At 38.0% G+C, this 72,089-nt stretch overlaps 2 protein-coding genes across 2 annotated transcripts; both read right to left on the bottom strand.

Annotated features, from left to right (window-relative positions):
* Positions 1–22,794: 22,794 nt before the first annotated feature.
* Positions 22,795–33,152, bottom strand: LOC105447497 (adhesion G-protein coupled receptor G2-like). Its single transcript, XM_030988152.1, has 4 exons — positions 32,582–33,152; positions 24,670–24,932; positions 24,162–24,210; positions 22,795–23,739 (listed from the first exon to the last, which is right to left on the bottom strand). The coding sequence occupies exons 1-4, from the start codon at positions 32,644–32,646 to the stop codon at positions 23,196–23,198; spliced, it is 921 nt and encodes a 306-aa protein (XP_030844012.1). The 5' UTR covers positions 32,647–33,152; the 3' UTR covers positions 22,795–23,195.
* A 2,608-nt stretch (positions 33,153–35,760) lies between these two features.
* On the bottom strand, positions 35,761–39,316 carry LOC115925181. The gene is made up of 4 exons (XM_030988628.1): positions 38,713–39,316; positions 38,055–38,182; positions 37,403–37,549; positions 35,761–36,828 (listed from the first exon to the last, which is right to left on the bottom strand). The coding sequence occupies exons 1-4, from the start codon at positions 38,837–38,839 to the stop codon at positions 36,379–36,381; spliced, it is 852 nt and encodes a 283-aa protein (XP_030844488.1). The 5' UTR covers positions 38,840–39,316; the 3' UTR covers positions 35,761–36,378.
* Between the last annotated feature and the right edge of the window lie 32,773 nt (positions 39,317–72,089).

Genomic DNA, 72,089 nt, shown 5'->3' with positions numbered 1-72,089 from the left:
AATTATTGAAAATTGATTATTTTCATAAAATGTTAATAGATTGAGATCATAACTAGAAACAATGAAAAGTATTAAAACTCTGGTCTTTGCCAATAGTACAGTCTGAGATATAATAAGATTTCGGTACATCTTTTTCTTTTGCGAGGGGGAGGGGGGAGGTTGTTTGCATGTTATTGTTCTTTTTTCTTAACCAAACTTTAAATCTGGCTTAATTCACAATTGTGATAGCCTTGTGGCCCTGTTTTTGCAATCCGTATGTTACATTTTTTAAAGACATTTACTAATCTTTAAAATATTTTGTGGCTGAATGGCAGCCTAAATGTACTGCACTCTAATGGATAAACCTGTATTGTCCTAAGTCAGGTGTATAGACTGACATTCAAATTTCTCGCCTATTTCACTCCCTTTCCCCTATATTTTCTTTCTTCTTGTCTGTCTAAATACCAACAGTAAATTTCCATGACAACATCAATGTGCACATCACTCGTTTCTATACATCTGAAAATCTTTGGCACGTTTTTACGTGGTTCCACTATCATAATTTTAACGCCCGGTTTTGATTACAAACTCTCCTTTAATAACCGCTGATACCTTTGGTAAATATTTACACCGACGTGACCCACACGTCGTGAATCACCGCCTATTGTTACGTCACCGGGAGATGACACAATGTGATCCGGAGCCCGGTATGGATTCTCACTAATGGATTGATTTCGGATGTCCGTAGACTAATGTCAAATGATAAATAAGTGATTTGAAAACCGCGGTGGTTCTTATATCCGTTATGGCATACAGAAAGTATCGTAAAATGGTCTGTTTATATATTTCTTCTGAGTTTATTACTTAAATAATTGCTACTCGCATGCCACTACTTCCCTCTAATTTCTAAAATGAAACAAAAGAAAAAGTGCACGAGACAAGGCTAAGGATTATCGTCAAAAGCAATATGCCTCCATCTGTGATGGCCTTTACACATAAACAAATATTCAAAAAAACAATGTTTATATCTTTCTTGCGACTTCCAACGTAAACTCTCGCCCCGACTCTCGCATGACTGACTCTAGATCCCTCCAATTTAGAAAATAAAAATGGAAACAAATTGGAAGAAAATATGAAAATAAGAAGGATCCTGTTCCTTATATGCATCGCATTGTGTCGGCGCTGTAGATAGAAAGAAATAAACGCACGAATAGGGAACTAGTGTGTTTTTTTGTCAAATCCCTTTTATGGAAATCATAAAGATTATTGTGTTAGTTTACGCCCTCAACCCTCCCCCGCATTTTCACGGACCATAGTAAAATTGTGTTAGGATTGTGCAATTTACCCGTTTACTACTAAATTCTTTAATTCCCATAGAGCCAATAGAGTGATCACCTGGCTCCTAGAGGTAACGGGTAAAAATCTTCAAAGATAACTGATTACGTTTGCAGGTTTCAGTATAATTAGTGTTCGTCCGTATAGGAGCCATCTTGCGAATTTTAATTTTCACTGATTTATTATTAATACAAGGCACAGAAATTATATCCCGGCAACAATTGTGAAAGATTTCGTTGGTTATTATACCAACATGCTTCCCCCCCCCCTCCGTATCTCTCTATCTAGCTTATCTCTTGTTCATTCCCCTCTTGCCCCTTCTCTCTCTCTCTTTCTATTTATATCTCCTCTCTGTCTGTCTCTCTCTGTCTCTCTCTGACTCTCTGTCTCTTTCTTTCTCTCTCTCCCTTTTTATCTATATCATATCTCGTTCGCCTCTATCTCCCATTGTCTCTCACCCCCCCCCTCCCTCCCTCCCCTCTCCTCTCTCTCTCTCTTCTCCATCTTTCTCATATCTCGTTCGGTCCCCCTGTATCCCTCTTCCTATTCCAAGAAATAAAATTTCAATAAAACTATTAGCAATATGCCTGCGGCGCCAATGACGTAGTTTCTATCTATAGGGACGAAACAATGTATATATAACAGAAAATGGGTGTAACGACTGCGGCAGGCCAAAACAAATATCAGGAAAACCATGACAATACTAAGAGGCTGTAACTTGTTATGTACACAGTATTATATCAGGATCATAAATCTCTCGCTTTCATATCAGTTTAGTTCAGGAAACGTAGGCATAATGTTTTTACACCATCTTTCTAGAAAATAAGAATCTTAAGAAGTGTTGATGAATCCGAAAGAGGAAATGGTTCTCTGCGTTTCGATGACTTCACTTCGAGCGTCATTACAACAGTCAACAGTGAAACTGTATGCACACAATTCAAAGTATCGACAATATAAATTACCTCTTGGTGTAACGCCTTATATCATCTGCGAGAGATGAGTAAGGTTCATCCTAAGGATCATCGCTTATTAAGGAAACCTTAAAGAGAAGGTTGAGTTCTGGGAAGAGGTGAACAATAATTTTTAAACGTTATCATTGTTTTATGGGAGTGTGGAAGAACATCAAACAATGTTTCCTGAAAAGCATGGCTCTTCAAATGCATTCATATTCTAAATATGCTAATATAACAATCGGGACGGATTGTAATGCCACATGTTCGTGTAGCCCTATATACATATTTCGGTGTACAGTGCTTGAAACTTTACCGAGACTGGGCCAAATTTCGTATCATTTTGATGATTCCAGAACCTAATTGCAGTAGCGTGATACCAATACTTTATACTTATATGCTAGATGATCAACCTTTTCTGATCGCATCCACACAGTTTCTTTCACAATGCAATCGCATGACCAGAACCCAACTTTATCTTTAAAGGGACTTGGTAGCATTGTTCAGATGACAGTAAATGGTGCTATAGTAGTGACTTCAATGCTAGATGAACAATCAAAGATAATCTGACAGTTTGAGTGAAAACAGACCATTATTAATGATACAAATTGGGAAAAACTGATTTGATCGATTCTTTAATTCTCCCAACTATATTATTACAATTTATTTACATTTGAGGTGAATGTAAATCGTCACAAAGCAATGAATAGGCTCTATATACCATTCCAGACTAATCAATTGGGAAAAACTGATCTGATCGACGCCTTATTCTTAAAACTATTTTATTATAACTTAATTAAAGGTATAAAACAGTTTTGGAAACGCCCTCCCCCATGTCAACAAATCTAATGGAAGCTCTTATTACCAATCATGTGAAAGAATATGTTTTTACTAATACGTGATGATACAAACGTTGCCGGGAAACCGCCTACCAATTGATATATTTGGTAAATTATCATATTGATCCGACCTGGATAGATATCGCGAATGCACTTCAACATTGAACATATGGGCATATATTTCTGCTTTTTTGCAAATTGAGGTTGAAGTATCGCCATGTAAACCTCTGAAGGCAATATTTAAACAATATTGAATGCATATTTTGCACCCAATACCCTTGAAACGCAATTTTTACAACTACTGGTCTATATCTTTAAATTTTAGGTGGATGTAAATCGTCGCACAGCAGTGAATTGGCTCTATATACCATTCCGAACATTAAGTGTTGAAAGATTTTTAGAAGCCTGTTTTATGTCTATTTTTTATGGAAGAAAGGTTGAAGAAATTCAAAAAATTATTTGGGAGAAATGACTGTTAGAGGGTGTCGCACAGTGACGTCTTTGTAGAAAACCATGAATATCTTTGTGGTTTGATTTTTTTTCAGGCTTTTCTGCATGTGAGAGGGTTAGAAAAGTAGAAGGAATGTAATAAGTAACATTTCAAAAAAGATTACGCAGTTTTTTCATCAGCCTTTCAACAATATTACCGGGTCACTTTAAAGGCAACAGTTCATTTTCGTAATGTAACCTTATTTACACTTACGAATTATTTCATTCACCTGTTACGATTAATTGTATTTCTCTAGTCAGAATACAAACTGCTTAAATTACGTGCCGTTAGGTAGGACAAGCCATAATGTTTGTCCTACCTAGCAACAACTAATGTATAATGTATGTAATTTGAATTATGACTATTGAGATTCATTTGTTAGGAACAGGTGAATGATATACTTCATATCGAGGCGCTTCACGAAGGCATATACATGTACATGTACATGTTTGCCCTTTTAAATAGACCGGCTATTAACAAATTCAAATTTTATGCATACTTTTTTGTACATAGTCTCTTCTTGACAACCCAAAAGCTTGCCCGAGAATTATCCGACATAGCAACAAGTAATGTATGCAGACTGGATTTTAAGTATTGTATTACATTAATTAATAACAGATTAATGGAATAACTCACTAGTTTCCCAGGAGAGAATCATCGATAAATTTGAATATATTAGTAAGCCGGTCTATACACATGAGTAATGTTAAAGGTAATACAAAGTTTGGGGAAATTTTGAAAATTGGGTGGATAGTGATTCTTTACAATTTTGATATATTTGGATGCCCCTGTGGATGTATTATAAGCACTAGAAAATTTAGCCCCGAAACTACTTCTGCTTTCGAGAAAAATTGAATATAAAAATTTACCGGTGCTCCCGGTAAATTTTGATAAATTTCAAATAGCGCCTACGGCCGTACAATGGTAGCTGCGACCATGAAAATCTCAGAATATGTATTTGTGATATATAATTTCCGAACGGGAACAAATAATCGGTAGATTTTAGTCAAGAAACATTGTTTTATAGCTTAATTTACATCTTGACCTTGAGAGGGAGCTATACAACATAAAGAGTTTATTATTTACAATTTTATAACTTTAGACTCGATTTCAACCGCGACAACGATTACTGAATATTGTAGGACCGCATATGCGTCCAATATGTTCATTTGAACCAAATTCATGACCCCATACCAAAAATTTGTATTACCTTAAAGTATTTCCAATGCTGTTTGAATGATCGTAACAAATGAAATATGATTTTAAGTAACGAAGCCAATGTATAATGTAAACATGCACAATTCAGTATTTTGACTGCGAGGCACTTTTAAAAATGAATAAAACCATCATTGAATTGAATTGAATTGAATTCCTTGGTATGCATGTTGTATTGCCTTCGGAAAGCATTTTTGGATTACGTAATACTACCATTGCCGTTTACACAGTTGCATAGGTGCCAACGAATCTATAGGACATTTTCCTAACGTAATCAAATTTAATACACTCTTTGTTAACTGCCTCGTTACAAATGATTGCATTCACGTGCTCCGAATAATTGTACATGTATAAGAATAGTTTAGAATGCAAATTACATATATGAATTGTTGCTAGGTAGAACAAACATAACGAAAATGTCCTATTGTTTTAGGTCGATTTTTTTAAGGTCTTTGCCATTTCTATTCTATAAATTTGTCGGCCATATCAAAGTACAGCAAGGTCGAATTATTCAATACGGCGAATCTCTACCAGACAAAAGTAAAGGGCAATTCGTCATGGTTCCCATGGCAACCAAAATATGACAAATTGTTTAACGAAATGAATCGGAGAGGCCTACGCAGGAGAACAAAGATCAATGGAGTGTTTATTGATATCGATTAACACCTGTATCGATATCGTTAGTGAAAATATTAACTGTATTATTTTATCTCTTATCTGATTCTAGTTATCCGTCGTAGTTGAAACTTAAATCAATTATGTTTGTTATTTATGTTTTATCTAAAGCATGAATGGTTTTTGACTATTTACTATTGCAAATGACGTACTTAAAGATACTTTTTATGTAATAAATGTATGTATTGAAGAATTAACTGAATTCTTTGGAATGGCAAAGAATGTCACGGATTACGTGTAGCCTCAATTTGAATCATTATTTAGACAGCGACAACAAAGTTCTGAGGGTTATAGCCACAGAAATGGACAAGGTCAGCAAACAAGAGTGCCCTAAACTACTTCCTGTTGACATATATACATGTATAATAATATAAAGAACTGAATTATAAACGATTCTGGGTATATGGATAGTCATTTTGCGAAACCCCTCATTGGCCTAATTCATTTTGGTTTCAATTTCTTTTTCATTCTTTGCGTTGGATAAATGCATATAATTCATCACCAAGGTTATGTATTGTGATTCTTACTATAATATAAAGTTAGGGCATTATCGGTTGAAATTATTTACGGTATTAAGGATGTATAGGACGTGATGTATACACACAATGTTATACCCCCTCTAAAGTGTTGGGATCCCAAATTTTCCAAAATCTGAGGGCAAATTTTTACTTAAATTGTATCACTATGTGAAAGAGGGTGTCATGTAAGATACACTTTTGCAAAGATTTTCCTTTAAAAAAAAGTGTTTGAAAAAAATATATTGATATAAGAATACATAATTTGGGTTTTCTGTTGTACGCAGAAAACATAAATTTTGTATTTTTTCATCAATATTCGACTTCAAACACATTTTGAGAATCCGTACAAAAATGTGATTAAGATGGCATCCACTTTCACAATATGAAACTATTTAAGTGAAATTTTGCCATCATATTTTGGGGGCTCTCAAAAATTTGGAAAAATATTCGCAAAAAAAAAAGTTTGAAAATCCTATTCATTATTATCACTTTTCAAAAGTCTTCGAATATCATTCAAATTCATCCATCATTTCATCCCAAACCCTCGCTTTTCTTAACTTATTTCTGTTAATATTGCTATATGATTAGAAATAGACAGTTCGTTTGTGCCATTACCCTTCTTAAACCTCTGGGAACTAGAGTGAACGGTGGAGCTGTAGGTGTCGTAACAAACTTTTTAAGCAACCGAGGGATCCCATCACAATGATTTGAATGTTCATGGGAAGCGGGTGCGAAATCATTAAGATCAGACTTACATAAATATCAGTGACATTCTAAGAGGGAGATAAGAAGAATAATAAAGATCTTTCGAATATCAATTAATATTACTTTTAATAAGGAGAATATGCCATAAGCAATGCAGAGGGTTGGTGTGTGTCATACAAATATTCATAATATTCTTTATAATAGCACACTTCAATTTGATTCTTCTTATTTATAATTGATTTTTGCACCGAAAGCTAAAATCTGTAAATATATATATATATCGTCGCTGTTTTCACGAAGTGACGGTAGTGAAAAAAAATTGCATTCACTTTGCGTTACGATTTTCCTCACTACCGTCACTTCGTGAAAATAGGGACGATATGTCATAACTTTGTATATATTGATGGCCTGCTGGAGTGCCGATCGAACAACAAATTGATTTCTGTTGGCTTACTATAACGGGAACGTTGTGAACAAGAATGTCTAAGGGGTGGTTGTACGTTCCCTCTACCCCAGTAACAGGAGGCAACTAACTACCCCTTTAATCGCAAGTCTTCTGAAGATCAGGTTTCATGGCTTGCAATTTAACGCACATGGAAGCACATGATTGCCTGGTAATCACATATCCAAATGCATTAGACTGTGAAATAACTAAAAAATTCGCATGTTATATTCAAATATACTAAAGGAAATAACGAACATCAATCCCGAGACATAAATGAACTCGACTATACATTATATACCTGGTATGATCAATTATGACAAGATACAAAATATAAAAGTAAGACTTTCGATTGATAATAACTCCAAATTTAAAACTCGCATTAGACTGAAGCTTGAAAGCTGTACAACTGGAGGATGTTAAATTCATTTGGGATAATTTTCACGATATTTCTCTGAATAATATTAATGTGATCCTTTGAGTATTTAATCAAGTGTATTAGATAATTAACATGTATTATGTGTTGCTAAGTCGGATAAGCCTCAGGCAGGTTTTTTAGTTGTCAAGAGAACATTTGTATGAAAGTGTGCATAAGTTAGTAAACAAGGTTTATTGCCTCCAAACAGGTTTTTTCACAGTTTAATTGCCAGTATATTCTACTCCTTCCTTCAAAGTACACATGGAAACGCATGCGCCTTGCAGTCAAATATACAGCAGGTCCAAAAGGGTTATAGGACAATTACTCCCTGGACAATCGCCCCGACCAATTACCAGCTGGCAAATTATCCCCGGACAATCAAAGATTGTTTCTTTGTTAAAAAATTGAAACCAAAAACTACTGCTATCACATTGAATTGCACTTGAACCGGCTAAGGGGAACAATGTTTTTTGTATATGTTTCTGGCTAGAAGGCCATGTTTCGAAATACGACAAGAAATAGCTACAAGACCTTGACCAAAGCTCACATGTATGTGTAGTCCCATATGCCCGATTATGTGCAGTGCCCGTGACTACCATTCAAGATTATTGATTTATTATCAATGTTAGTATTTAAAAAGCTCGCAATATACACTGGTTGTACTACACAACCAACTTCTAAACAACAACAAATGTCCAGAATGTAATCGCGTGACCAGAATTCAACTCTGTTTTTTAATGAACTGAAACTGAAAATAAGTATTTTCAATCGAGGGATATGTAAATACAATTCATATGATTATGTGAGTCTTGTCAAAACAAGGTTTGAAATAATTGGAGAAAAAATATCTTCAATCTTGCGTGTCAACAAATTGCTTTTTATTATATGACACGATGGCTTTGTTTGAACCAAAAGCTATTATTTTCAATCTCGCCTGTCAATAGTGTACTTTCATATGACATTATGGCTTTGTTTTCTAGGTATTTGAATAGAAACTGAAAACACTACATGCATTTTTTATTTGAACAGAGTGTTTACTGGGAAAGGCCTGGGGCTACATCCAGAAATCGTCCGATGGTCGTTTTTAATGAATTAATCCATCTTTAAAAGAAAGTCTTAATTAACAAACATGACACCCTAATAACAAATTTGTATTATTGTCTTTTTTTACAAATCAAATGAAATGCTTTTAATTAAAATAAATTGTGCTTACCATGACAAATAGACATTCTTCTAATATTGTAATTACTTGAAGAAATAAAGTAAACAACACATTAATGCTGTTATTAAAACCAAATCATGTTTAGGGTGTACTTCCACTTTAATGAACTGGAGGTAATTTTCGGGGGGGGGGGGTAACTTTCAGGGGTAGGAGATAATTGTCCACAAAGGATAATTGTTCACGGGGGCGGGGGGGGGGGGGGGGTAATTGTCCACGTGGGATAATTGTGCAAAGGGGTAATTTTCCAGGGGATAATTGTCCTGGGGGGGGGGGGGGTAGTTTTCCAGGGGTTATTTGTCTAGGGGGTAATTGTCCTGAGTGATACGCTAATAAGCATTAAAATGTGTCATAACTCTACGAATCGCTTGTCATTTAAGATTATTAGGGAAATAAGGAACATTGTATAATTCTTATTATCATTCTACAGTTCTATACAGCGTATTTTTTTAGGGGGTGGGGGTATGGACTAGGGACATTCCCGAGAAATTATTGTTTTAACCTGATGTTTCATTCTGTACCATTTGCGAGTTTAATCACAACATAATTTCAGTGATTTCCAAATAGTAGTAGCAGTAGTAGCAGTAGTAGTAGTATAGTAGTAATGTTAGTAGTAGTAGTAGTAGGGGTAGTAGTAGGGGTAGTAGTATAAGCAGTTGTAGTAGTAGCAGCAGTAGTTGTAACAGTAGTAGTAGTATTAGTAGAAATAGTAGTAGTAGTAGTAGTAGTAGTAATAGTAGTAGTAGTAGTAATAGTTGTAGCATCGTGCCATCTATAGAGAAACATTTTAGACAACATACATGCAACATGAATTTACGCAAGGGTATCTGGTTAGTACAAAAATATGGTTTGTAAATATAATACCATGCCCTACCTAATGAGCGTGGCGAAATGCAGATGACAGAATCAGACAAATACAAATGAATCGTATCGATGGCGTAGCGAATAGGGGCACGTTCCCATTGTGCCCCCGTCCAATTAAAACAGCACAGAAATTAGAGTCAGGTAGTGCAAGAGTATGCAAAACAGTGAGAGAGAAGAGAGAGAGAGAGAGAGAGAGTGGGAGGAGCGGAAAGTGAGATGATGAGAGAACCTCCTTTTTTCACCCTAAAGAAGAAGAAGAAGAAGAAGTAGTAGAAGAAAAAGAGAAAAACTAAGAAGAAGAGAATGATGATCAAACTAGAAATGAGCTCAAATTCACTTACACTGAAAAGGAAAAATGCAGTATGAAGATTCATCTTGTCTGAGCGGTAGTACTTAGTAAGTGAGAACAAAAATCACGTTGCGACGATAATATTCCACACGTCACTCTAATACAAGACACGAATGGACTGGCGGGATAAAAATCATGAATAAGAAAACACTTTCCCGATCAGCTCTGAAATATTTCGCACATCCGTGCAGTTCCTGACAATGTTCGCGTCAAAATGTCAAACAGACTGAGAGTAAGCGAGTTTAAGGTGTGCATATGACCATGGACCATGATATCAGGCGCGGATCCAGGATTTTCCAATAGGGGGGGGGGGGCAGGAAATTTGAAAATTGCGCAGACCGTTTTTCAACTCAACATACCAATACTGACAAGGTCATATTAAAAGCACCATACCGGTAATTTTTTGACATTGTCATGGGGGGGGGGGGGGGGGGGGGGGGCAGGGGGGGCTGAAGCCTCTTGCCCGAAAAAGTAATGTTTTGGTTTCACAATTCGGCTAGTGAGCGAAGCGAGCGAGCAAAATTTGAGGATAATATGTATTTTGTGAAAGTGTTATTTATCACCAAAATATACGAGAAAAGATTCGGGCAGCTCACTGTTCCCCTCCCCTCCCCCCCCCCCCCCCCCCCCCCCCATTACGCGCGAAGCGCAGAAGCTTTAATGTTTCATGAAATTATTAGAGAAAGAAGAGGATTCGTTGTACCATTCTCGACTCCTAATCCTTGTCTGAATTTAGTTCCTCCCCCCCCCCCCCACTTTTTGACCTTTCATTAATTGATATTAGAGAAAGAAGACAATTCGTTGTACCGTTCTCGGTTGTTAATCATTGTCTGAATTCAGTTTCCATATCCCCTCCCGCGCAAAGCGCGGAAGCTGTGACGTTTCATTAAATCAGAGAATAGTACCGTTCTCGACTCTTAATCCTTGTCTGAATTGAGTTCCCCCCCCCTCTCCCGCGCGAAGCGCAGAAGCTTTGACGTTTCATTAAATTATTAGAGAAAGAAGACGATTCGTTGTACCGTTCTCGCCCCTCAATCCTTCTCTGAATTCAGATTACCCCCTCCAGCGCAAAGCGCAGAAGCTTAACGTTTCATTAAATTATTAGAGAAAGAAGACGATTCGTTGTACCGTTCTCGATTCTTAATCATTGTCTGAATTCAGTTTCTATACCCCCCCCCCCCTCTCCCGCGCGAAGCGCGGAAGCTTTGACGTTTCATTTAATTATTAGAGAAAGAAGACGGTTCGTTGTACCGTTCTCGGTTGTTAATCATTGTCTGAATTCAGTTTCCCCCCTCCGCGCGAAGCGCTGAAGCTTTGACGTTTCATTGGCTGAATTCAGTGTTCCTCCTCCCGCGCGTAGCGCGTAAGCTTCTGACGCTTCATTAAATTATGAGTGAAAGAAGATGATTCGTTCTCCCATTCTCGATTCTTAATCCTTGTTTGAATTCATTTTCCCCCTTCCGCGCGAGGCACGGAAGCTTTGACCTTTCATAGTTTAACAAAATTATTAGAAAAAGAAGATAATTCGTTGTTCCATTCCCGACTCTTAATCCTTCTCTGAATTCAGTTTCCCCCTCCAGCGCAAAGCGCAGAAGCTTAACGTTTCATTAAATTATTAGAGAAAGAAGATGATTTGCTGTACCGTTTTAGACTTGTCAAAAATGTTTCTTTGTCTGCTCCTTTTTCCGTCCTATGTCCTCTTACTGCCCCTACCGCCCCTAGCTACGCATGCTTTAAAGGGAAAATGAAACAATCATGATTGTGGTAGCATACAATTAGGTCAGTAGAAATGAAAGGGGAAACAAGATCTATTTATACACCAACCATGAAATAATCGCGACCGGGAGCGTCACATCTTAGTTTTGTGTTATCGGGCGAGGGCCAGGGCGTAGCGACCAAGCGAGATTTTGCAATGTAGAATGCTGAAATTATGCATTTTAGAAAATCCTTTAGTCCAATATGTATGTTCTTTCCGCTACATGTATATTTCTTTCTAGCTATATATCTAAATTTCCGGGGGGACGTGTCCCTCTATCGGGCCCAGGATCGCCGCCGCTGTCCATTATCACTACCAACATGAGTTCAAATATAAGCACAAGCGAGTTGGTATGAGCTGAATCCAAATGAAGTGCAAAATAAGAGTTGTGAAGCGGCCCTACCGTTAATTAAAAATTTGACTGTTTAGTATGTAGCTTCTATTTGAAAGACATCCAAAATATTGTGCCCTTTTCAATTTTTTTTCAAAAAGCAGGGGCTGTTCGTAACGTTTAACTTTGAATCCGTGGCTCGAGATTTTATGCGGCCGGCCCGGCCTCCTCTATTCAATAACGTTTCCCAAGCCTTCTGGAATGACCCCAAATCTCCCGATTACAGTTTTTCCCTTATTCTTCGTTACTGTCACTTAGCGCCATTTCCTTGTCTCTCCCCGTTTCTCACCCGACTTTTCTCTTCCCCTTTCCACCCCCCCCCCCTCCACCCACTCAGGTACGCGCATGTATGTTCCCTCTCTTAGTTTGAAAGCACCCCTTTATCTTCGGTGTGTAAAGTCAGTGCGGGCCGGATTTGTGTGTATTACGGGCCGGTGTCATAGGCGATTTGTTCCGTGCAGGCGATCGGTTCCTCGCGTGAAAAGTAACCCTGTATCGGAAATTTTGGGGACACAAAATCGGTCCTTCTGACCCCGGAGTGCGAGTGAGGTGGGGGGTGGGGGGGGGGGTATCTTTCTTCTTTTTTTCTCTCTCTCTCTCTCTTATTTCTTTTCTCTTCTCTTTTCTTTTCTCTTCTCCTTTCTTTTCTCTTCTCCTTTTTTTCTTCTCTTCTCCTTTCTTTTTTTTCCTCTTTTTTTTTGCGCCGCCAATAGGGGGGGGGGGGGGGCCGCGGCCGTTTCGCCCCCCCCCCTGGATCCGCCACTGCATGATATGACAGTCAGGCTCGGCGGTCTACCATTAAGTAGGGCAACACCGTTTTGAGGTCATTCGAAATTTTCTACGCATGCGCCTGTTATACGATACATAATATATACGTATGGATGATAGGGCGGTACTGAAATGTTGTTATTATAATAGGGAAATAGGTCATTGAATGATGACTGATGACGTAGTTGTGCTGCAGGCCGGATGCCTCCTCATATGGCAACGACTTGGACAATTATCACCAGCTCGATCACTACCTAGCCTTTGTACAAGGCCTCGCGCGCTGCTTGTCTGCCGAGCAGGGTCTGAAAATAGACTAACGCAGTGTGGCTTTACAGCAGTGATCGCTGGACCGAGCCGCTTCAGCGGCTTGGCCTTTGCTAAATTGCGGAGCTCATCATTACGTGCATATGCATGAGGGTCTTACATATACAGCAGCTAGTGATGATCGTGGCCAATCCTAATTGTTTTAACCGCGCGGTGTTTAAAATGGCTTCGTCCATGAAATTGTGGGGGAATCGGTATTCAAATGTACTAAAAAAATAAAATAATATCTAGTTCAATTTCGAATAAAATATGAATTTATCAAAAACAATATTCTACTTATTGACTAGGGTATTTATTATTTTGCTACTTAAGTAGATTTATAGTAAAATTTTGTTCCCTTGTTTTTCATTTTAACCTACGCATAGACTCTAGTGGTTCGCACGATCAGCTGGTCGGAATTGTTATTGTACAACACTCGAATATCTGTGTACGTGTGAAAACGATGCGTTCATGGAGCTTTGGATTTGCAGGGCTAGCTGAGCTAGCTGCATGCAATAATGAAATAATTAAAATAATGAAAAGGACATCAAATTCTGGTAATTCTGCTTAGGTCTATAATGTATTAGATGTGCAAAAAAGGGTAGATATCTTCTATGCAGTACATTCTGCATGGTTCCTGTGCAAGAGTTTTCTTAGCTATTTCTTATACTGAAGATATCATTTTATTGTGTGTGACAAGTTTGGTTCACATTCTTTCATTAAAGAAATAAGAGGTGAAACGATAACTTCAATGGACAGTGCAGTGCGGTGTGAGTAGTACCTCCCGGCCCCCGAACTCTGGGCAGCTTCGGGACTAGACGCCGATGGGGATGGTGTGCTGGCAGCGACTGTGGTCGTCCGCACAATTAAAGAAGTCCTTGCACAGTGAAATGGCTTGAAAAATCGCAGATTTGCCATAAGGAAGATTAACAAATACATTTTCCCCTTTCACTGCTGATTTTATAGCTTTTGATTGTAACTCCTTAAAAGATGATAATTTCAACCTTTCGACCGCATATTCAAGGCTCTTTGATAAGAGATCTCCTTCGTCGCTCGCCATGTTCTGTAACCGCTCAAAAATGTATTTATGATTAAAATGTTGATAATGAATATGCATGAAGTTTTCTCGAATCGTCTACTCTGATTGGTGCGTCGGATTGGAAGGGGCGGTTTGGCCGGCTTTCTGGGTAAGATACTTTGCATCTAATTATCTCCTGATCCGGGAGCGGAAATATAATACAAAACAAAAGAAATAAACTACAACAACCACTCAGGTTAGTAAAGGCCGAGATGCTGACGCACCTAGTCCCACAGATCACAGTCGTCGCGCGATTAGTCTATGTATTCAGGCGCGTTTAGGGAAATACAGCACGAACGTAACAACAGACACTTTCAAGAAAAAAATTGTCGCCCTCTGTAGCAAAGGACATGCAAATCGAAACTCAATTGACTAGCAGCACTAGAGGGCTACCAATCCTAAATTTGAAGAAAACAAAATAATGATAACTCATTTCCCGCACAACAGAGACAACTAGATATCTCTCGAGTGAATACAACACGTATGCCCTTATTTTCCCTGACAATTTTTCTAGGGCATGGACCTAGTTTAGCAAGGTAAAATGTAATTCGATAATTTCATTCAGTGAATGTACTATTTCGTTTTATATGTAATATATTGATAACAATATGGGTATATATACACAGAGTGGTAGACGTAAGCTTATTCAGCTGGATGGTTGTGCAGGTACAAGGAGATCCGGTTCACCTTTCTGGGAGGCTTATAAACAAACAGGCAATATAGCGCACGTTGCCATGTTTGGCAAACTCGCAACTAACATGCCCGGCGATTTCTTTTCATGACCGGGGAGGGGGGGGGGGGGGGGAGTGACGTCATGAGCAAAAACTTTTTTTTTTGGGGGGGGGAGAAAAACAATCTGAATCATCACTGCTCTTACATGTTATAGCAGGCCCCTCGGAACGTTTTTCGAAGTGGGAAGGGGGGGGGGGGGCTAAAGTATTTACGATCAGATAGGGCAAAGCAAGTGGAGCGTAAATCGGCGTGGGGTCCTGGGGCAAAGCCCCGGCGGGGGTCAGGTTTTTAGGCATCTAATAAGGGTCAGATGAGCATATGTTTATACCTTATTTGTGACACTTGCATGCAGGTCACAAATCGGAGTGGGGTCCAGGGGGGCGAAGCTCCCAGAAGCTCAGCGGTTTTAGGCATTAAATTACGATCAGATGATCATCCAGGGGCCGCCTTAGAGCCCTTGGTGTGATGTAGGGGCGGAGTCCCCGGAAGCTCAGGGTTTTAGGTCTTTAATTATGGTCAGCTGAGCAACCAGGGGGGCTTAGGGCCCTTGGTGGGGCTAAGAGGGCACAGCCCCCGAAAGCTCAGAGAAAATCATGCCATTTCAGCAACATTTGTAAATTAGTCACTGGTATCGAATTAGAAATAAACCACGTTTGAATTTTATCGGGGGGGGGGGGGGGGTACTGCCCCAAGCCCGAGTGAGTGAGCATAGTAAACGAGAGGGGTAAAGGTGACGAAAGTGACTACTCCCTCACAGGTTTTTTTGTATTACAAAATTGTATTCCTTATAAAAACTTTAGTATGAAAAGAAACAATATATTTTTTTCACACTTTACTTTCTAAAATATTTACTTGAAAATTTTAAGGGTATTATGCGAGGGAGCATAGCTCCCGAGCCAGAATTTTTTTACATTTTTATGTCTAAACGCTTAATTTTTAAGTGTAAACGCTGCACTCTTGGACCCAAAGCCTAATAGTGTGTTGCAGTCTTTAGTCAGTATTTGCTGTACATTATTTGTTTGCACTTTTAACAAATTTGCCGGGGGGGGGGGGGACGTGTCCCCCCCCCCCCCCGGAATCGCCGCCCCTGCCCATTACGCTTCTAAATGAAATGGGTTGGCCAAAATAAATGGCTCTTTTTATAGTTTCGTAATACCTCCCTCTGTCGTTCATTTATTTATATTTACTTATTTATTTCATTTATCTGTTATTCATTCGGTTAAAAGATATCAACACGTAAAGTTCAGGAACTCATAGGCCCGAATTCACAAAGGAGGTTTGTCGACAAACCTCCTTTTGTTTTTTTACAAACCAAGGTTTGTAAAAACGCGTCGAAACGCGTCGTATGACGCACATAAACCTCGGCTTGTCGACAAACTTCCTTTGTGAATTTGGGCCATAAGGGTTGACTGATTTACAACGAAATTGAACATGTTCAAAAAAATTGAACCAAAATTCTCGATCAATTTGATTTTCGTTATGACGTTTTTTAATTTTACAACAAATTGTAGACTTTTCCACACAAACAAAAAGCGAGAGAGAGGGAGCGGGAGGGCTCCCCTTACCCAAATTTAAGGCACATTTTTGAACAAAAAACGGTTTTGCTAATAACTGTATCCTGCCTATGTTTATACTGTTGCATCGTTTCCTTTACCTATAACACACAAAGCATCATCCTCCTTGGATGGCTCTTTTGAAATATGTCTACTACCTCCTCCAATTTGATGATCATGTCGGAATGAATTTGCATACATGGCGTAGTGTGGCTCAGACATTGGGAGCACCAGTTTTGAGTGTACTAAAGCAGCATTTTTCAACTTCTTTTTATTATAGCCACGGCTCCCTTTAACCCATAGCCTGCCATGAGGCTGCATGCACGCTACCTATTGAGTGCCATGTGCGTGCAAGGGCGCATTCATAGTAGCAGTTATTGTTCATGCTCATTGGGCTGTACGTGCTGTGTGTTTTGCACTCGCCATTCATAGAACCATCGCGTTAATCAGATTATCTCCAAAACAACCTGGCACAGTGGGGATTAGCCCTGTGGCACGATAAGAGTTAAGGAGTTACAAATTTACGCATCAACCCGATCCAAATTCTATCAGAGAGTACTTTTTTCCAATCCTCGTATACATATTAAACGTACGAGCACATTTTCGGGTGAGGTCCTCTTGCCCGAAAATATAATATCTGAAACCAAAAATTGTGAGCGAGCGAAAAAGTTATACTTTTATTATTGCAGAAATGTTATTTAGTTATCAACATGCACTTGATAAAATGTAAAGTTATATTGTTGGTCATCTTGTTGCAGGGAATCATCCCGATTTTTCAATTTTGCGAGAAGTGAAGCAAACGGGGAGAAAAAAAAAGACAGGTTGTTGTGGTATAAATTCCATTTATATATGCAAATACAATAATTGAGGGTATCGTTAGGTAACGTTCCGCCCGAATCATGACGACATTTGGACATCGAGGTACCCCAATATCGTCATATCATCATATGGGGATATTCATGGACCTCGTTGCCTGAGACTATCCCGTTTCCGAATTTCGCATGGGACCGAAGTGCGCAAGGAAATTTCAACTTGACCATCTCTGAAATGTTATTTTCTTGTCAAATTACCCAAAGTAATATATATTTGGTAATCTTGCGGTTACTGATGCTTTGTTTCTATCATCATGTTTATTCTATTATTGCAAAATATATTTTGAATGTGACTAAAATACTCTCGCGGCACCCCGGTTGATAAACGCTGTACCAGATGGTCAAAGGGGGCATAATGACTAGGCCTGGATATGAAGTGGGAATTTTTTAAAATTGTGAATGTGAAACGGACACACATACATACTCTCTCTCTCTTTCTGTTTCTTTCCTTGCATGTTTAGTCATATTTCCAGTTCTTTTCTTATCTGCGGTATGCTTTATCAATGACGCAGAACGGATCACCCGAAAGAAATTTGAAGCTATGATTTCATAGCACACCACGTTACTGATTCACATAATATTATAATCTTTGAAGAGCGTCTCCACCAATCTTTGTCATTATTATCCCGCGTTCTTTTTCCCTTTCCGTCATCTCTTCCCTCACTTTCACTCTTTTTTAGCGGATATCTCGTAACTATCTGGTTGGGAAATTGCTTAGGCACTATGTTTTTTGTTTCTGTTGATAGAATCTTTATTCAGATACAAAGTCATGGATGTAACCATACATAATTATTTACAACAAGCAAATCATCAGATATTGAAATTCCTATAAATCTTTAGCTATCTACATACACTTAGTAGTACTCGCATCTATTTCATTTTCTTCAACTTCTAGTCTGTACTATAGCAGAAAAGATCACTTTTTCCTTATTACTTTTGTTGCTACATTTTTATTTAATTTATTTACAGCACTCGCTTTCTAAATCGCAAATAAAGCATAACGAAGTAGTAATTAATATGTGTTACATTTTCCTTTGCGTAATAAAAACCATATACACTGTAAAAAAAGAATTTGTTCATTGGTAATTTCTACGTATTTTTTCCATGTAGAATTTACTTGAAAACATTAGTTTTGCCACTTACGCACTAAATGTAAGTCTTGCTAACTCAAACTTTCAATTTAGTAGAACATACGTGGAATATTTAAGTAAAATCAAATACATAAGAACTTTAAGTAATTTCAGCTTGTATTAATTTAGTAATGTTAACTCAAAATCAGAAATTATACCTATTACTCAAACAATTTATGTTGAATATTCTTATCTTTTTAAAGTAAGGACCGATGCAGTGCGTAATAGAAATATTTACATAATTTATGAATATTCATTAAGACCAAATTAAACTCTTTTTTAAATAAAACAATTCTTTTTTGTGGTTGAATGAAAATTTAAGGACTTTAAAACATTTACTAATTCATTTAACATGGCTAAGCAAAGACAAGACAATTTTTAATTGTTACCCAGTTCAAAACAAATCAAAACTTGATATTTCAGGAAATTGTCAACCAATTTTCCTTTTAAGATGCTACGATCAAGTATATATAAAATTTGGAGCCTTTCAATATGTGTCGAATTGAAGCGTATGTAATAGTTTGTGATGGTGGTAGATATATATATACGGTTAAATCTTAAATAGAAGTAGTGTTAGTAATGGGTACCAAATCGTGCAATATGTAATCCTATCATAGCTTTTTTTAAATTATCTAAAATGATTACAATACTTAAATTATTTACGTTAATGTAACTCGATTTAACTGAGTAAAAATTTATTCAGCAAAATAAGTAAATTCTACTTAAGATGCCGTAGGTAATAGTTACTTAATTAAAATAAGGCAATTCTTTTCCTCAATTTTATTGAGTTATTTCGATTATTATTTTGTTACAGTGTACCATACAAATGGGTGAAAATTTAAAATTTCTACAAAATGAATTACATAATAATATTTCAATAACATTGCAAAATGGATAAAACTTTTTGCGCATTAAAAAAATGCATGCATTGTGGTACCAGTTTTGTCACAGTATAAACACATATCGTTTTCTTTGAGATTCCATTTGAATAAATTAACAGGTGTTTGTAAAATATTATACGTAAATTTAAAGCTGAATTAAATCAAGTAATTATCACGAACATATTTCAATTTAGATAACCTCAGAGGATCCCACTAGATAAGAATCAAATACTAAAAAACAATAGTTCATTTTCCTTTTTTTCATGGAGTTTTTTTAAAACTCTGGAAACTACACAACAATTTTAACCATCTAAAGACATAAAATGTGAAAACACGTCAACCATATTCATACCTCCATTTGAAGAGTATTTATCATGTATTCCTTGTTCACTTTCGCTCTATTACCCCATGACAATTGTAAAATAACTTTTCATACGCTTTCATCACGACAAAACTTGAGCTGTATAACTTAATTTTGAAAATGACAAATTTAAAATTCCTCCTTTTTCCAAGAATTTTTTTTTTTTCAATCATATTTATTTTCCTTCTATCCGGATTTTACGCCCTGTACATATCGTCATATCATCAGCCTGTTGAGCTATCTTAATTTATGTAGTGTGTTTTCCGATAATAACAATTTTGTGTGTGGTAATACGCAGAATTATATATCATCATAAATGACTACTTTGGAATTAATCATGCCTTAATTAGCAGTCTTTGATGTGTTACAGAGGATGAATACTTGGAATTTGAACGTGAGGCTCCTTGGAATCCCACATTATTTACACAGCAAACAATGAAATTGAGTTCGATCGGGAGGATTTTTCTCGTTCCTACAAAACGATCTCTCACGTCCAAAGAGATTCGATCATACATAGTCAATAAAAACACAATGTCAATTTTGTTCTTCCATCGCGATATTATGCTAACAAGTGGAAAAGAGCTCATTAATATCAAAGACGTCATTATATTTATGGAAAAATGTGTGTATTTCTCTCAATATTCATCAATTTTCTTCTACATTTTAATATATTGTAGTCGAGGCAATTGTCTACAAGATCAATACAAATTTATTTTCATTTTAATGATGTCCTCATAGTACAAACTTCGATTAAAGGCCACATGTCAGAATTTTCTTAGTTTGCGTGTTATGTCTATGGAAGGTGAATTTTGTTCACATCATGAATCTACATGACATTCTTCTTTGAGCACTATCTATCTTATTTGTGCTCTGTTTTCTCCCAAATTTGGGTATGTCATAGCTGAGACCATGGGCTATAAAAATGGTGTTTTAGTTTTTTGATCAGATGATGAGATCATGTCACAATTTTCAGTTGAATGTTGAAATGATGAATATGTCACGTATGTCCTATTTGTGAAACTTAAACGTTAGCAGTGTCCTCGTATTCAAATTATGTAAGGAAACCCTTTCACTTTCTAGACTTTACTGTCAGACACTATTGAGTGACTGACTAACATCTTTTTTTTTCTCTGGTAATAAAATACATAAAATGAGCGTTATAGGGAACATGAGCATTTGGCTACATTAATAACCCACTCTGTTCTCATTGAACTTCATGCAATATTTGGTAGTAATACTAGAGATACTTATACTGATATCAATGATTTAAGCTATTTATCCGAAAAAGAATATGAGTTTCATTTCAGTAGGTTTCTGAACTGTAAATATTATATTGATGAGGATTTTACGACTGAATTCAGTAACATTGACTATCATTTTAGTATTTTACATTTTAATTCGCGTAGTTTAAACATACATTATAATGCTTTATCCAATTTCATCTGTACTTTATGTATAGATTTCTCTGAAACTTGAATTAATGACAGTACGCCACTATTATTCAATGTGTCTGGTTATTCGTTTATACATTCTAATCGCCAAGTAGGAAAGAGTGGAGGTGTTGGTCTATTGGTCGCTGACAATTTTGAATATGAAATACGCAATGATATGTTTATATTATACCCATCATACAATTATGAATCACTGTTTGTTGAAAGCAACTTGCCGAGACATAAGAATATTATTGTAGGTGTCATATATAGAAACCCCAATCAAATATCAATGATTTCATCCCTGTCTTTGAAAATGTTTTACAGAAAACTTATATTGAACATAAACAGGTTCATATAATGGGAGATTTTAACATAGATCTCGTGAAATTTATTGGCAATGCTGTATGTAATTTCTTGAGCGCAATACATTCAATTTTTTGTATTCCTTTAATTGACAAGCCTTCGAGAAAGACTGACAGATCAATATCCCTCTAATCCAAATTCCTTATACAGTGACAATATATATCCATCCGATATTTAAAGACATTATTTTCAAGCAACTAGCGAATTTCACGTCAACTCCAAATGATCGCTAATGTATTCCCACATTTATTTTGACTTTTCATTTACGCCAGGACATCGTGACGTCCTACACTATTCACTTTTAATTATTCAGGCATAAGCTCTTATATATCAATTACATTTTCATTTCTTTGAATAAGATAAAGTCGTCAAAATGCGTTCTTCATGATGTAAATTAGAGTCAAAGGTGTAACTGGTTACTGCACAGAGTCAATGGTCATATATTGTTTCAATCCATCTTCCCTAGATCCATAATGATCAAGGGATCGACACAATTTAAACTTGACATATGGATAGATCATTGTTGGAGGAGCATTTTATAAAATAATATATCGTGTAATGCATTCTTCGTTATGTAAACCAATATCATACGTATCACCTAATTCGTCTAAGTGACGAATTCATTCTATTTTTCTTTTCTTCTCAAGTTCACTCTCCTTGTACGTTTCCAGAATCTCATACTATACTACTCCGTTTTCGCCTCCTATAATACCTTTTAAATTCCGACCTACTATATTGTGTTTTTTAATACTCAGTAGGGGAGCCTATTCGCATACAAGCTATGCTTTTTATTTATGCTCCCCACATTTAACATTGTTTTACCTTGCCTGTCACATCTGTATATTTCAAAACTTTGTACGACCTATTTTCCGTACATTTTACTTCATTTGAAATCTTTAATTTTTTAAAATGTGAAATCTACTCTTATCCGCCTGTATAAAAAATATTTAAAAACTTCAAACTTCAAACTGCAAGCGTAAATGTATTAGCTCATCAATATCAGCGCAGCACAATACACGTCATATAGTGTCCTATATAGACACACAACGATTCAAAGTTAGCTAAAACACGGTAATTAGCTTTGACAATTCTTTAAAATGCACTGAAACCAGCAGACAATCGCTGATGTAACTTGCTTTCTTTTCTTGGTAAGCGCTAGAGCAGGATATATTTTGTCATAAATCTTATTATTCTCTATGCACAATACAACATTTAAATCGTTGAAGCAACTAAATAAATGAAATTGATAGCGGTTAAGTTTCTGGCAAGATTCATGTTTGTTAACGTTCATGTAAGCCTTTAGATTAATTTTAATCTTTTGGCTGAATCATAGACCTAACAAAAATATAGGATTAAATGAGAATTACGTTTTTTAACTATACATAATTTTTCGCTTTCGATAAACAACATTGTATGATTAAATAACATTAATCACTAATAATATGATTATAGAATTTAAAAAGCTCATATAAGGATATTACTAAAAAATACTATCAATCCCATTTTATTCTCGTGTTTTTCACTGGTCAGCTGGTCTAGCAATCTATTCATGTCAAATGTATTACTTTCCTGGAAGTCACAATGTGGTATCGGTGCTGACTGTCCCTCTACTTGACAGTTGGATATCTTGCCTGCTCGAAGTCGCCAAGGACGTGCGACCATCCTGCGACCCAGAGTTTTTGTTCTTTGCCCTGACGAAATCGTCGCTGCGACGCTGACCGCAGTGCATCCATCGCACCCACTGCTCACGGACCTCCTTCTGCCGGACGCAGAACATGAGGAAGACGAGGAACCCCTGGAGGGAGTTTAAGACGAGGAAGAGGATGTTGAAGACAACACGGGCACCACCAATGGCGAGGAAACCGAACAACCATGTCAGACCGAGCAAGACAGAGATGGCGACGGCGTTCTGGACCCGTCGCCACATCTCACCGCGGCTGGCCTGGTTGGTCTTGTTGTCAGCGACGGATTTGCGGCATGACAAGCGTTGCATGACGATACCAAAGATGGTGAAGTTGGCGGCAAGGAAGAGAGCGACGATGAGTAAGACGCCGTAATACAGGGCTGGACCCGGCTTGACAAAGCAACTGTTAAGCGAAGAGAGAAAAACACACCATACTTAAGTTTGAGAACAGAGAGGCCATCTTATCACGGTGTTATTCTCTTCAACAAATATTGACGAATTATAAGATTGATAATAATAACAATAATGTACATATAATGATAGCGATAGTGATAACTCAACAAGAAGCAAATAAATCACAATTCATTATTACTTTGAAATAAGTACATGCTCAAAGGGCCTATACAGTTTCCATGAAAAGACGTAAAATGACGAACTTGTCGACATAGGTTTTTAAAATTAAAACAACTCATCAATAATTGCACATACAATGAAACTACACGGGCCGACACATTTTCCATGAATAATACAAAATGGCGAAATTGGATACCTTCAACATCGTTTTCAAAAATATCATTAAGATGACGATTTATGAGAAAATTTAAATATTTAACTTACTAAGTCCCGTCTCCCAAGTACAGGGAGCTATCAAATGCTACTGTTACGACACACACGAGAAGAGGCAAACCTGTAAACAAAAATATATTATCTGAAAGACTTAAAGATGTCAACAAATCAATATAGGTGAAAGGGTCTAATTTTCTCAGGAAGACTGACTTCCCGCTGCCTGAATGTTAACTTTTTTTCAAGTTTTTTCAGATCGTTTGCGCTGGGGAAGTAACCACTAGTTTACATGTCCTTTAAAAATCTGATAATAATGATAATTTTGTTTAAACAGGAAATTTTCATCAGCCTCAATGCTGTTCTTCATGAAGGTCGTGTAATTATTAAATTAGTATCCCCCAGCAATTGCCAGGTACCCATTTACACCTGGGTGGAGAGTGGCAAGTGTTGATTAATGTCTTGCCAAAGGACCATAATGCTGGGATCAGTCTTGAATCCCTAACCCTAGGATTGCGAGTCAAGTAAACAACTCTCTATACCACGACACCCCCACATTATTTTCTTAGTAGACCAAGACACTCACCATAAGCAAAAAGCGCGGCCTTAAGCATAAAATGAGACACGGTGGCGGCTAGGACCTTGACGAAGAGGAGGTACATATTGATAGCTTCCACCAACATCCACGACATCGACGACAGCAGAAAGAAATGGATGAGAAAACCGACCACCACGCAACCCGCGGTCGTGTAACGGCGGTCGATACCGATGACGAACACGAGATAGAGCCCGAGAAGCGCGAAGCAAAGGTTAATCAGGATCCGCTGAGGTTGCTTCGAGCGTAGTTTTCTGTTTATATTAACAAGGGTGATTATCAATATTCGTTTACAGTTTGTAGAATGATATGGGCCGACATGATGGCAGCATGGTCCCTAAAAAGAACATCTACCTCGTGGATGTTACCTTTCGGGGGTTCGTTCTCGTAATGTCCAGATTGTAATGTCGAAAAGAAAAACATCTAAAGCTTTGGGGATTGGGAACAATTCAATATGATTTTAGCATACATTTCAGGGAGCTGCTTCAGAATTTTGTCCAGTTCCGAAAAGTTTCACAAGCGAAAGATAAGAAATTTTATCGAACGAAGGGCGATATAAATGGTTTACATTCATCAGTGACATCACGAGTTCGCGGCGGCTTCTCTTCTGTGATGACCCTTAGCGGCATCTTGATAGAAAACAATAACATGCCGACACCCTTTGAGTCAGCCGCGCGGCTTCTTTCATGTACGCGTATCTATAAAAGGAATGTGCGCAATGTATGTTTCGAATTTATATATGGAATTATTTTAGCCGGGATATATTGGTTCTCACGGTGTTGGCGTGAGAATCCTCATTCACCTTGCAGATTTTTTAGAGGATGGTCATAGACATTATTCGGTGGCAAATTAATTTATTGGACTTTATTGAGGAAACATTGTAGTCGGCAACTATTATACTTCGATTCCACATCGGATTTACAGAAGGGAACATTTTAATACAACTTGGTTCTTCAGAGTAATTATATACGGCGACGGGATTTTGAATTGTGTACATTTGGAGTTCATAACTGGTTAACTTTATATTAGCTACATAACTTTGTTAATTGTATCATCGCGTCGGGAATTATAATGCCGAAGGCTAAGCAGCAATCCAGGTGGACAACTGTTGACCGAACTGGGTCCTCACGTCCACGGAGAACTGCAACTGCAACAGCTCCGCCTTCCCAGCCCGTATCAGAGCCTCTCGTCCAGGCACCGCAGCCGAACCCCGGAGTGGAGCAGCGGGGACCGGGTCCATCCGCAAGTGAGTACGATTCTAGGCCGTTGGTTTGCGCGGGTATTGATACATTAAACTCAATTGGAGGCCCTGAGCAGGCGCAGCAGGTGGGGCTTATGATCAATGCCCCTCCCTTGTTGGCAACTCCTCGGGAGGTGCTGGGGTCAGCTGTTCCTCGCGCATTGCGGGATAGAATCTGGAAAGGCGAGTTTGTTGATTTAGGGGCCTTGCTAAAAAATGTCCCCGTTCCAGACGGCAGCGCACCCACGGTTATTGCCCTGTCGGGGTCGACATTGCAGGTACAACCGCGGCGAGGGGTGCCGCGAATAACCTCAATAGAGCAATGGACCAGCGCATTTTTGGTATTTGCGTCTATATACACCGAGAAGCATATAGTTCGGGCCTTAGAGATGTTTAAGTATATGGACACCGTCCGGACGGCGGCTAGTTTTGGCGGCTACGGCTGGCGCACATACGATGCGCAGTTTAGGCTGAGGCAAGCAAGAGAACCCACTAGATCATGGGCTGTCATTGATAGTGAATTGTGGCTTATGACTGCCACAGCACCATGCATGCATTCAACCCCCGCCTACTACGGTGATGCAATTCGTGAAAGCGACCCCTTCGGCCAGACAAATTAATAGTGTTTGTCCTTTTTGGATCTGCCAGTGGCACGATTTACTCACATTCTTTCAGAAAAGGCGCGGCCACATTAGCCGCTATGACCGGTTTGACGCAGGGGAAATTGAGAACACGGGGCGCTGGTCCTCGGACGGGCATAAGAGATATGTTCGTATTAATATGCTACCTGTTGCATAATTCATGATGTATTGTACCATATTACTTCTTTAATCATTTGAGTTTAAGGAAGCGTGTTAAGAAAAATTATCAGTTATTTGAGTTGATCTATATGTTTAAATAGTATTTATAATTGACTCATGTTTATGCATGAGGCAGTTGAAGATCAATATTGTTACATTTCATTGGTGATTTTGAAACGAGTTATCAACAACAATGAGCTGCCGGAAGTTTTCCTTTTTTCTTTTTCATTCCTGCTGTAGGTTGCCAGTCTCGTACAATCCTGCTCATAGGCGATTCCATGATCCACTGGTTAGCCGCCTTCGCGCATCGTAAGGGAAAACAAGGTTTGGGGTCGGCAGCCAACGTCGTTTGGAGAGGAAGGAGGGGCCTTAAGCTAGGTCAACTAAGTGGACATGTCCAACGGGTGCTGCCCGGTTCCTCTCCGTCGCACATCGTTCTGCACGTGGGGACGAACGACGTCGGGCAAGCTAAAAAAGACGAATTGTTCTTGCTTTTGGATACAACACTCGAACAATTGCACGAACATTTCCCCAATGCCCGCATCATTTGGTCGGATATTTTGCCTCGCAGGACCTACAGCGGCTTCAGTAAAGACGAGCAGCCCAAAATTGATCGGACGCGGCGAGCTCTCAACAAGCACGCCAGGCGCATATGCCGCACGATCGGGGGCAGTGCTTTGACTCACCTGGGCATCAGGCACGAGCGGCGCGAGCTGTTTAGGAATGATGGTATTCATCTCTCCGAGACCGGAAATAATATGTTTCTTCATAGCCTTATTAAGGGGTTGGAAAACATGGCATAGATTTTCGTGGAGTTTTTTGTTATTCAAGTCGTAATGAAACGTAGTAATCACGTTTGTTTCGGGTAATTGGTCTATTTTTATTTAGCTCAAGCTTTGTAATTACAAAACTCGTACGTTATAGCAAAAGAGACTTATCAGGCTAGTGGTTTTTATTAAGATGTTAAGTTGATTTATTTAACGTATAGATATATATATATATATATATATACAGTATATGTTTCCCCATTTTGATGTTTAAAGGTAGTTATTAGGTTTCGGGTAATTGGTTTATTTAGCTCGAGCTTTAAAAGCATAAAACTTTTATGTAACGCGAAAGAGACTTATTAGGCTAATGGTTACGATTAACATGTTAAGTTTATTACATATATATACCCGGATTTTGATGCTGCGTATTTCAGTTAATGAAAATTACAAAGCTTTCTCATGAGCTTGGTCACAGTTGGGACCATGAACGCGTTTTTCATTGAAGACTGCTTTTGGTTTAAGATGAAAGGTAGTTATCTCGTTATTTTGATTAATTGGTTGATTTAGCTTAAGCTTTGAAATTTCAAAACGTGGGTATTGAAAAGATATGGTAATTGGTTGAATGCATTATGTTCAAGTTCAAGTTCGCGTACTTTGTACATATATATATATATATATAGCCGTTTTGTGGCTTTGTTTTATTTACCGATTATTGCAGAGTGTTTTCATGAGCTTAGTCACAGTCGTGGCCATAAATGTGCTTTTAACTTATAGTTTTTGGTTGGAAACGAAAGGTACATGTAGTTATCATGTTATTTTGGCTAATTGGTTGGATTCAATATGTTCACGTTCAAGTTTGTGTACTTAGTTCATATATATATATATAGCCGTTCGTGGCTTTGTTTTACTATACTTACTGTTATCGCGGAGTGCTTTCATGAGCATAGTCACAGTCGAGGTCATTAAGGTGTTTAATTTATTGTTTTTGGTTGAAAACGAAAGGTGGTTATCACGTTATTTTGGTTAGTTGGTTGATTTAGCTCAAGCTTCGAAATCGCACAACGTTGGTATTGAAATGAAATTAAGGTAATTGGTTGAATTCAATAGGTTCAAGTTCGTGTTCGCGTTTAAAACGCGTAGTGAAACGAAAGTAACCCATTAGAATTTAGGGTGAAATTACTATGTCAGTTTATATGCGTACATTACGCGATAAAAATATATACGCTCAGTGGCGGCGGGCGGTGCCCGTGTGGCGGAAATTGGCATTTTGCCTCTTCGCATATATATATGTGTATGTGTATATATGTTAATATATACATATCGTCCTTGTTTTCACGAAGTGACGGTAGTGAGGAAAATCGTAACGCAAAGTGAATGCAATTTTTTTTCACTACCGTCACTTCGTGAAAACAGCGACGATATAAAGGTTATTATGTGTATTACACACTGCTGCAGAATACCCCATGGGAAGGTTGTGTTTTGGAGAATATGATTTGGATTATTTTAATTGGCCATTGTATCTTGCAGAGCTCAATATTTATTGGTTTCCGGTAAGGGCCCCGATGATAACAGGTATCCTGTTTATTTATAACATGTACCCGCCTGTAAAGTAGGCATCTGTTCGCCTGTTTAATGCAGTGGAACCGTGTGTCTTCTTTGTATGCAGAGGGGTGTTATACGTACAGCCCACTTTGTGGTACTCACAGTTAAATTCCATATGAGAAGGTAAACTCTGTTCGCCCTCTTTAATGAGGAAACAGTGTCGCCTTTTTACGGGCTGTGGGGGGTTGTACACAAGTTCTCGTCTGTTGACGGCCCTGATGCAGAGAGTACTATGGATTGGACATGCCGGCTCCATCCAGTTTTTCATGTGCAGATACTTGTATAAATTGATCAAAAGATTCGAAAATGATACCCGGGTCCTTCCCTGGGGCAGATTGGAGCAGTGTAACGTTTAAGTAAACGTATTTTATATTCAGTTGGGAAAGTTTGTGTCGTAGTTGTTATTATTGTCATGATGTTGATATTCAGGGTAACAAGATTCCATCCTCTATTAAATCTCAAGTACCCGCAAAAACGCATCCCGTTTCATTTGTTACTGTGAATGTAAGAAATTTTATCGAACGAAGGGCGATATAAATGGTTTACATTCATCAGTGACATCACGAGTTCGCGGCGGCTTCTCTTCTGTGATGACCCTTAGCGGCATCTTGATAGAAAACAATAACATGCCGACACCCTTTGAGTCAGCCGCGCGGCTTCTTTCATGTACGCGTATCTATAAAAGGAATGTGCGCAATGTATGTTTCGAATTTATATATGGAATTATTTTAGCCGGGATATATTGGTTCTCACGGTGTTGGCGTGAGAATCCTCATTCACCTTGCAGATTTTTTAGAGGATGGTCATAGACATTATTCGGTGGCAAATTAATTTACCCTCCACCAACCCCAACTTCATTTTCCTCCTAACGTTTTTCAAGTGTATTCGATAGTATGTTTTACTAAATATTATGTGGTCAGGAAGCGTGTCAAGTGATTAACATAACGGATTAATCATGTTTGTTTTTTCCCCTCAGTCAAGTAATCTTGATGTCGAAGCAATGCTTGGCAGGTTGGGGCTTTCCTGCATCACAATTAAAGGAGATTTTATATATAACAACGTTGTTGATATAGCCGAGTAACAATTTTGGTCTCAGCTCGTTATACCATATTTTGTCGTTGTTGTTAATTCGATTATATATATTGGCATTATTGTTTTGCAAGCAATACGATTTTGTAATAATGGTTTTGTTGGTCTAGGAGATAAGTTATGATTGACATGATATGTGTTTTGTCTCACAGATATAAATGCAATAATGCATGGAAATTGTTTTACATGCTTTAGGTCAAGCAATCGAATATATACGATACAGGGTAATCTCGATTAAAGGAGATTTCATATGTAACAATGTTGTTAATATAGCAGAATAACATTCCTGGTCCCAGCTCGTTATATTATATTTTGTTGTTACCTGTATTAGGTCCATGATTATATACAACGGCATTTCTGCTGTAGCATGGTAAATTTAACGGGACCAATTAAGAACCTCGTTATACCGATTTATCGCTGTATACAGTGGGTTTAACATTATTTAGTGAGTGTGTTCACGAATTAAAGGAGAATTGTATTCCCAAAGGACATGCAGGGTAATGCTATATCAAATTGAAAGTTTACTCGGATTTGGAGCAAATTGCTTGGTCGCACGAATATCTGCGGTTTTATAACGAATGGCTCCGCAGTCGTGGGCCGTGAGGGAATTTTGTCCCGGTCATGTTTCTCAGATCAGTGGTCTGAAGATCGGGTTTGTTTCGCCCTCACCTCATCCGAAAGGGGGTCACGGAGTGGCCTCGGGGGGGGGGGGGGGGGGGGATCTAAACACGCGAATTGTTGGAATTTGCGTTGTGACATGCGGAAATTGGCATTTTTGCCTCTTCGCATATATATATGTGTATGTGTATATATGTTAATATATACATATAAAGGTTATTATGTGTATTACACACTGCTGCAGAATACCCCATGGGAAGGTTGTGTTTTGGAGAATATGATTTGGATTATTTTAATTGGCCATTGTATCTTGCAGAGCTCAATATTTATTGGTTTCCGGTAAGGGCCCCGATGATAACAGGTATCCTGTTTATTTATAACATGTACCCGCCTGTAAAGTAGGCATCTGTTCGCCTGTTTAATGCAGTGGAACCGTGTGTCTTCTTTGTATGCAGAGGGGTGTTATACGTATAGCCCACTTTGTGGTACTCACAGTTAAATTCCATATGAGAAGGTAAACTCTGTTCGCCCTCTTTAATGAGGAAACAGTGTCGCCTTTTTACGGGCTGTGGGGGGTTGTACACAAGTTCTCGTCTGTTGACGGCCCTGATGCAGAGAGTACTTTGGATTGGACATGCCGGCTCCATCCAGTTTTTCAGAGCTCAATATTTATGGTTTTCCGGTAAGGGCCCCGATGATAACAGGTATCCTGTTTATTTATAACATGTACCCGCCTGTAAAGTAGGCATCTGTTCGCCTGTTTAATGCAGTGGAACCGTGTGTCTTCTTTGTATGCAGAGGGGTGTTATACGTACAGCCCACTTTGTGGTACTCACAGTTAAATTCCATATGAGAAGGTAAACTCTGTTCGCCCTCTTTAATGAGGAAACAGTGTCGCCTTTTTACGGGCTGTGGGGGGTTGTACACAAGTTCTCGTCTGTTGACGGCCCTGATGCAGAGAGTACTATGGATTGGACATGCCGGCTCCATCCAGTTTTTCATGTGCAGATACTTGTATAAATTGATCAAAAGATTCGAAAATGATACCCGGGTCCTTCCCTGGGGCAGATTGGAGCAGTGTAACGTTTAAGTAAACGTATTTTATATTCAGTTGGGAAAGTTTGTGTCGTAGTTGTTATTATTGTCATGATGTTGATATTCAGGGTAACAAGATTCCATCCTCTATTAAATCTCAAGTACCCGCAAAAACGCATCCCGTTTCATTTGTTACTGTGAATGTAATAATTATCAAGTATGAAAAGTGCTGTCAAATTCAATTAACGCAGACTTACACCCATATAAATTGTTCTTCTGGCATATGACCTACAAATGTAACATTTTAAAGTCGCAAAATATCATATACAACTTGAAATTTTGTAGTTATGTCAATTCCTGCCAAATTGTGTTTGCAGAATAACCATCATTTTTGCTTACGATAATACTGCTATTAATAAATACCGATCACATTTTATTTACTCATATGAAAGTAATTCAATGAGTAACTTATTCCACATATTAAAAGTTTCGTCATTTCCTGAGTAATAGTAGGCCTGTCTTTTGTTATAGCTTTATCCATTCCTATCCATTTACAGATCGGTTAAATAATCTTTGAAATATTATATTTGATGAAAATAATACTTTGATTTAAAGAAAATGTTTCAAAATACCCCTTCAAACCCGGGTTTAAGCTGTTCTCAAGATTTCCAAATTGTTAGTCAAAGAATACACAAGTATGTAAAATATTGACGTTTGATGAGTCAGAGGGAATATTAGGAAAGATCTCTTACTTCATGCTCAGATAGGTAACAAGTGTAATCACTAGGCATATGATGGAGATGATACAGCCGATCATACCTACCACATCTAAAACGTAGAGGCCCACATCTCCTGATACATCCTACAAATAACGAATGAAGCATTGCAAGAGAGGGAGAGAGGGAGAGAGAGACACACACACACACACACACATTTAATCACTTTAAAATTTGAATACATGTTTACGGGTACACCAAATGAATGATCCATGTAATATTGAATATTTTACAGCGCTCACATCTACCACGTACTCTATCCAAGCCACTCCAATATTACCCAAGCTCGAACTAGGCGAGGCCTGTCGATTCCGGTGCACTCAAGGAATTCCTTCCCATATCTATACCCATTTAACACCTGGGTAAAGAGAAGCAAATAAAGATTTATGTCTAAATTGAACAATAGTGCCGCACGATGGCTCGAACCCACGACCTTCGTATCACTAGTCAAATGTTTAAACAATTTTGCTACGCCGCCTCTATTTTCGACATGTCTTAAAGCCCCACTGCACTACTTGTAGATACTTGCTCCCTCTATATAAAAAAACAATGCCTGGGCGGTGCCCGTCGGTCCCCCATGACCCTCTTTTTCTTATGTTAATTGAGAGCTGAGTTGAAGAGATAACCACCTGTCAGTGACCATGCTGGGTGGTATAATCCTCCCTGGCCAAACTAGTGCAGACGGGCTTTAGGATCCTACATCACACTCTGGTGGTGATACTGTTCAATTCTTTACCGTTGTAATGACCCTGAAATCTAAACCCTGCAAGTCCATTCATGGCAGAGAGATGAACAACAGTAACATGGATTGTAATAACCGCGATTCAAGGTATAATATACGATAGCGGTTCTAATACCGAGAAGTGTTCCACGGTGACACTTCTACGAAGATAGCTATTTTTGCAACTATTTACCATGTTTTTTTTTTTTAAATGAAATTAAAAGACATGAAAAGAAATAATAATGTACCAATAAAACGGCAAAGCTTGTCAGGTGATCACAAAGACATCGTATCCTATTGATGTCGGGGTTGTCTTCTCGTCGACATCCTTCTGACGACCATCGACCTCCTTGATCAAACTTATCCCAGAACACACACGTCCTGTTATCCACCGCCTCACTGTCTCGAGTCACCTGTATGGAGCAGGACGAAGCAAACACACAATCCAAAGGCGGATCGATCCAACAAAAAAATAAAGGGGTAAAATGTTGAACAAAGATACAGTATTTTTTTTAAATATTTTTTTGTTGGGGGAGGGCGCTGTTTATTATTGGGTTTCTGTATGGAGTAAGGTTCCCTAAACCCACTATCGAGCAACGTGCCGTCACTGATTAGTTCCGTATATTTCAGGTTGACAATAGGCGCATGAATAAAAAAAAAAGTAAGATCTGGCTCATGATCAGCGGGTGTTCAGCTAAAAGTCAAATTTGACTTTGTTTGAAATTTGACGCTCAACTGGTCAACAAATTTGACTCGCGGTTTTCTACACAATTAAGCGAATGAGTGCATTTTTGACGTACCACATGCGTGCTTGTCTCTGTTTCTAGGGGCCTATAATGCAATAATAATCGAGGCTTTTCTTATATATATGGCCTCGTGTGGACAGGGGAGTAAACCCGTTACATACGAGTCGTCAGCGAATAGTGCGCGGCCTTGAACGGGCCGCCATGTGAACATGACATCGTACAAAGAGAGATTGTTATTTAAAATGAGCAGTACAAATGTGCAATGACTGCATGTCGTATGTTCAAATTGCTTACATAGGCCCGATTAATTGTTACGTTACACCCCGTTCACATACACGGAATTTTCTTACGACTCCTTACGGATCGCCAACTCGTAGTCAATCGCAAGCATCCTTAAATAACTCGCTGGTATCCGTAAAGAAGTAGTCACAACTCGCAACAAATCGCAGACACTCTTAAGGATCCGTGAAAAGAGACGCAAATTTGGTGACATGTCAAAAATCTTCTTACGATTGTCCACGGATTGATTTTCCGTAAATAACTCGTAAATAGCTTGTAACAATTCGTAAGTATCGTACACCGCTCGTAACAATTTTTGTTAACGAATTGTTACGGTAAGTTTACAGTTTGTTTACGTAATTTTGATTATGATTTCATTCGGGTCGTTCTACGATGGCTTTACGAGTCGTTACGAATTATTACGAGCACTTTACGTGTAGTTACGAGTATTTACGAATAGATACATATACTTTACGAATTCTTACGTATTGTTTACGATTTGGGGAAAGGTATAAAAGCTGCAAATTCCAACACTTAATTTTCACTTGTTATTTTTTGGCTAAAATCGTAGGAACTCATAAAAACTCGTAACTAACTCGTAACTATTCGTTACAACATGTAAACAGGTCGTAACTAACACATACGTTGCTCATAATTATCCGTGACATCTCGTAACAAATCGTGTAACTTCGCCATAAATACATCGTGATACCTTATAATAATCCGTAATAAACCATAAATAGCTTGTAAAAACTCGTAACAAATCTTAAATCGGTCGTAAAAGTGGCCAAATCACATGGATCCGTGAAAGATCCGTGAATATATGCGATCCGTAAGGACTCGTAAGAAAAATCCGTGTATGTGAAGGGGGTATTGAGGAAATTATGTCATGTGTGCAATGGGCATAATACCTGTTGCACAAAAGTGTCATGTGCCTGACGCACGGGGGTAAAAGTGCAGGTAATGACGTAATCGAAATGACGCCCCGTGTGTTATAATAATAATAATAATAATAATAATAATAGCCTAATAGTCCACTTCACGGAAATTCTTTTTGCCCAATTGATCGTGAGCCCGGCAGCCACTGAGCAGCGCCAGATCGACGTTGCTCTATCCCTTATTGTTGAACACCAAACAAGGTAGCAACAACTCTCACCTTTTAACGTCTTTTGGTATGACGCGGCCGGGGGGGGGGGGGTTCGAACCCACGACCTTGCATTAGCGTAATATCTTAGCCCTTTGCGTTTTATATTTGAAAGAGAAATTGTAGATAGTATTTCATAAATGACTCTCATAAATGACGTGTGGAGAGTAAATAAATCATTTCAGATTGATTAAAGCACGCAGTTTTTCCGCTGCTCTTTTTAATGAATCAAACGAACTCACATCCAGTTCAAGGAAGACTGTCTCCACTTCACCACCCTGCGGCAAACCTTCAATGACCGCACCCTCCACGGTCGCTGATATTACCCGGGTGCCGACCGCTAGTCGACGACCACAGCCGAGATCGTATTCTTGGTCTGGACTTAAGAAGAGCTTACTGGTCTGGAATATGAAGAAAGTCACTGGACCAGTTCCATTTTCTGAATGGTAGAGAAGATGGGAGAAGAATTGCTTTTCAGGGACTTTCAAGAAAGGGTGTACGCGTTATTCTAACTGGCTATTCCCATTTTCTCACATATTAAAATTACTGATTAATTTAACTTTTTTGGTCTCATATAAAATTCTCTTAATTTCATCATAGTTTTATGCATGTTGTTATCGCTGCTGTTGTTGTTATTGTTGTTGTTGTTTAGGCAGTAGACCTGACAGTATCACTATTAATTATCAATACACAAGTTAACATACAGGAATGTGTGTTGCTAAATGGATTCACGCTTTGAAAACAACTGCTCGCTTACCACCTAAGCCTCGTGTTTTTTGAATGATTGCAAATAGATTTCATTAATGTTCATTGTATCGAATTGACGGAAACATAATTTAAAGTTCATGATTGTAGTTTACATTCTAGTTTGGTGACGGTTTCATTATGCAATTGTATGTAATGTTTGGGTTTGTAACATGTAGTGTATTGCACCTAATAAATATGGAGGCAAAAGTCCAAGAATGTCTGGTGGCAAAACAATGGTTGCATCGATTGTTGTCATCGGGATGTTGTCCGGATAGAAGTAAACCATCGTTTTATTTTCATTCGGCTCGTTGAGCACGTTGCTTTTCTCTTCACCGTCCGGCGATGCCAGGGTAGCGAACCCGAAACCCTCCAACAGACTGGCCTTTGGGATCTGGAGGGCCACTACAGCTACGCTCCTTCCGACGATGGTGAGGTTGTTGCCGTCGCCTTGGGTCTGGAAGAGGGTGACCTGTTGCTCCAATAAATCGAGAATCCTCGTCGAGGTTTGGAACTCGACGGCGTTAACAAACTCCTCGTCGGGAGCACCGAGAGCATTGTCGACGATCCGGAAGGTGTTGTTGGTGACCTGATAGAAAACAGTTAATTGATTGGTTTTTCCTGACCCGAAATTAATTATTATAAATACCTCACCAAAGGTTACTAGCTCTGATTGAAAATTCTCACAGTATTTATCTTAAAATATTCAAGTGCATTGGACATCCATTAAATACTACTTTTGTCGGGGGTGGGTTGTGTCGCAAAACACAATATAAAATTATAAATTGGTGGACAAAGTCGTAAGAATGGCTTTCACATGGTTTTCGCAATCAGAAAGAGGCATTTGCCGGGAAGTTAACTCTGCAAGTACACCTCTGTGGGTCTGAGTTCGGCGTCAGAAGTATACACATTAAAACCGTAAAATGTGTAATGTGTCATGACAGAACTAATTCATGATAATAGTTTTCCGGCGACAATAGATTGACAGTTAATAATCAAATTCCTAAATTGAACCATGGATCCAAACCAAAACCTACCTTACCCTTATCCTATAACCATTAACCTAATCTAATTCTAATCGTAACCTATGCAAGCCCTAAATAAAAAATATTTGATGTCGCCAACAAATATTTTGTCGGATCACGGAAAATCTGTGTTATTACCTCTGTCGATGAGTTCCCGGCGTTGACGACTTTCTCCAGAGCATCGGAGATGGCTCGGAGACCTTCTGCGTTGATATCGGAGACATTCGCGGTCGCTTCAGCAACGTCGTTAGAATATTCGGTCACATTCTCTGATGTCACAACTGCCTGTAATTGGAGAGAAGCATTTTCACCCAGAAACGGAGTCATATCTTGCAAGAGGGTAAATTCCGAAAATAGAATTGGAGAGACCAATTCTTGATGTGTACTTAAAAAGGTTTGCCACAAGTTGGACACAGTACTAGGGGAACGACCGGCTAATTGCCCCCCCCCCCCCCCTGTCCGTGGAGTACATTTGCGTAAGTGTGCTGATGAACAATGATGAAAATGATAATTATTCGTTGGGGCTTTGATGACGCAAGCAGCTCGATATTGGGACAAAAGGCATACAGTGCAACATTTTTTAAAGCCGAATTAATGCCCTTTCACTCCATTCCCCTCTCTCTCTCTCTTTCTCTCCCTTCTTCTTCTTCTTCTTCTTCTCCTGCTTCTCCACCTCCTCATTATACTTCTTTTTTCTTCCTCCTCTTCTGCTTCATCTACTTCCACTACTACTACTACTACTACTACTATTACGAAAGAGTACGAAATATATAATAACTTAATTTCTTACCCTTGCAATGTTGTCCAAAACCTCATTAGTATCTTCTCCCTCAAAGCAGTCTTGGAACACGGGATCATCCCAGACAGCTCCCGACAAGAGATCCCCCCGACAAGTCCGTGTAGCTCTTGGTAGGGGGGCTACAATAAATACATGTGTTTGTGTATGACTTTAAGTAACTAATTTACATAAACGAATGAGAAAAAGGGAGACAAAGAAAGGAGGAAACTAGAAAATGAAGGAACAGGAAACGAAGGGGAAGTAAAATGCAAAGAAGATGATATACATCACCTATATAAAGACGAATCTGACCCACACCTACCAAGACACCACATCACTGTCCGAATATAAGTCCTTTCAACAATATCAAGGGGCTGCAAACCCCTCCTTCGCCTTATACGCCCATGCCTTGAAAATTATTAAGATTAATTATGAGAAATTTCATTAAATATCCCTAAATACTATCTGTGATGTGATCAGGGATGTAGCCACAGGAGTACGGTGTCACAGAAAGGGATGCCAGGACTCCATTTCAGGCCCTTATTGATGGCCTTGTTAATATGCCTAGTTAATTCCCATTGGCCATCCACTACGTAAGGCCGATCGATGCCACCCCCCCCCCCCCCTCCTCAATGGCTAACCCATGCTACATCACTGATTGTCGACTTACTGTTGTTACTGTATTCACTACACCGTTCTTGGCTGTCAGCGGTCTGGTCCAGAGGTGTAGCGGGAAAGTTCAGGGTTCCAAAGGTACCCGTGATAACCGATTCCAGGCAGGATGCTAAGCATGTCATTTAGAAAAAGAAAATGGGTCCATTTACTTGGGACAAATTGATGAAACTGATTCGTTGGAATTACTCAAAAGAACATTCAGCAGCAGTTATTTCGGGAGTAAGCTGCGTTTCAACAGTACTTCAAGGTCTCTTATTTCAACACTCGTTGCACTCGAGGCGTCACCTCGATTGCGTCAATATCTGCCCTTATTACCCCTCTGAAGGCAATTAACCCATACTAAATATATAGACCGGTAATACAACGCATTGTTAGCACTGCTAATGTTTCATTCACTTTTTGTACAATGTTACTCTCACATATGTAACCACGGCAGAGTTAGAGTTGAAACTCCTACGATATAAATGCAAAGGCACAGCATATCTTTAGAGACACACACAATCTCAAGGAATCATTTCACGGGCTCATTTTTTGGTACTAATCAGTCAAGTCACTGATAATTGTGAAATGTGTATAAACCTATTCATTTACAAAGTTGTGAGATGCTACTAGGTGTTGTTATTGGCTGCATAGTTGTGGTCATTGATAAAACTGGAAAAGAAACAAAGAAAGTATACTTATTCTACATAATACAACACTATGTATTAACATGATCAACATCTGAATTTTGCACAATCGTATTCCACGATAAATACTTTTTTTTTGTTTCGCTCACCAGTCAATTGAAGGCTCAGACAAAGTTTACAAAGAAAAGAATTATGATACAAAACGTAAACAATGGACATTCATAGGCTCTTATATGTGTGACCTCGGCATTTCAAAAGTTGAAACTCCTATGATGTTACTGCAAGGCACAACAGATCACCAGAGACCAAAACAATCTCAAAGAATCTAAACAAATATATTGTATTTCTTTATTTTCTTAATGCAAAAGAGAATCTACGGTGGCCTCAGGGTCACACTAGGGCGTATCCCCTTCTTTACAGGCTGTACGGGTCACCGTGGGATTATAACGTGGAGTTATAATTTTTTTCATTCTAGGTTCGCCGTAGCAATTATACAATTATACACACCGTAGTCATGCCGTAGAGTGGTTCCACGGCGACCATACGTCTGGGGTACGGTGACCTTGCGGCTACCTTGCGTCTGCCTTAAATATTTTGTCGAAAACCTACGGCCGTCGCAGGGACGCCTTAAGTCCCTATCACACCGAACTAGTTCTCACTACGTTCTGGAAAAAGTTGCCAAACGGGCTTAAACTGTGTGCGAACGGAGTTGAACGTAGTAGCAACTGTTCACGATCTGTTTAAAACCTTAATTTACGGGCTTAGGACTCAGACTGGGGGGGGGGGGTGCTCTAGAATCAACATTTTCCTTCTCCTGCAATTAGACGGATTGGCAACGTACGTAAAACGAGGAGGACGTACTACAAACGGACTGATTGCCGTTCTACGAACGGAATTGCCGTAGTTCGATCCTACTTGGAACGCGTTACAATGTGCTGTGGTCGAGCATTGATTAGCAGCAGTTTAAGCCCCTATCACACAAAAGGAGTCTTCACTACGTTCTGGAACCGTCTTAGAAAATCGTAAACACGGGTTATGGTCGGGGTAGAATGTGTTAAAAATGTCTTTAATACGATCCTAGATCGTTCATAAACAGTTCTCGATACATCCATCTCGTCTGTACCCCGTTCACAGTGAGTTACTATCAAGTTCAGATCGGGTAAATTTGCCATTGCTCAGCAGTCCATGCCCGTCCTTTATCAGTTTAAACCAGTTTTTACCTCGTTCCCAATACGTCCAAACCTTTCTAACTAGGTCACAACTTGTTCTAACTAGATTGTAACCCGACCATCCCGTTCAGGGACAGTTCAACTCGTCCTAATCTCGATCTTAGTGCGTTCGAACGCGCCCCTATAGGCTCGAGGGCTATAAAACCCAGCGCGTTTTTGCCATCCTTAATTTTCGTTAAATTATACTGCTGATAATTGATCCTCGACCATTACACGTTGTAACACGTTCCTAGTAGGATCTAAGTACGGCAATCCCGTTGGTAGTACGTCCATCTCGTTTGAAGTACGTTGTCACTCCGTCTAATTGCAGTACGGGAAAATTTTGAACAGGCTCAAAGTTTTAGAGCACCCTTCCCGTCCAAGCCAGTCCGATCCCGACCATGAAGTTCTTAAACAGATCGTAAACAGTTGATCCAACGTTAACTCCGTTCCCACACAGTTTGAGCCCGTTTGGCAACATTTTACAGAACGTAGGAAGAACTAGTTTGGTGTGATGGGTGTTTCACTTGAATGTCTTGATGTGCAGAGCTTGATGCGTTGAAGTTGAACGGGAATAAGGAATGACAAGAACGCGCTGGGGTTTTATAACCATTGAGCCAGGACGTGATTCCACATGCTCTAGGAGCGCGTCCGAACGCACGAAGAACGAGCTGAAAAAAGGCTGAACTGTCTCTGGACTTGGTAGAACTAGTTAATAACGGGTATAGACTGACTACGGACTGGCTTGAACTGCCTGGAAACGGCAAATTTACGCGATCTGAACTTGATATGAACTGACTGTGGACGGGGTACAGACGAGATGGACGTATTGAGGATTGTTTATGAACGAACTAGGGTCGTATTATAGACATTATTTACAAATCTACTCCGACCACAACCCGTTTTACGATTTTCTAGGACGGTTCCAAAACGTAGTGAGAACTAATTTGGTGTGATGGGGGCTTTAGTGAACCGGTCTCATGGAAAGAAAACAAAAGAGTCGAAAGAGACCTGGAAAAAACAAAATGCACTAATGCACTAACATTTTGTCTATCATATTGGACAGAGTTAACGACATAATTAGGCAGTCTTTGAAGCATCAGCGACATAGTTATGCAATCTTTGATGCATACATGCAGTTGTTGCTGGTTTTATTTGTGGTGTTCAGTCAGCTTTGACTTTGACGCCTGATCTAGTTTTCTAAGTCTTGTCGAGGTAGTTGAGTCGTAATGTAATTTCTTGCTAGTTGTTTCGACCGATGTTGCTCTCTTAGAACAAGCGGAGAAACTGTAAACACCCTTTTCCCTCTTTTTTCAAACGAGACAAAAACAAAACAAATAGAACAGAAGCATGCATTGGACATATAGACGGATAGATATGTATAAGGACTGGTGACCTAAGCAGTTTTGGAAGCTTCAGTCACCTATGTAGTCTTGAAAGCGTCATCAGCGATCTATGTAGTTTTTAAAGCGTCAGCGACATAGTTGTGCAATCCTTGAAGCGAAGGCGACCTATGCAGTTTTTTGAGCAACGTATTTCCAAGAGATATTTTATTCTTATTCTGTACAAGAATAGGAGTTAAGACGATACTTACCTGGAGTAACGTTTAGAATTTCAGGTTCTTGGAATGACAAATCTGCCAGCATTGCTCCCCCAACTGATTTTGTTTGCGCATAAAGTCGAACAAGAAACTTCTCTGATTGGTCGCTTTGCGTCACATGGTACACTCCATTGTCCAACATTTTATAAAAGTAGCAATAACCTTTGACCGGCAATTCTTCGGTAAGATTGAAGCAGTATCCAGTGAAGTCGCTGACTGCAGTTCCGTTCAATTTCAGACTATCTTTCCCGCGCTTCGTGGTAATAAAATCTACAAATTGCAAAATACCACGATTTGTATTTTCAACGCGCAATGTGGTATTCCCGTGAAAATCTTGCGTTGGTGGAATCAAAGTCATGCTAGGATCACCGTGTTGAGACGTAGAAGAACTTGCCATGTACTGCATAACCTGGACCGGCATATCTGAGATTATCATGCAAACGGATTCGGTCACGTTTTCAGCGACTTTGACATCAATATATGTTTGGCTACTAAGCATCTCGTGTTGTAGAGTGTCGTTTCCGCATTGTGATAATGTCACGTTGGTGTTTGAGTAAAACGCCGAAACGCGGATTATCCATCCGTTTGTCGCATTCTGGAAGGGTGGGACAAAATGGACACGCCCCCACTTTGAGACAGGAATCAATTGTTCTATGATGACGCCGTGGTCTAGACCCCCCTTCATCGGTATTTGTACAGACATTGATCCAACAACAACCGAGACTGGTTTATCAGCGAGGACCAGTGTCCCGGTAAGGTTTGCTAGGGCATCTGTTGACAACAGAACTGAGGTATTCGTATTTAAAGTAATGTTTCCATCAATTGTTTGTCCATCTATGGTACAGGAACTAACACAATAGATCGTCACGCTAGTATTGTCGCTAATGGCCGTTATTGCAGCTTGGGGACGAGCATTCAGTTGTGGAGCATCTTTGGGTGGTGTGTAGACATCTATCAAGTATTCCTTGCCGAGATAGTCGTTTGGGAGAGCGAGAAAACCTCCAGTGATGGCACCACGAACGACTATTCCATGAACGATGATGTCCGCAGTGGAAAACACTGTAATAGTGCTGCATATCTTCTTGTCTATTTCTACACTTATATTTTCGTCGTCAGGTTCTTCGAACCATCCTTTTATTTCCAGGCATGGTACCCAGATAAAGGTCCTCTCCTTGGAATTTAGGGTTATTCTCAGGCTGGTCTTGAAGTAATTCAAGTCTATGAACCGAAAGGTATAATTTCTGATGAACGTCAGGTTTTGTGGAAAAGCTGCAGGAATGAGAACAAAATCAAGAACAGGGGTAAAACATGGGTGAGAAAACTCTGCGGAATACTTCCCGGGGAGTGCAGCGTGTGCACTAATATGTAACGATGAGCAATTGGATTCAATGACCAGGGTGATAAATGTACAATGTCAAGCCCGTATAAACGTAGTATTAAGGGCTATATACAGCTATACACAACTATTACTATCACAACGTATTAGTGTTAGTAGCGAGTTTTCGCTCAGCAACGAACAGACCTTCGCGGACGCAGAGCACTCAGGTTTACGGCCGTCGCACACAGACCGTCCTCGATACAATACGTGGTTTCGTTTTCCGGTGAATGCGTACGTATCTCTACGGAGGTATGGCATTTGCAATGCCATTAGACAATTTTCGTAATGTAACCAAATGTAATGCATACGTCTTTGTGAAGTGCCTCGATACAAAATATTTCATTCACCTGATAAGGATAATAGTATTTCAATAGACAGAATCCAAACAGCATACATTAGTTGTTGCCAGTTCGACAAACATTAGGGGTATTTCGCAATCTCATTGCGGACAGATAATCTGCGGTTCGTGTGCAAAATCAAGAAGCTACTATAGTAACAGCAGGGTGATCGCTGAGGTACTGAAATCCAGAACGGGTTTTGGCCAAATCTACGGGCGTTCTCAATGACGCCCCAAGTGAATAAACAGCCAATCAGCGAGCTTGTACCAAAGATGGTGATGAGAATTTCGTCGTCTAATAACGAAAGATGACGAATTTTAACGGGCGGATCTAGCTTTTCTCTATGGCGTGGGAGGGGGGGGGGGGGGGGGTTGACATTTGAAAAATCGCGACGACCAATATTTCGCTTAGTGAGGGGTAGGGAGCACTAAAATTTGTTTTCAATTTGAAAAAAGTGCCAACCAATATTTCGGGGGGGGGGGGGTAGAAAGCACCTTGGCCAGCCCAAGAGGGGATTTAAACCTCCTAACCCCCCTTGATCCGCCCCTGACACGAATGACTCTTCGGTGAGTTATTTTTCTTCCGATTATTGTTTCTGAACAATCACAACATGAATATGAATATAACATGAATTGTTTTAAAACTTGATGATAAATTGTTGAAATTTGATAAAAAGCCGTTTTGTGGCTTGGTCGAGACAAGTTGTGCTAGTCGTGTAGTCCCGTCTGTACTGTATTGCGTGGAAGGGAACAGGCCATTTTCGTAATGTAATCAAATTTAATACATACGTCTTTGTGAAGTTCCTCAATACAAATTATTTCATTCACCTGTCTAGGATTAGCAATAGTCAGAATGCAAACTGCATGTATTAGGTGTGGCAACAACTAATGTATGCATATTGGATTCTGTCTATTTAAATACTATTATTATTATCAGGTGAATGAAATAGTTTGTACCGAGGCACTTGATTCACTTGGGGCGTCATTGAGAACGCCCGTAGATTTGGCCAAAACCCGTTCTAGATTTCAGGGCCTCAGCGGTCATCCAACTGTTACTATAGTAACTTTTCGATTTTGCACACGAACCGCAGATTCTAATTCCGCAATGAGTTTGCGAAAATTGCCTATTATAGAACGAAAGAGGTAGACGTGAAGTTAATTAAACACAACGCTTAAAGATACTACGTCCCTTTTGCAGCCGACATCACATCATGTAGAACTTTGCAGGACAAATGAAAATGTCATGTTTGTCCTATCTGCGAAATTTTAACATAAGCAGTGTCCTAGTATTCGTTTATCTTCTAGACTTTACTGTCAGACACTATTGAGTGACTGACTGACATCCTTTTTTTTTGGTGGTAATAACCCTACATAAAATGAGCTGTAACAGGTACATGAGCATTTGTCTGCATCAATAACCCACTACTTGTAATGGCCAAAATTAAACTGATTGAATCTTGTGCAGCACAAAACGTACGGCTATTGGGCAAAAGGGTCTGAAAATCAGACTATTACTTAGGTGATTGCAATGACTTAAGTCGATTCGACAACTAATGGTCGTTATTTTCCCATTAAAAGTCATTTTCAAGCCCATTCGTTTTGAGGGAAGTTCTTTCAAATGCCGGTGGAATTTAACCTTTTCGTATTGTTGCATGCAAATGGGACATAGTACCTTTAACTCACCAAATTCCCACATTTTTCTTTCGCCCCTTAATTTTCATTTTCTCTTTACCAATGTCTTGCCTTCGTCTTAATTTCAACTACCATATTTTTGGGGTGGCCATCTCCATATTTATGGTAGATGGTTTCTTTAGAGAACGATTAGTTTAGAATCCACATCATAGAAATTCTATTCAAAAAGAATTATGAGGCAAAGTCTGTTAAATTTCTGGTGTGTTATGGAAATGGATTCGTTATATGATTAAAACATAAATGAATAAGAAATAAAAACTTAGCATCTGTTTTTTTCTTCTTAACGTATTCTCTTTTTTTACAAAGCCTCGCCTCTCTCGACCTGGTGGAAAAATAGATTTGATAATGGCAGTCCACCCTTAAGCCAAGAGCGATTTAGATGATATACGGTAGAATGATCAAGTGAGGTAACAATTCGGTTAATTCTTTATATCTCACAAGTGTCTCAAAATGGTACAAAAAAATAATACAAAAATTGAGGGCAATTTCAATCATGTCCCTTATCATTCTACTTGCAGCGAAAGCTGAACCTCGCGGGGGGGGGGGGGCAAATAGACAACCCCAAACGTTTAAGGTGAGACAAAGGCCAAACTCACCACAACAGCAAGAATAACAGCAAGGAAAACAATAACCACCACCACGAGAACAACAAAAACAAATGCAAATTATCAGAATGATACCAAAACGTTGCAGTTAATAAAGCATAACCTGATGAGGAAGAGAGTAAGCCTCTAGCTGGTATATTTGGAAATAATTGTTTAAACGATAGTTTTACATTTGGTCAGTTCTTTTGAATGACGATGCTGGATCGTGGAGAGGAGCCAAGACTGTTGGAAAGACAATCATATCATTCAAAACGTGGGTGTATAAGTATGATAGAAAAAGGAAGAGAAAATCATGGAACCAAGCCATGACAAACAATAAAGAAGTATTAAAAAGAGCAAGACAAACTACGTCGATCATCTACAAACAAAATAGTGAAAGTCATGCGAGCTGAAAGGGTACAAGGAACTGTATCGAGAGAGAAACCAAGTACCAAGAGAACGGTTTAATAACATATTCAAATATAATGCATAATTTTTCAAACAAAGGTAATTGTTCTTGACAACTTAAAAGCTTCATTGTGGCTTGCCTATCATAGCAACAAGTAATATATGCTGACTGGATTACAAATATTGTAGTTCATTCATTAATAAGAGGTTAACGGAAAAAGTCGTCCCACGGCCTAAGGAAAGAAACATAAACAAATGTGAATATGAAAGCCCCCATCACACCGAACTAGTTCTCAATACGTTCTGTAAAATGTTGTCAAACGTGCTCAAACTGTGTGCAAACGGAGATTAATCTAGTAGCAACTGTTAACGATCTGTTTAAGAACTTCATGGACGGGCTCGGACTGGCTATAAGGGAGAGTGCTCTAGAACTTTGAATCTGTTCAAAATTATCCTCGTCCTGCAAATAGACGGAGTGACAACGTACTTAAAACGAGGAGGACGTACTACAAACGGACTGATTGTCGTACTTCGATCCTACTAGGAACGTATTACAACGTGCTGTTGTCGATAATCAATTACCAGCAGCTAAGCCCCCATCACACCAAACTAGTTCTCACTACGTGAGGGTTGCTGAAAGGGGTCATGAGCCATGATCGTTGGGGGCAGCCCGAGTCACCGAGGAGAACTCCCTCCAATTCTCCACGCTGGAAATCCTGCCCAACATAAGAATTCTCCAATACTCTGCAGTCATGGACAGACCCTGGCCAGCGTGCACTGACGTTGATTATGTTGTAATTTGCATCGGTGACAAATTGCACATAGATGCTATGCCACCCCTTCCTATTGACGTACGCATATTCGGTTGTCTTTAGTGGACTGCCGTCAAGCCATACATGAGTACAGTCGATGGCTCCGACGACCATCGGGAAGCCACTCAACTCCAAAAATTCCATTTGCTTCTCACCCGCCGGCCTCCGTGTTACTACCTGTTCTTTCAAACTAGCAAGCACCTTTGTCACACGAGAAATTATTCTACAAACAGTTGAAATTGAAACACCATGATCTTTAAGTACACTGGAATAAAAATCTGAGGTTGCGTAAAAGTTTAAAGCAACGAAAATCTGCAACATCGCATCAATAGAATGACTCCTCTGAGTCAACGGCGCAATTCTCTCCTCCAACAAGTCAATAACTCTCATCACACCCTGTCGCGTAAACCTATAATATTTGTGCATCTTTTTATCGTTTAATGTATCCAATGGATTAGTCCTATCCCTAAAAACACGCTCTCTATTAAGTGCTCTCGCGTTATTTATGTAAAGAAGGCGAGCCATGATTAAAATACCTTGCAAAACAACCGAAATCCTACATACACCGTACCGGTGTACACAAACTTATAAAAGTTTTCGCGCCAGTATTTGACCTTGAGACAGGAAGTTAAGTTTTCGAACTCATCGCAGCTCTGCGAGCACCCTTTGAGCATCCGCTAAGCTGCGATGAGTTAGCGACGGGTTAACCCGTCGCAGGCGCTTAGTGAAATCCATAAGCAACTCATCGTCCATGTGCGATGGGTTCGGTGAGGTTGCGATGGGTTCAAGCCCCTGCGCAGGGTTAGCGATGCATTGCGCGCGTTAGTGAAATCCTCCTACAAACATAGTCATCACGATTTTTTATTTTGACAAGTGCATCATGGCGTATTTTTTGCGATTAAAGGAGGCATGTCTATTTTTCACATTTTGCGTGTATTCTCTATGGGACACGACTTTTTCTCAAAACTGGATTCTACATTTCCGTCTTTCGCGAGCAATATCTCCGTTGTTTTGGCTTTTTTTTCTCTCTGAGCTTAGGGTATGTTGTAGCTGAGACAATAAGCTATCTCCAGAGTACCATTTATTTTTCGATCAGATGCCGGGATCATGCTCATATTTCATTTCATTTCAGGCGAAAATTTGAGCTTGTTTAGTAAATTAATAGTTAATCATATAACAATTCTCTTTCGAATACCTGAAGGGGGCGCTATACCACTTTTAAAACCCCAAAATCATCATCATCAATATCGTCATTATCGTATTCATTGATATTATCATTAGATCATCATCGGCACACTTTCATGATACAAAAATAGCTTACGTATCACCTAATTCGTCAAAGTGACGAATTAAAGTCTAGTTTATGATTTATAGTTCTTTGATACTCCCATACTTGAACTATGGTATCTTAGTTTGGGGTAACAAACATCATTAGATAAAGTGTTATTATTACAAAAGAAGACCATTCGTAATATTTGCAATTCCCCCTTTCTCTCCCATTCAGACTCTTTATTTTTTTGAAAATAAGATATTAAAGGTAAATGACTTATATTTTGTCCAACTAGGTCAATTTATGTATAATTATAGAAATGATATGTTGCCATCTGCTTTTCGAGAATTTTTGTTTTAATAGCTCAGTTTATAGTTACCCAACAAGACATTCGGACGATTTTCATTTACCTCTCTTGCGGACCCTCTTAGCTCACAAAAAAAATTATATATGAAGTTCCAAAGTTTTGAAATTCCTTAAGTAATAAGAAAAACAAAATGCTCCATCGATTAATACTTTTAGGGGATTTTTTTTTACAATTAATTTGTATTACAATCATATAAACCTGATTGATGTATATGTTGTTTTTTTTGTATTTGTTGTTTTTGTCGAATACAAGATCATTCTCCACTCGCTGACTCAAAGTGTAATTTGATATATTATTATTGTGCATTCTCCTGCTTGTCTCCTTTCTAATGCGCATTTCTCCTTCCTCATCTTCTTAACGCCACATGCAGCTCATCATTTTTTTCCTTCTGTACCCCCGAGCTATCACTTCTTTTTTGGCATTGTCTACTCTTTGTATTATGACCTTGTCTCGTTCTCGTCTCTGTTGGCATCCCCCCTTTCCCCCTATTTTCTAGATTCTTTCGTAGTTACGGACATGTTAAAATAATTACTCATTATTCTTAAGTATCATTTGAGGAGTTCACATTTGTACAACCATTGCTTCTTAGTGGACCCCTCTGTTTCGAATATGTATTTCTACAATTGTTTATTGTAAATGTTTATAATTGATTTGTAATGTTTTGTTGGAAACACAAATTAATTGAAATTGAAATTTAAATTGAATTGTGTTCTTTCTAGGAACTAAGGAACTGCTTCTTACCTGGAACTCCTATATCTGCAAGCATTGCAGCACCATGAGTATTATGAAGTGTGTAAATTCTGACCCACAATTTTGCCGATTGGCTCCGATGGGTCACATGGTATACTCCATTTTGCAATTCGGTCGAGTAATGGCAGAACCTTTCATATCGCAAAGCGGACTCCGATCCTTCAATAGGACGTAAGCTGATGTTGTAACAAGTCCTGTTCATCTCTGGAAGCGAAGAACCGTTAAACCAGAGCATCGGCACTTCCTCCCCCAGAACTACAACATCCCCGAAGTATCGTATACCCTTCGTCTTCGTATCAACACGTACCGTTGTGTTACCATGATAATGTTTTACTGCCGGGATGATTGTCATACTAGGGTCTCCATCCTGCCCTCTGTGTGAGCTTGCAACGTATTGCATGACTTGAATGGGTTGGTTAGCTCGAATAAGGCACATGTTTTGACTTGTACCGTTAACTGGGATATCCATGTACTCTTTACTGTCCAGGATTAGTGGCGATGGGCCTGCCCCCCGCAATCTGTCATTCAGGGGCGTACGCAGGGGGGGTGTTTTGGGGGTTCTAACCCCCCCCCCCTTTGGTATTTTAATGTATGTAAACCCCCCTAAAAAACCTAAAACCCCCCCCCCCCCCCCCCCCCTTTGGCTTTTTTTTTTTTTTTTTTTTATTTAAAAAAAAAAAAAAAAAAAAAAGAAGTTATACCCACGGCTAACCTAAATAAGGTGACCTTACCCCCCCCCCATACGTAAAAAATGTCAAATTTTGAAATTTTGAGACAAAAAAAAAAAAAAAGTGTCCCCTTACCCCCCCCCCCCCCCCCCCCCCCCCCCCCCCCCCCCCCACTGAGCGACTTTTCGGCCGGCGCGATTTTCAAATTTTCGGGAGCAAAATATTTTAAAACCCCCCCCCCTTGAAAAAATCCTGCGTACGCCCCTGCTGTCATTGATATGTTAGTGCTTGCGTTAATCGCCAATATGCGCAAGATCCAACCGTTGGGTGTGTGCTGGAATGGTGGTACAATATAATCAATACCCCATGCCGAGATGGGTAGCAATTACTCCAAAATGACACCATATTCTTTATCCAGATTCTCTCGTGGAATATAAACATTCCATGCTCCCACTACAACAGAGATCGGTTTATCAGATCGAATGTAAGTTCCAGTCATTTCTGTTCCATTTTCGACATTCGTCAGAATCCCTGATTTACCAGCCCCTAACTTTATAGGCCCCGAGACTCTAGCATTTTCAAAAGTGCAATTATCTGTACAATCAATAGTTATTGTTGTATTATCAAATATAGCTGCTATAGCTACTTGTGCACTGCGATTTATGGGTGTATAACAATCAACCAAGTATTCAGTTCCTAACACGTCGTTCGGTAGGGCTAAGAACCCTGAAGTCAAGCCTGCACTACTGAACATCATGCCATGGACATTAATGTCAGCAGTGGAGAAGATTTTAACAGTTTCACATTTTGGACGACGTGTCACATTAAAGGATTGACCTGAAATATTCAAAAGCTGTCCCTCAACGTCCAGACAGGGTATGCTGATGCATGTCTCCGTTGTCTTAGGCGTAATGTTGATTATAGTTGCGAAGTATCTGGTGTACTCTATGAAGCGAAATGTATACTCCTGGGTCCAGGAAGCTCTTTTAGACATGGATTCTTTTTCAGTAGACGAAAGGGGGAAGAAAAGAAACGAAGAAAAATGTCTAGTTAACAAAAGTAAACTAAATAGTTTTACAAGGACTTTGGTTTAATATATAGTATAGAGATATCGACTGCTTTGAGAGGCCAGTGTCTCAGATTATTCGGGAACTAGCACATCTTGCCATGACCCCTAATAGCAGGATCTGCGCGCGTTCCCTTGAGCATATAAAACGGCCAGACCCCGAATATTAAAGCAGTCGATGTGTCTTTTATAGGCCGAATTGAAACAAAAATCTACCTACAATTCTTACCCTATCCTTATATTGAGTAAAGATTGGTTAAAACATCACGAATAATCTGAGACACTGTCCGTTAATCTCAACTTGAAAAATGACTGAAAGTTTCAATCATTTGGGAATCGCAGACAAAAAGTACTGAATGGTGTCCGCGCTCGCACAAAGACAATTTTAACACGTAAACCAATGGGTATCGCAGCAAAGTTTGACTATTTTCATGGTAACCGGAATTTTGAGGGATCTCACTCTTGGACTATTAACCGGTTTTGGCATTTTTCGTTTCCTTACGGGAATGGCTAAAATTACGACTCCAATTTCGACCAATCAAATGCCTTGATTTCTTAAGTGAGGTTATGAAATGTGTTATATACCTCGGTACAGTATGTTGAAATAAATCAAGTCATCTGATTGGTCGAAATTGGAGTCGTGACTTTAACCATGCCCGTAAATAAACGAACAATTGCCCGTTACCCGGGTGAAGGGCGATAGTTAATGAGAAAGATGCCCGTTACCCGGATGAAGGGCAATAGTTAATGCAAAAGATGCCTGTTGCCCCGGGTAGCTGGTCGCTCAAATAAATTTTGCTGAGATCCCCATTGGTTACGTGTAAAAAAATTCTGTGTGCGGCGAGCGCGGATTCCACATACAGTGAAGTGTGAGAGCGATTCCCGAATTACATTCAGGCAACTTTCCAGTGAACATTTTAACCGGTTTTAACCAGTCTTTACTCAAGAAAAGGATAAGGTTATAATTCTTTTTAGATTTTTGTGTGAATTTGGTATATAAAAGCTATTTGGACTGCTTTAATATTCCGAGCATAGCTGTTTCTATACTGGCTCTCGGGGACGTTACATCCTGCTAGGACCCCTCGGCGCGCCGCCGCGGAGCCTATATAGAAACAGCGATACCTCTCATAGCAGTCAATATATCTATATTATCAAACACTTTGGGTTTCAGGTTAGTATTATGGTGATGGGCCCGGGCTGGCGGTATGAAAATCACCGTGTTAAGCATGTGTAGCGACATGTAAGTATGCCTTCATTTCATGCGCTATACAAACACGTTTAATGGATATTATTGTTATTATTTTTAATTCAAGAAAGATGATAGACCTAAGTGCAATCATTAAACGTAACAATTTGATTATCTAATATACTTACGAGATCTACAGAGAGGAATACCGAAGTAGCATAGAACCTGTAAAGAGATAGAAGAATAGATTTTAAAAAAACATCGGACTTTAGTTTCGATGAGAGTAACTTTTAATATAACTCCTAAAGCTCAATTGAAAAGTGCATTATGTAAGGGTGGGTGCAGCAACAATGTAAGGTTATTAAATAAAAATGCAGTTTTATTCAAACTTACATTATTGTTTCGTTAGATATTTCACTTACCTTATAACATTAATAGAAAAGACTGATATATATACAGAAATAAAGCATTTTAATATCACTCTCAACATGAGTCAACCCGTCTTTGAAGGCAGGCTTTACTACTTCAGCCAGAAGGGATTAGACCACCCAGCGAGCCAGCGAGGTCACTGTGACAGGTGGCTATCTCATTAACTCAGCTCTACTTTAACATAAGAAAAAGAGGATCATGCCCCCCCCCCTATCCAGAGCGTAGCACTGACAAGAGTTGAATAGCTCAGTGCCTAACGGGGTGCCCTTTGGGACACCATATAACATTTACACTCCTAAAGTAAAGTGTGTAATTTTGTTTAGCTCATCGGGGAACTCTGTCAATCCACGACAGTCAACTAATTCTTAACGTTAGCACTCAATAAACATATGTTAAAATGTGAAGAGTTCATGTCCGTGAAGGATAAATTCATTCGGGTCATTAACCCGGGCAACTTTCCATTCGACATGTTTTTAGGGAAAAGCCAAATGCCAGATGTTCGTAGTAAGTTTCTTATAACAGTTACAGGAAATACGTAAATGATCTTGCCAGCATGTTACATTAAAAAAAAAAAAAAAAAGCTTTTCTCTTGAACTCAAACCCGGAAGAGCTCCCAATAATTTCTTCAAAACAGCAACCAACCGTATATCCGCATGTTTAGTCAAAACAAATTATTTAAAAATAACATTTTATTTCATGAGTGACCATACAGGTTCATTCAGATATGTCGAGGCAAAACCTAAGCGGTTTGTAACACAGAGCTCAGTACATACGCGCAAGTCCTTCCTTTGTCGCGCGCATTCGCCATTTATATACACTTTAAAAAAAAACAATAACAAAAACGCGGCTATTTGTTGGGTGGTAGTTTACCTCGCCGTATTTAAACGAGCCTTAACCGTACTGAAATCATAATATTTCAACTGTTTTAATTGACTTTTTGTTCTATTTACTATTGTTTTTCAATTTGAGCCAAATTTGGTTTGCAAAATGAAAGCGATTCTGTCAAGGAAATACCTAGTAACCCATGATCGAACTTCCGCCAAGCTTCGTTTCACGTTTAAGTAGAATTACAAGGTCTTACCGGCAGATTGAATAAGATATACCGCTCTGAGATTGATATTTTTCTATTTTATATCCGCGTTTGTAAAGGAAATACCTAGTAATCTATCATCGTATTTCAGGCAATCTTCGTTTTTATATTTTTTAAGAAGAATTTGAAGTCTTACAAGCAGATAGAATTACATGTACCGGTCCGAGATTGATGTTTTTTAGGTGATACGTACGTAGACGTATCACCTTTTGATTTCGTCAAGATTTTTATTATTAGGTGATACGTACGTAGACGTATCACCTTTTGATTTCGTCAAGATTTTTATTATTTATTTATTTATCAGGTGGGCTGTATAACGTACAGACCACCTTATAATTTCGTTAGAATTGCCTTTATCAGGTGGGCTGTATAACGTACAGACCACCTTATAATTTCGTTAGAATTGCCTTTATTATATATTTTTCTTATTTCTAACCACTTTTTTGTGAACAAGATAACTTGGAAATGGCTCAATCAAATGCCTAGAAATTTGGCACACATATGTATAGACATATGTACAAAGCACAATAACGTTTTCAACATTGACCTTCACTGATGACGTCATCTAGGCGCCATTTTGTAAAATTTTACGAAAATCAACTCATGATCATATCTTCATAACCAAAAGGTATTTCTCGTTCATATTTATCATGATCAAGGTCAATATCCGTCCGGTCAATAAAAGGTCAAATAACGCGCGCCTGCGCGTACGTCCGCGCGTCAATGCGCGCGCAAAATTTTGAAATGCTCAAAATCGTCTGAAAATCATTTTGCATACGTTTTAGGCCATTCTAAGCATTTTATAAAAAATCGCGCGTACGAGCATGCGCGCGCGTTTTCGCGCGTAAAACTTTTGCACAACATTGAATTGCTTTTTTTTTTCTTTCATAATATACCACATATATTTACAAACAAATTGATACCACGTTTGTCTCTTTATGACTATTAATAACGGATTGATCGACCGTTTAACAAAAATTTCCGTGCGCGCGAGCTCTTGTAATACATAGCAAATATGGGCAAAAACATGCCTATACAAAATCCATTGTAGCTCTTTAGGATGCAAGGTGACCCCAATTTGTTTTCATATTTTAATAGAGTATGATTCGGAGATATTGTTTCATGTCTCATTCGACCCTCAATTAACTCATGACGTCATCACAATGGCCTCCGAACTCAAAATTCCAATTTGCATATTATGACGTCAGCATATTTATGGAAAATTGATTGTATCTCTGTAAATATTGATTGATTTTCTTCCAAATTTTGATATGTTCTAGCTGAGACAATTCTCTACAAAGGCAATTGCTATTATTTTTCATTTTGACAAAGGCATGGCGTATTTTTGCGATTAAAGGAGGCATGTACATTTTTTACATTTTGCGTGTATTCTCTATGGGATATGACTTTTTCTCAAAACTCTATTCTACATTCCCGTCTTTCGCGAGCAATATCTACGTCGTTTTAGCTTCGTTTACGCTGAACTTCGAGTATGTTGTAGATGAGACAAAAAGCTATCTCAAATGTACCCTTTATTTTGTCTCAATTTTTTGTTGGATCAGCCCACCTATACTTGTTCCAAACAAGTATTACAAATCTAGTTTATTATATATTTTTCTTATTTCTAACCACTTTTTTGTGAACAAGATAACTTGGAAATGGCTCAATCAAATGCCTAGAAATTTGGCACACATATGTATAGACATATGTACAAAGCACAATAACGTTTTCAACATTGACCTTCACTGATGACGTCATCTAGGCGCCATTTTGTAAAATTTTACGAAAATCAACTCATGATCATATCTTCATAACCAAAAGGTATTTCTCGTTCATATTTATCATGATCAAGGTCAATATCCGTCCGGTCAATAAAAGGTCAAAAAACGCGCGCGTGCGCGTACGTCCGCGCGTCAATGCGCGCGCAAAATTTTGAAATGCTCAAAATCGTCTGAAAATCATTTTGCATACGTTTTAGGCCATTCTAAGCATTTTATAAAAAATCGCGCGTACGAGCATGCGCGCGCGTTTTCGCGCGTAAAACTTTTGCACAACATTGAATTGCCTTTTTTTTTTCTTTCATAATATACCACATATATTTACAAACATATTGATACCATGTTTGTCTCTTTATGACTATTAATAACGGAATGATCGACCGTTTAACATAAATCTCCATGCGCGCGAGCTCTTGTAATACATAGCATATATGGGCAAAAACACGCCTATACAAAATCCATTGTAGCTCTTTAGGATGCAAGGTGACCCCAATTTGTTTTCATATTTTAAAAGAGTATGATTCGGAAATATTGTTTCATGTCTCATTTGACCCTCAATTAACTCATGACGTCATCATAATGGCCTCCGAACTCAAAATTCCAATTTGCATATTATGACGTCAGCATATTTATGGAAAATTGATTGTATCTCTGTAATTATTGATCAATTTTCTTCCAAATTTTAATATGTTCTAGCTGAGACAAATTTCTACAAATGCAGTCAGTACTATTCTTCATTTTGACAAAGGTATCATGGCGTATTTTTGCGATTAAAGGAGGCATGTCAATTTTTCACATTTTGCGTGTATTCTCTATGGGACATGACTTTTTCTCAAAACTCGATTCTACATTCCCGTCTTTCGCGGGCAACATCTACGTCATTTTAGCTTCATTTACGCTGAACTTCGAGTATGATGTAGCTGAGACAATTAGCTATCTCAAATGTGCCCTTCATTTTGTCAAAAATGTTAGCTGGACCAGCCCACCTATACTTGTACCAAACAAGTATTACAAATCTAGTTATTATTTATTATTATTCTTCCTCGAATTTGTTCGCAGGATATCTCAAGACTGAATAAAGCCATTATCATGAAACTTGCCATGATGATAGATCTTAGTCTAACTTAGAACTGCGTGACTTTTTAGAGAGTCAAAATTATCGTGACGTCATCCAGGCGCCATTTTGTGAAAATCAACTAATGATCATATCTTCATAACGGAAAAGTATTTCTCATTCATAATTATCACGATTAAGATAAATATCCGTCCAGTCAAGTTGAGGTCAATAAAAGTGCGCAAATGCGCGCGTGCGCGTTCGTCCGCGCGTTTACGCGCGCGCAAAAATTTAAAAGGCTCCAAATCATCCCAAATTTTTTTTGCATACGTTTCAGACCATATGGAGCATTTGATAAAAAAAATTACGCACACGCCAATACGCGCGCGTTTTCGCGCGTACTGGCATTTTGCAACATAGAATCGCCGATTTTTTTCTGTCATCATATTCGGTACATTTTTCCAAGCATTTTGATAATTTGTTCACCTTTTATTAACGCAATGAGCGTCCGTCAAAGTTGACAGCACGCGCGGATTTGCGTTATCTTTATCCACAATACATGGACAAAAACATGCCTATATAAAATTCATTGTAACTCTTTAGAATAGATAGAAACCATAATATTTTTTCATATTTGGATAGATTATGAGTCGGAGATATGATTTCATGTCTCATTTTATCCTCAATTAACTCATGACGTCATCATAATGGCCTCCAAACTCAAAATTTCAATTTGCATATTATGACGTCAGCATATTTTTGGAAAATTGATTGTATCTCTGTAAATATGGATCAATTTTCTTTTTAATATTGATATGTTCTAGCTGAGACAATTTTCTACAAATGTAGTACTCACAATTTTTATTTTTGACAAAAGTATCATGGTGTATTTTTGCGATTAAAGGAGTCATGTCAATTTTTCGCATTTTGCGTGTATTCTCTATGGGACATGACTTTTTCTCAAAACTGGATTCTACACTCCTGTCTTTCGCGAGCAAAATCTCCGTTGTTTTAGCTTTGTTTTCGCTGAGCTTTGGATATGTTGTAGCTGAGACAATGAGCTATCAAAAGTGTGTCCTTTATTTTTCGATTAGATGCCAGAATTATGCTCATATTTCACATGCAAAGTAGGATTTCTGAATTCCATTTCCCGTTTACGTGTAATCGCTATGGGAGATGTTTTCGTATATCGGTAACGCACTTGACTTCCAACCTCGAGATCCCTGGTTCGAGTCCGGGTGTCTCCAACACTTTTTTTTCTCACTTTTTTTTCCTTTTGACCTTCACTGTATCATCTCCTTTGATTATTTAAACACGTAGATTCGCAAATAATGTCATAAAAACCATTTTTACTTTATTATTACCCTATTTTTACTTAATCCATTACTTTTTGCGTGTAATCCCTATGGGAGATGACTTTTTCTAAAATCTGGAGTCTACATTCCTGTCTTTTGCGAGCAATATCGCCGTTATTTCGGCTTGGATTTTGTTGATTTTTGAGTATGTTGTAGCTGAGACTATATGCTATCTAAATCAACCCTCATTTTTTCAATAAGATGTCATGATCGCGCTCATGATCATGATCATCATTATCATAATGATGATAATCATTTATCAGTTACATTTTCATTTCTTTGAATAAGATAAAAAAAATCGTCAAAAGGTGTTCTTCATGATGTAAATTAGAGTCAAATGTGTAACTGGCTACTGCACAGGGTCAAAGGTCATATATTGTTTCAGTCTATCTTCCCTAGATCCATGATGATCAAGGAGACACAATTTAATCTTGACATATGACTAGATCATAATGGGAGAAGCATATGAATTGGAGAAGCATTTTACAAAATAATATATCGTGTAATGCATTATTCGTTATGTAGACCATTATCATACGTATCACCTAATTCGTCTAAGTGACGAATTAAAGTCTAGTTTTTTTTATTATTATTCTTCCTCGAATTTGTTCGCAGGATATCTCAAGACTGAATGAAGCCATTGTTATGAATATTTCAATGATGATAGATCTTAGTCTAACTTAGAACTGCGTGACTTTTCAAAGACTCAACGTCATCGTGACGTCATCCAGGCGCCATTTTGTAAAAATCAACTTATGATCATATCTTCATAACGGAAAGTAATTTTACATTCATATTTATCAAGATTAAGATCAATATCCGTCGGGTCAATTTGAGGTCAATAAATGCGCGCAAAAATGCGCGTACGCGTAGGCGCGCGCGTTAATGCGCGCGTAAAATTTTAAATTGCTCAAAATCGTCTTAAATTTTTTTTGCATACGTTTCAGGCCATTATAAGCATTTCATAAAAAATCACGCAAAACACGCATTTTTGCACGTTTTCGTTCGTCACGGCCGAACGAAAAATAATTTCTCCGCAAAAGCTTTTGACCGAATATTCCTCATATTTTTCCGGAAAATTTGATACCATGTTTAGCTCTTTATCACTATTAAAAACGGAATGAGCGTCCGTTCAAGATAACCGTCCGTACGCGCGATTTTTGTAATACATTGCATATATGGGCAAAAACATGCCTATGAAAAGTCCATTGGGATGAATAGGGATTGCCAATTTTTTTTTCATATTTAGATAGAGTATGAGTCGGAGGTATGATTTCATATCTCATTTGGCCATTAAGTACATCTTTACGTCATCATAATGGCCTTGGAAGTCAAAAATACAAAATTGCATATTATGACGTCATTGTATTTATGGAAAATGTAGTGTATTTCTCTCAATATTCATCGATTCTCTTTGAAAAGTCGATATGTTGTAGATAAGGCAATTCTCTACAAGATCACTATTCACTAAGTTTCATTTTAATGAGGTCATCATAGTACAAAATTCAGTTAAAGGCCACATGTCAGAATTTTCGTCATTTGCGTGTTATGTCTATGGAAGGTGAATTTCGTTCACATCATGAATCTACATGGCATTCATCTATGAGCACTATCTATCTTATGTGTGCTCTGTTTTCTCCCAAGTTGGGGTATGTTATAGCTGAGACCATGGGCTATGAAAAAGGGTGACTTTGTTTTTTAATCAGATGTTGGGATCATGTTAAAATTTTCGATCGAAAGTTGAAATTGCAAATTTTGAAGGAATCATTAGGTGATACGTAACGAAGTCAACGTATCACCTTTTGATTTCGTCAAGATTTTCTTTTTAGGTGATACGTAACGAAGTCAACGTATCACCTTTTGATTTCGTCAAGATTTTCTTTTTTAGGTGATACGTAACGAAGTCTACGTATCACCTATTGATTTCGTCAAGATTTTCTTTATTATTATTATTATTATTATTTCTTTTTATTCTTCCTCGAATTTGTTCGCAGGATATCTCAAGACTGAATGAAGCCATTATCATGAAACTTTCAATGATGATAGATCTTAGTCTAACTTAGAACTGTGTGACTTTCCAGAGAGTCAAGGTCATCGTGACGTCATCCAGGCGCCATTTTGTAAAAATCAACTTATGATCATATCTTCATAACGGAAAAGTATTTCTCATTCATATTCATCATGATTAAGATCAATATCCGTCCGGTCAATTTCAGGTCAATAAACGTGCGCAAATGCGCGCGTGCGCGTTCGTCCGCGCGTTTGCGCGCGCGCAAAAAATTAAAAAGCTCTAAATCATCCCAAATTTTTTTTGCATACGTTTCAGGCCATATAAAGCATTTGACAAAAAATCGCGCTCACGCGCATGCGCGCGCGTTTTTTGCGCGTACTAGCATTTTACAACATAGAATCGCCGAATTTTCTCTATCATCATATTTGGCACATATTTCCAAGCATTTTGATAACTTGTTCATCTTTTAATAACGCAATGAGCGTCCGTCAAAGTTGACAGCGCGCGCGGACCTGCGTTATCTTTATCCACAATACATGAGCAAAAACATGCCTATACAAAGTTCTTTGTAACTCTTCAGAATAGATAAGAACTCCCAATATTTTTTCATATTTAGATAGATTATGAGTCGGAAATATAATTTCATGTCTCATTTGACCCTCAATTAACTTATGACGTCATCATAAGTTATGTAAAGCAAAGAAAGAAAAGAAAAGTTGATGGTAAGATGGTAAGAGGATAGACAGAGGGTATAGTAACACTATCCTAAGGTATCGATATCAATATTCAAGCATTACACATTATACAAATTACAAATGATAGAGGCGAAGTTATTATGCGAATACTTATATGACAAATTGTACACATTTATATTTTCCTCTAGGTAATAGCTACTACAAGAAAAAGGTTATGTTTTATCCAAACTGTAAAAAAAGGGGAATTATTAGAAGAAGTAAAAGTAGAAGAAGAAAGAGGGAAAAGAGAATTGAGAAAAAAGGAGATGGGTGAGATGCCTTGCTGCCTTCCTCTTTATCTCTTGTTCTTTCTCGATCTGCCTCTCTATTTCTGTATAGTCTCCCCCTTTCTCTCTGCATCATCCCAGTGTCTCATTTATTAGTGTATTACATGTATACAAATCAAATCAAAGGAAATTTGAGGCAATTTCAATCGTTTAGCCATTCACTGCCATGCATAATAACAATCATTTCTAGAATTAACATCTTATAGATGTTGGTTTATGGATGGGTAAAATATGAATATCTTACTCATATTTTATATTGAATCAGGACTAAATAAATCACTGTGTTCATGTTTAATTGATAAAAAAAGGGCTTAAAAACTTTATTTGCATGTTATCTCAAGACTTGACAGATGGCACACGGAAGCATTCACATCCTTAGTGCGTTAAAACGTTATTCAAACGGTAGATCTTTCTTTCCAATACGGAACGGTCAATAAGCAGCATGCAACTTAGTTAAGATATAGTCATAATGAGCTCTATTGACGTCATTGTTGCGTATTTAGTGCGTCGAAATATCACTTCAATGATTGGTATAAGTATATCTCTGCAATGTTTAGTAATAGCAGGGCACTCTCCCTGGTAATAGTTAACAGTTATCATATATAACGATCCTCAATCGAAAACATGAAGGGGGCGCTGTGCCACTTTCAATCATGGTCATCATTTTAATATCGTCATTATCGTATTCATGAACATAATCGTTTTTTGATTATCGGCAACACTTTCATGACCAGTATTCAAAAGAGCTTATTTATGCTAGAAATATGGAAGGCATTGTTCTCAATTGCATCTCTCTCTCTCCTCTCTCTTGCTGTGTTTCCCTTCTCCCCTCATGTTCTGCCCCTCTCCTTTACTTGGTCTGTCTCTGCATCTCTCTCTCACTCTCTATCTCTCTTTCCCTCTCTACACTTTTATCCTCTCCCTCTCTCTCTCTCTCTCTCTCTCTTTCTCTTGCCTTGCCTTCTTCTTATTATAATTATTGCTCTGTCTCCCTCTGTTCTACACAGTTGAAACTTGACTCATGGATATACCATAATGGAAGTAGTATTTAACTAGACTTTAATTCGTCACTTTGACGAATTAGGTGATACGTGCTATTTTGTTATCATGAAAGTGTGCCGATGATGATCTAATGATAATGAACATAAATACGATAAAGACCATCATTAAGAGTGGTATAGCGCCCCCTTCAGGTATTCGATAGAGATTTGTAGAATCAGGATTTCAGAAAAAGTCGCCTAACACGCTAAGAAAATTCTGACATGTCGCCTTTAATTAAAATTTTCACTATGATAATGTCATCAAAATGATAAATGATGTACGTCATTCTTATACATAATTTGCTTGACCGGAAGTATATTGATCTTATTCATGATAAACATGAATGAAAAATTACTTTCCGTTATGAAGATATGATCATAAGTTGATTTTTACAAAATGGCGCCTGGATGACGTCACGATAATTTTGAGTCTTTGAAAAGTCATGCAGTTCTAAGTTAGACTAAGATCTATCATCATTGAAAGTTTCATGACAATGGCTTTTGTCATTCTTGAGATATCCTGCGAACAAAATTGAGGAAGAATAATAATAATTTCTTCTATACAGACACAAAATAAATACTAGACTTTAATTCGTCACTTAGACGAATTAGGTGATACGTATGATAATGGTTTACTTAACGAATAATGCATTACACGATATATTATTTTGTAAAATGCTTCTCCCATTTATATGCTTCTCCCATTATGATCTATTCATATGTCAAGATTAAATTGTGTCTCCTTGATCATCATGGATCTAGGGAAGATAGATTGAAACAATATATGACCTTTGACCCTGTGCAGTAACTAGTTACACATTTGACTCTAATTTACATCATGAAGAACACCTTTTGACGATTTTATCTTATTCAAAGAAATGAAAATGTAATTGATAAATGATTATCATCATTATGATAATGATGATCATGATGATAATGATCATGATCATGAGCGCGATCATGACATCTTATTGAAAAAATGAGGGTTGATTTAGATAGCATATAGTCTCAGCTACAACATACTCAAAAATCAACAAAATCCAAGCCGAAATAACGGCGATATTGCTCGCAAAAGACAGGAATGTAGACTCCAGATTTTAGAAAAAGTCATCTCCCATAGGGATTACACGCAAAAAGAAATGGATTAAGTGAAAATAGGGTAATAATAAAGTAAAAAGGGTTATTTTTCACATTATTTGCGATTCTACGTGTTTAAATAATCAAAGGAGATGGTACAGTGAAAGTCAAAAGGAAAAAAAAGGGAAGCAAAAAGTTGTTGGAGACACCCGGACTCGAACCAGGGATCTCGAGGTTGGAAGTCAAGTGCGTTACCGATATACCAAAACATCTCCCATAGCGATTACACGTAAACGGGAAATGGAATTCAGAAATCCTACTTTGCAAGTGAAATATGAGCATGATCCCGGCATCTAATTGAAAAATAAAGGGCACACTTTTGATAGCTCATTGTCTCAGCTACAACATATCCGAAGCTCAGCGAAAACAAAGATAAAACAACGGAGATTTTGCTCGCGAAAGACAGGAGTGTAGAATCCAGTTTTGAGAAAAAGTCATGTCCCATAGAGAATACACGCAAAATGCGAAAAATTGACATGCCTCCTTTAATCGCAAAAATACACCATGATACTTTTGTCAAAAATAAAAATTGTGAATACTACATTTGTAGAAAATTGTCTCAGCTAGAACATATCAAAATTAAAAAGAAAATTGATCAATATTTACAGAGATACAATCAATTTTCCAAAAATATGCTGACGTCATAATATGCAAATTAAAATTTTGAGTTTGGAGGCCATTATGATGACGTCATGAGTTAATTGAGGATAAAATGAGACATGAAATCATATTTCCGACTCATAATCTATCTAAATATGAAAAAATATTAGGAGTTTCTATCTATTCTAAAGAGTTACAATGAATTTTATATAGGCATGTTTTTGCCCATGTATTGTGGATAAAGATAACGCAAATCTGCGCGTGCTGTCAACTTTGACGGACGCTCATTGCGTTAATAAAAGGTGAACAAATTATCAAAATGCTTGGAAAAATGTACCAAATATGATGACAGAAAAAAATTGGCGATTCTATGTTGCAAAATGCCAGTACGCGCGAAAACGCGCGCGCATGCGCGTGTGCGTAATTTTTTTATCAAATGCTCCATATGGCCTTAAACGTATGCAAAAAAATTTGGGATGATTTAGAGCTTTTTAATTTTTTGCGCGCGCGTAAACGCGCGGACGAGCGCGCACGCGCGCATTTGCGCACGTTTATTGACCTGAAACTAACCGGAAGGATATTGATCTTAATCGTGATAATTATGAATGAGAAATACTTTTCCGTTATAAAGATATGATCATAAGTTGATTTTCACAAAATGGCGCCTGGATGACGTCACGATAATTTTGAGTTTTTGAAAAGTCACGCAGTTCTAAGTTAGGCTAAGATCTATAATCATGGCAAGTTTCATGATAATGGCTTTATCCATTCTTGAGATATCCTGCGAACAAAATTGAGGAAGAATAATAATAAATGCTTCTATACAGACACAAAATAAATACTAGACTTTAATTCGTCACTTTGACGAATTAGGTGATACGTATGCTAATGGTTTACATAATAAAGAATGCATTATACGATATCATATTATTTTATGAAATGCTTCATCCATTAAGATCTATCCATATGTCAAGTTTAAATTGTGTCCCCTTGATCATTATAGATGTAGGGAAGATAGATTGAAAAAATATGACCATTGACCCTGCGCAGTAACCAGTTACACCTTTGATTCTAATTTATATCACGAAGAACACATTTTGACGATTTTATCTTATTCAAAGAAATGAAAATGTAATTGATAAATGATTATCATCATTATGATATTGATGATCATGATAATCATGATGAAGATCATGATCATGAGCGGGATCCTGACATCTTATTGAAAAAATGAGGGATGATTTAGATAGCACATAGCACAAAATCCAAGCAGAAATAACAGCGATATTGCTCGCAAAAGACAGGAATGTAGAATCCAGATTTGAGAAAAAATTATCTCCCACAGGGATTACACGCAAAAAGTAATGGATTAAGTGAAAAAAGGGAAACACTAAAGTAAATAGGGTTGTTTATTACATTATTTGCGATTCTACGTGTTTAAATAATCAAAGGAGATGGTACAGTGAAAGGTCAAAAGGAAAAAAAAAGGTGGAGAAAAAATTGTTGGAGACACCCGGACTCGAACCCGGGATCTCAAGGTCGGAAGTCAAGTGCGTTACCGATATACCAAAACATTTCTCATAGCGATTACACGTAAACGAAAATGGAATTCTAAAATCCCACTTTGCAAGTAAAATATGAGCATGATCCCGGCATATGATCGAAAAATGAAGTCACATTGGAGATAGCTCATTGTCTCAGCTACAACATATCCGAAGCTCACGGAAAACAAAGTTAAAAAAACGGAGATGTTGCTCGCGAAAGACGGAAATGTAGAATGCAGTTTTGAGAAATAGTCATGTCCCATAGACAATACACGCAAAATTTGAAAAATTGACATGCCTCCTTTAATTGCAAAAATACGCCATGATACCTTTGTCAAACTGGACAATTATGTACACTGCATTTGTAGAAAATTGTCTCAGCTAGAACATATCAAAATTTGAAAGAAAAAAAAGCAATATTTACAGAGATAAAATCAATTTTCCAAAAATATGCATCCGTCATAATATGCAAATTTAAATTTCTAGTTCGGAGGCCATTATGATGACATTATGAGTTAATTGAGAGTCAAATGAGACATGAAATCATATTTCCATTTCATAATCTATCCACATATGAAAGAATATTGGGAGTTTCTATCTATTCTGAAGAGTTACAATGAATTTTGTATAGGCATTTTTTTGCCCATGTATTGTGGATAAAGATCACGCAAATCCGCGCGTGCTGTCAACTTTGACGGACGCTCATTGCGTTATTAAAAGGTGAACAAATTATCAAAATGCTTGGAAAAATGTACAAAATACGATGACGGAGAAAATATTGGGATTCTATGTTGCAAAATGCTAGTACGCGCAAAAAACGCGCGCGCATGCGCGTGAGCGAGATTTTTTGTCAAATGCTCTATATGGCCTTAAACGTATGCAAAAAAATTTTGGGATGATTTAGAGCATTTTAAATTTTTAAGCGCGCGTAAACGCGCGCACCTACGCGTACGCGCATTTTTACGCGCATATATTGTCCTCAAATTGACCGGGCGGATATTGACTTTGATCAAGACAAATATGAATGAGAAATGGCTTTCCGTTATGAAGATATGATCATAAGTTGATTTTAACAAAATGGCGTCTAGATGACGTCACGATAATTTTGAGTCTTTGAAAAGTCACGCAGTTCTAAGTTAGACTAAGATCTATCATCATTGAAAGTTTCATGGCAATGGCTTTATTCAGTCTTGAGATATCCTGCGAACAAAATCGAGGAAGAATAATAATAAATAATAACTAGACTTTAATTCGTCACTTTGACGAATTAGGTGATACGTATGCTAATGGTTTACATAATAAAGAATGCATTACACGATATCATATTATTTTATGAAATGCTTCATCCATTAAGATCTATCCATATGTCAAGTTTAAATTGTGTCCCCTTGATCATTATGGATCTAGGGAAGATAGATTGAAAAAATATGACCATTGACCCTGCGCAGTAACCAGTTACACCTTTGATTCTAATTTATATCATGAAGAACACATTTTGACGATTTTATCTTATTCAAAGAAATGAAAATGTAATTGATAAATGATTATCATCATTATGATAATGATGATCATGATAATCATGATGAAGATCATGATCATGAGCGGGATCCTGACATCTTATTGAAAAAATGAGGGGTGATTTAGATAGCACATAGCACAAAATCCAAGCAGAAATAACAGCGATAATGCTCGCAAAAGACAGGAATGTAGAATCCAGATTTGAGAAAAAATTATCTCCCACAGGGATTACACGCAAAAAGTAATGGATTAAGTGCAAATAGGGAAACACTAAAGTAAATAGGGTTGTTTATTACATTATTTGCGATTCTACGTGTTTAAATAATCAAAGGAGATGGTACAGTGAAAGGTCAAAAGGAAAAAAAAAGTGGAGAAAAAATTGTTGGAGACACCCGGACTCGAACCCGGGATCTCAAGGTCGGAAGTCAAGTGCGTTACCTATATACCAAAACATTTCTCATAGCGATTACACGTAAACGAAAATGGAATTCTAAAATCCCACTTTGCAAGTAAAATATGAGCATGATCCCGGCATATGATCGAAAAATGAAGTCACATTGGAGATAGCTCATTGTCTCAGCTACAACATATCCGAAGCTCACGGAAAACAAAGTTATAAAAACGGAGATGTTGCTCGCGAAAGACGGAAATGAAGAATGCAGTTTTGAGAAATAGTCATGTCCCGTAGAGAATACACGCAAAATGCGAAAAATTGACATGCCTCCTTTAATCGTAAAAATACACCATGATACTTTTGTCAAAAATAAAAATTGTGAATACTACATTTGTAGAAAATTGTCTCAGCTAGAACATATCAAAATTTAAAAAAAATTGATCCATATTTACAGAGATACAATCAATTTTCCAAAAATATGCTGACGTCATAATATGCAAATTAAAATTTTGAGTTCGGAGGCCATTATGATGACATTATGAGTTAATTGAGAGTCAAATAAGACATGAAATCATATTTCCATTTCATAATCTATCCAAATATGAAAAAATATTAGGAGTTTCTATCTATTCTAAAGAGTTACAATGAATTTTATATAGGCATGTTTTTGCCCATGTATTGTGGATAAAGATAACGCAAATCCGCGCGTGCTGTCAACTTTGACGGACGCTCATTGCGTTAATAAAAGGTGAACAAATTATCAAAATGCTTGAAAAAATGTACCGAATATGATGACAGAAAAAAATCGGCGATTCTATGTTGCAAAATGCCAGTACGCGCGAAAACGCGCGCGCATGCGCGTGTGCGTAATTTTTTTATCAAATGCTCCATATGGCCTGAAACGTATGCAAAAAAAATTTGGGATGATTTGGAGCATTTTAAATTTTTGCGCGCGCGTAAACGCGCGGACGAACGCGCACGCGCGCATTTGCGCACTTTTATTGACTTCAACTTGACCGGACGGATATTTATCTTAATCGTAATAATTATGAATGAAAAATATTTTTCCGTTATTAAGATATGATCATTAGTTGATTTTCACAAAATGGCGCCTAGATGACGTCACGATGATGTTGAGTCCATGAAAAGTCACGCAGTTCTAAGTTCGACTACGATCTATCATCATGACAAGTTTCATGATAATGGCTTTAGCCATTCTTGAGATATCCTGCGAACAAAATTGAGGAAGAATAATAATAATTTCTTCTATACAGACACAAAATAAATACTAGACTTTAATTCGTCACTTTGACGAATTAGGTGATACGTATGCTAATGGTTTACATAATAAAGAATGCATTACACGATATCATATTATTTTATGAAATGCTTCATCAATTAAGATCTATCCATATGTCAAGTTTAAATTGTGTCCCCTTGATTATTATGGATCTAGGGAAGATAGATTGAAAAAATATGACCATTGACCCTGCGCAGTAACCAGTTACACCTTTGACTCTAATTTACATCATGAAGAACACATTTTGACGATTTTATCTTATCAAAGAAATGAAAATGTAATTGATAAATGATTATCATCATTATGATAATGATGATCATGATGATCATGATGAAGATCATGATCATGAGCGGGATCCTGACATCTTATTGAAAAAATGAGGGGTGATTTAGATAACAAATAGTCTTAGCTACAGCATACTCAAAAATCAACAAAATCCAAACAGAAATAAAGGCGATATTGCTCGCAAAAGGCAGGAATGTAGAATCCAGATTTGAGAAAAAATTATCTCCCTCAGGGATTACACGCAAAAAGTAATGGATTAAGTGAAAATAGGGTAACAATAAGTAAATGGGGTTGTTTATTACATTATTTGCGGTTATACGTGTTCGAATAATCAAAGGAGATGGTACAGTGAAAGGTCAACAAGAAAAAAAAAAGTTAAACATTTTTTTTTGGGAGACACCCGGACTCGAACCCGGGATCTCAAGGTCGGAAGTCAAGTGCGTTACCGATATACCAAAACATTTCCCATAGCGATTACACGTAAACGAAAATGGAATTCTAAAATCCCACTTTGTAAGTAAAATATGAGCATGATCCCGGCATATGATCGAAAAATGAAGTGCATATTGGAGATAGCTCATTGTCTCAGCTACAACATACCCGAAGCTCACCGAAAACAAAGTTAAAACAACGGAGATGTTGCTCGCGAAAGACGGAAATGTAGAATGCAGTTTTGAGAAATAGTCATGTCCCATAGACAATACACGCAAAATGTGAAAAATTGACATGCCTCCTTTAATCGCAAAAATACACCATGATACTTTTGTCAAAAATAAAAATTGTGGATACTGCATTTGTAGAAAGTTGTCTCAGCTAGTACATATCGAAATTTGAAAGAAAATTGATCCATATTTACAGAGATACAATCAATTTTAAAAAACTATGCTGACGTCATAATATGCAAATTAAAATTTTGAGATTGGAGGCCATTATGATGACGTCATGAGTTAATTGAGGATCAAATGAGACATGAAAGCATATCTCCGACTCATAATCTATCTAAATATGAAAAAATATTGGGAGTTCATATCTATTCTGAAGAGTTACAAAGATTTTTGTATAGGCATGTTTTTGCTCATGTATTGTGGATAAAGATAACGCAGGTCCGCGCGCGCTGTCAACTTTGACGGACGCTCATTGCGTTATTAAAGGGTTAACAAGTTATCAAAATGCTTGGAAAAATGTGCCAAATATGATGATAAAGAAAATTCGGCGATTCTATGTTGCAAAATGCTAGAACGTGCAAAAAACGCGCGCGCATGCGCGTGAGCATAATTTTTTGTCAAATGCTCCATATGGCCTAAAACGTATGCAAAAAAAATTTAGGATGATTTAGAGCATTTTAAATTTTTACGCGCGCGTAAACGCGCGGATGAACGCGCACGCGCGCATTTGCGCACGTTTATTGACCTGGTATTGACCGGTAGGATATTGATCTTAATCATGATAATTATGAATGAGAAATACTTTTCCGTTATGAAGATATGATCATAAGTTGATTTTCACAAAATGGCGCCTGGATGACGTCACGATGACTTTGAGTTTTTGAAAATTCACGCAGTTCTAAGTTAGACGAAGATCTATCATCATGGCAAGTTTCATGATAATGGCTTTAGCCATTCTTGTGATATCCTGCGAACAAAATTGAGGAAGAATAATAATATTTTCTTCTATACAGACACAAAATAAATACTAGACTTTAATTCGTCACTTAGACGAATTAGGTGATACGTATGATATTGGTTTACATAACAAAGAATGCATTACACGATATCATATTATTTTATAAAATGCTCCTCCCATAATGATCTATCCATATGTCAAGTTTAAATTGTGTCGATCCCTTTATCATTATGGATCTAGGGAAGATAGATTGAGACAATATATGACCATTGACTCTGTGCAGTAACCAGTTACACCTTTGACTCTAATTTACATCATGAAGAACGCATTTTGACGATTTTTATCTTATTCATAGAAATGAAAATGTAATTGATAAATAAGAGCTTATGCCTGAATAATTAAAAATGAATAGTGTATGACGTCACGATGTCCCGGCGTAAATGAAAAGTCAAAATAAATGTGAGAATACATTAGCGATCATTTTGAGTTGTCGACGTGAGATTCACTAGTTGCTTGAAAATAAAATCTTTAAATATCGGATGGATATATACTGTCACTGTATAAGGAATGTGGATTAGAGGGATATTGATCCGTCAGTCTTTCTTGAAGGCTTGTCAATTAAAGAAATACAAAGATTTGAATGTATTTCGCTCAAGAAATTACATACAGCATTGCCAGTAAATTTCACGGGATCAATGTTAAAATCTCCCATTATATAAACCTGTTTATGTTCAGTATGTGTTTTTTGTAAAACATTTTCAAAGACAGGGATGAAATCATTGATATTTGATTGGGGTTTCCTAAATATGACACCTACAATAATATTATTATGTCTCGGCAAATTGCTTTCAATAAACAGTGATTCATAGTTGTATGATGGGTATAATATAAATATATCATTGCGTATTTCATATTCAAAATTGTCAGCGACCAATAGACCAACACCTCTACTCTTTTCTACTTGGCGATTAAAATGTATAAATGAATGACCAGACACATTGAATAATAGTGGCGTACTATCATTAACCCAAGTTTCTATACATAAGTACAGATGAAATTGGATAAAGCATTACAATGTATGTTTAAACTACGCGAATTAAAATGTAAAATACTAAAATGATAGTTAATGTTACTGAATTCAGTCGTAAAATCCTCATCAATATAATATTTACAGTTCAGAAACCTACTGAAATGAAACTCATATTCTTTTTCGAATAAATAGTTTAAATCATTGATATCAG

This window comes from Strongylocentrotus purpuratus, unplaced genomic scaffold, assembly GCF_000002235.5.
Source record: "Strongylocentrotus purpuratus isolate Spur 01 unplaced genomic scaffold, Spur_5.0 spur5_scaffold_17, whole genome shotgun sequence".
In the NCBI taxonomy this organism is placed as follows: Eukaryota; Metazoa; Echinodermata; class Echinoidea; order Camarodonta; family Strongylocentrotidae; genus Strongylocentrotus; species Strongylocentrotus purpuratus.
The sequence above is the reverse complement of the archived record's forward strand: the minus strand, read 5'-3'. Positions and strand labels throughout refer to the sequence as shown.

Excerpts from the sequence above, each read along its gene's own strand:
- LOC115925181 (XM_030988628.1), bottom strand. The coding sequence starts at position 38,839 with ATGACATGCTTAGCATCCTGCCTGGAATCGGTTATCACGGGTACCTTT. Across the intron at positions 37,550-38,054 it reads TTTTGGACAACATTGCAAGG|GCAGTTGTGACATCAGAGAA; the intron begins GTAAGAAATTAA and ends CTCCAATTACAG. Across the intron at positions 36,829-37,402 it reads CCGGGAACTCATCGACAGAG|GTCACCAACAACACCTTCCG; the intron begins GTAATAACACAG and ends GTTTTCTATCAG.
- LOC105447497 (XM_030988152.1), bottom strand. The coding sequence starts at position 32,646 with ATGATCGGCTGTATCATCTCCATCATATGCCTAGTGATTACACTTGTT. Across the intron at positions 24,933-32,581 it reads GTTACCTATCTGAGCATGAA|AAAACTACGCTCGAAGCAAC; the intron begins GTAAGAGATCTT and ends TAATATAAACAG. Across the intron at positions 24,211-24,669 it reads GGCCGCGCTTTTTGCTTATG|GTTTGCCTCTTCTCGTGTGT; the intron begins GTGAGTGTCTTG and ends TTTTGTTTACAG.